The sequence below is a fragment of the Aegilops tauschii genome, chromosome 3 (genome assembly GCF_002575655.3).
Source record: "Aegilops tauschii subsp. strangulata cultivar AL8/78 chromosome 3, Aet v6.0, whole genome shotgun sequence".
NCBI classification, from domain to species: Eukaryota; Viridiplantae; Streptophyta; class Magnoliopsida; order Poales; family Poaceae; genus Aegilops; species Aegilops tauschii.
The window spans coordinates 221,663,786-221,735,874 of record NC_053037.3 but is presented as its reverse complement, the minus strand read 5'-3'; positions in this window follow the sequence as shown (position 1 = coordinate 221,735,874).

The window sequence follows — 72,089 nt, the reverse complement described above, 5'->3', positions numbered from 1 at the left end:
TCGTGGCTCCTCCGACTTCATCTCCAAGCACTACAAGAAAAGACACATCCGTGACATTTTGGGCCGAACGGAAAAAAATTCTGTCATGCTTATTACACTTCTATGACGATAATTGTGACAAAACCTGGTATCATCATAGATGTGGTGGGCTCCTACATCTATGACAAAAAATCATGACAGAAAATGGGCTTTTCATCCTGGGCAGGCCGGAGACGCAGTTGCATGACATTCTTCGGGCCGTCCATGACGGAAAAAACCGTGGTAGAAGCGAGGGCGAGGAAAATATCGGGGAGTTCCCGGTTACGGTGGATGGTCGGGGCCGAGCGATGCGCGTTTCTCTCGTACACGTACATGCGTGGGTGCGAGGCACTGGGCTCTAGCTGAACCCGAGCGAGGCGTTCGCCTACTGAACCCAAGCGATTGCACTGCAGGCTGCGCGCTACTGAACCCGAGCGATCGACCGATGGCTGTTAACTAAACCCGATCGAGCGATTCCTTCGCTACTGCTGCTAACTGAAGGCGATCGAACCTGTTGCCTCTTGATGTACAGTGAGCGTTTTTGGGGGTTTTGATGAACAGTTCCCGGTGGTGGGTTGGATGAACAGGACCCCGTGGTAGTAGAGGCCGTTGCCGCTGGATGAACAGGACCCCGATCGATCGAGCCGGTGGAGGGCTGGATGAACAGGACCCCGTGGAGGGCTAGATGAACAGGACGACCCCGTGGAGGGCTGGTTGAACAGTAGCCGGTGGAGGGCTAGATGAATAGTAGCCCATGGAGGGGTGGTTGGACATGACCCCGTGAAGAGGGCTGGTTGAACAGTAGCGGGTGGAGGAGCGGTGGAGGCTGGATGGACAGTCGCATATGGAGGCTGGAGGAGGTCGACGGTGGATGAACAGTAGCCCCGTGGAGGCTGGAGGAGGTCGACAGTGGAGATGAACAGTATCCCGTGGAGTCCTGTTTTGCGGTACGCCACACCTCTCCTGATGAACAGGACCCCCGTTTCGACCGTAGCGCTCCAACACAAGTCTGTTTCCTCTGTTTTGCAGTACACCACACCCCTCCCGGTCAACAAGACCCTGTTTCGACCGTAGGAGGTCCTAGAGAAGTCTGTTTCCTCCATTTTGCGGTATGCCAGACCCCTCCCGATGAACAGGATCCCGTTTTGACCATGGCCGGTCGAACACAAGGCCATTTCCTCCGTTCTGCGGAATGCAATGCCTCGTTTTGCTCGGCAGTTCCGTCCAAGCCGGTTGGCTCCAGATGAACACGACGTATTCCGTTGCCTCCCGATGAACACGACGCACTCCATTGCCTCCCCATGAATACGACGATGACATAGTTTCTCCGTTCCGACCAAGCCATGTACACGAGCGCTGGCCGTACGTATGCCTGAGTAGGCATTCGAGACCCCGCTCGTATGTACGTATGTGGCCGTATTTACTTTCTTACACCCTGGCTGTACGTACGTGTACATGCTACGTGCGTGCCTCTACTAGGACACGTGCCCTTCCTTACACAGCCATGGTTCATCGCTGCAGCCTGCAGACAAACCGATCGTATGTACGTACATGTTTGCGACCAGAATGACAATGCTAAGTACGCTTCAACCAGGTGGGTCCCGACTGTCAGGCACTTCCTGGCGTGCAAAGATGTAGCTAGTGGGTCCCCGCAGTCAGGGGGGCGAATCATTTTTTTGCCTGTAATATGGACGCACTTCCTTGCATGTGAAGATATAGCTGGTGGGTCCCAGCAGTCAAGGGGAAATGTTTTTTTCGTGAAATACTATGGCCCGTCCGGTGGGTCCCTGCTGTCAGGTGGAGGAATCATTATTTTCCGCGTAATAGGGAGGCACTTCCTTGCTACGGCCGTGGGCCCATCTATCAGCCTCTCCACGTACAGTACTCTTCCGATGGAAGTCGTTCCTTGATCACATTGACCACGCCGCACCGAGAGCACCAGGGCGGTGGACGACGGCGAGGCCTAGGAAGGGTACGACACGGAGCTTGGGAAGACGCGATAGTGGATGCCCATGCGGAGAGGAGTACGAGGGTTCACTGGTTCGGCTGCGGTGTGAGGCTCCCGTCGCTGCAGAATAACAGGGGGTGTGGGTGAGTAGAGCGATGGCCTGGCCAGCGGTGGGAGTAGTAGGGGGCGGTGAGGCCTCCGCGACATCATAGCCGGCCACGGGAGGCAGGAGCACGTGGCACGGCCGGCGCTGGTTTGGGCGGCTAGAGCAAGAAGACCAGAGGTTGAAGAAGCACTACGGCCGTTGGATGGACATCGTACGGTCACTAGAGCTAGAATCATTGATATTGACTAAGTTGACAAATCCCTCCATCTGTGTCAACTTATAGGCCCACAAGTCAGCCTCCCATATGGTGGGTCCCAGCTAGCAAGGGGAGTATTCAATTTTTTGTGCGTAATAAGGAAGCACTTCCTTACGTGCGAAGATATAGCTGGTGGGTCCGAGCTGTTAGCAGCGGGAACATTTTTTTCATGAAATACAGAGGCCCTTTCGATGGGTCCCAGATGTCAGGTGGAGGAATCATTATTTTGCGCATAATAAGGAGGCATTTCCTTGTGTGCGGCCGTGGACCCAGTTGTCAGCCTCTCCACGTACAGTCCACTTCTGATGGATATCATTCGTTGACCACGTTGACCACGCCGCGCCGAGAGCACCAGGGTGGTGGACGACAGCGAGGTCTACGAAGGGAACGACACTGAGCCGGGGAAGCCACGGCAGTGGCTGCCCACGCGGTGGGGAGTACGAGGGTTGATTGGTTCGGCTGCCGTCGCCAGAAAATAACAGGAGGTGTGGGTGATTAGAGGGATAGCCAGGCCAGGGATGCGAGTATGGTGGGGCCGTGAGGCCTGCCCGGCAGCACAGCCGGCCACGGGAGGTGGGAGCAGGCGGTTCCACCGGCGCTGGTTTGGGCGGCTCGAGCAGGAAGATCAGAGACTGAAGAAGCACGATTGTCGTTAGATTGACATCTAACGGTCTGACGATGGTAGAGTCGATTGTTGACTAAGTTTCTTTTTTTGAGAAACCTTGTGTACGCATGAACTTAGTAGGCCCATAAGTCAGCCTCCAAATCTGTGGCAGACAACATAGAGCCCATTTCCTATTTTTCTAAAAATTTGTAGCCCATTTGCCAATTCTTAATTAATTTATTACAACCCATTTTCTGCCCAGGACCATGGTCAAAAAGTTTAACCTTATTTTGCATATTTCGGTGGATTCCAAACTGTTGTAATCCCTAAATGATAAACATTTTTAAGAACTTACTGATTTGCCAAAAAATCATTTTGTTTTTGTAAGCAAACAAGACGTGGGACAATTGAGTTGGTTTAAGGGAAAACCAGTGGTAAAAAAATCAGCGCAGGGAGGGAAAACAACAAGAAAAATAAGGATGTAAATATGAAAAGGGAACTTTATGTATTTTCAATATAATGATACGTGTATATGAACTAGTAAAACTATAGGTAGAGATTAGAAAACGGAAGTAGGACATGGCGTTCCAAGAGGAAAATAGAACTGGGCTGTGTGTTTGATTTAGTAAAAAAACTGCTTGCGGATGTTGTAAGACAAAATATAACTAACGCTGGCGGGCCAGAGGCCAGTAGATACCTGCTGGATCTTTGTGCCCCGTTGTCGTCATGGGCTGGGCCTGTTAAAAACAAAACCAAGCGTGGGCAGTCTACAGCCTAGTTGAAACTTGCTCGACCTGGAAAAACAATATACCTGCTCAATAAACGAGATAATTCTGCAAGTACAGACTGATAACTGGGATGCAGCAGGTATATCATTTTTTCATCGTGATAATAAGTGCATGCACTTGTTTCAAAAAATTTGGAGAACTGGGAATTCGAACGGCATGTGCTTATGCTACCCATCAAATAAAAATTAGGTGCCTGAAAATTCATTTCGAAACAAATGATTCAGCTTTATATCCACGTCGACCCTCGGCATGATCGTTGGAAGCAAATGCCAAGTTCATACCGAAAGATTGTTAACAACAATACAACTTGCAGACGACAAGGTAGTACAAGTACCAATACCAAACTAACTTATAATCTTTTTAGTCCTGGCCCTAGTGTTCGTCTGGTAGAAAATCTTGCAGAGGATCAGCTCCCACTCCTTCTCTTGCTCCAGGTCCCCGAGGTGGTACTGGTGCATCACCCAGTTAGTCCTCTGCTGGTCGAAGTATTTTTTTTGCGGGAATGGTCAAAGTTCTTGTTGGTGTGCAGCACGAGAACCTTTTTTGCTGTTCGTCTGCCGGCCATTGACCATCACCGGCAAGGTATTGCCGGTCTTGTGCCACATCGCATGCATGTCGCAGTCCGAGTGTATCTAGCGACGCGTCCACGTGCCCCTTTTGAACGCCCTGGAATTGCGCTGGAAGAAATGCTTGCTTAGGCCACTCAGTGTGATACCTGAAGTATTGTCAAATACAGGTTCTAGTGTACGTAGTTGGCATTTTCATAACATCTTTGGCATGTTGCAATCACTTGTTTCACTTTTTATTAACTGTGAAATTGTAATTGCTTCACTAGGTCTGCGTCTAAAAAGAAAAATAGAGCTATAAAAATAGAATATGTTTGTGCAAGTAGACGGTCGATCGGTGTCTTACCTGGAAGTTTCTAAGGATGGTTGTAGCATATGCCGTGCTCACTGTCGATGGTTGGTATGAACAAGTCGATGAGAGGGTGAGATCTCGCGCTGTCAGCACTCACTTTGGCCTCAAGGTGCTCAATCAGCTCCTGATCCGTGGGATCGAACTTGACGCCAGTCGGCAGCACCGGCCAATCCTTCTTGGAGTTGCATCGGTTAATTCCAGTTATATGGTACTCAATGTATGATCAATCTACTGTTTTAAGTGAATGATGAAAGATTGCGACAGATAAGTGGCAGTACTCAAAATCTGAAGTCCACAATACCCGAACACGCCACCGGGATTCTTGTGTCACCTCACGTGCAGCGTGTTGTCACGTCAATTCCATGTGAGGACATGATGAATAAGTTGACCGACATATACTAGTACTGTTACTGTACGAGTACTTACTAGTGGTATTTAGTGTCACATTTTAACCATAGGTTTAACAAACAAAATGTCAATGCATGCCATCAAAAATTATTCCATTGGAAACTATGTTCAAATACGAATAAAACAATATAACATTTTTGACATGCATTAACGTTTAGTTAGTGAAATTTATGGTCAAAATTTGACACAAATTACGAAGGGGACCAATAAACCAGGAGGGAGATAGTAGTATGAGTAGGGCAATATACGGTATAGAGGACTACTAAAAATTTAGAAATGGAGTAAGAAGTTACAAGGCTGTGCGACAAACTTTGTAGGCTACATGAGTAATACAAAATATAATTCCCATTGGACAACACTTTCACCAACAAGTACGCACTTGAAGCCTAATATATAATATATATATATATGGCTTCTACATATCATCTCCATCATCATTATCAGTACATCCTACGCAGGTGAGTTAGGATGTATTTGATCCCAGAAAGGTATCTATCCTTCAAACCAGATGAGCACTTCAAACTAATAACAATACATAATATCCAACAAAAGAGGGTCATGCTACATCAGCAGGATACATGTATCAGTCTAGATATCAGTACGAATCAAGTTGTGCATATTTGCTGTTGGCATGAACCACATCGCCGCATGTCGGGTTTGCAAAAGCCATCCATCGCATGGAAGCTTGATGCCTTTCACACACTGAAGATTATCTGGCAACAAGCTGTGTCGACGAATCTCTGGATATGGTGATTCATGAAACCCATGGTATGATGTGTAAATGCAGTTCCCCCTATCAAATGGAAGTTGCATAGCACGGTAATCATCACCGGTGATATGATCAATGATTGGTTGGATGATCGGATAATTGAGCCCGAGGAACATGGATTGGTTGCCGAGGCAGTAAACTGATAACCCACAAGTATAGGGGATCAATTGTAGCCTCTTTTGATAAGTAAGAGTGTCGAACCCAATGAGGAACTAAAGGTAGAACAAATATTCCCTCAAGTTCTATCAACCACCGATACAACTCTACGCACGCTTGACGTTCGCTTTACCTATAACAAGTATGAAACTAGAAGTACTTTGTAGGTGTTGTTGGATAGGTTTGCAAGAATATAAAAGAGCACGTAAATAAAAACTAGTGGCTGTTTAGATAAAGAAGCAATAAAGTTAGTATAGCGAGTGTGGAAAAGTGGTGGTAGGAGTTGCGAAATTGTCCCTAAGCAATTGACTACTTTACTAGACCGATAGCAAGTTTTATGTTGGAGAGGCCACTGCTAGCATGTCATCCCTGACTTGGAATTCTATGCACTTATGATTGGAACTATTAGTAAGCATCCGCAACTACTAACGTTCATTAAGGTAAAACCCAACCATAGCATTAAGATATATTGGTCCCCCTTCAATCCCGTATGCATCAATTTCTATGCTAGGTTGAAGCTTCTATCACTCTTGCCCTCCAATACATAGTCCTATCAACATACAACTAACCATATGGTCTGATCCACGTGCGCGATCATATGATGGTCACCAAAGGACAACAACATAACCACAAGCAAGTTAAACCAATCATAGAAATTCACCAATTACCGATAGGACAACGAAAATCTACTCAGACATCATAGGATGGCAACACGTCATTGGATAATAATATGAAGCATAAAGCACCATGTTCAAGTAGAGGGTACAGCGGTTTGCGGGAGAGTGGACCGCTATAGATAGAGGGGGGAAGGCGATGGAGATGTTGGTGAAGATGGCGTAGGTGTTGGTGTAGATCGCGATGATGATGATGGCCCCGGCAGCGTTCCCGCACCACCGGAAGAGAGGGGGAGAGAGCCCCCTTCTTCTTCTTCTTCCTTGACCTTCTCCCTAGATGGGAGAAGGGTTTCCCCTCTGGTCCTTGGCCTCCATGGCATGGGAGGGGCGAGAGCCGCTCCGAGATTGGATCTGTCTCTCTGTCTCTCTCTGTTTCTGCACTCTGGATTCTGCCCTTTCACCGTTTCTTTTATAACCGGAGATCCGTAACTCCGATTGGCATGAAACCTTCGCCAAGATTTTTCTCCGAAAAATAGCTTTCTTGCGGCCAAAGAAGAGCAGCAACTGCCTTACGGGGTGCCCAAGAGGGTCAGGGGCGCGCCCCCTGCCTCGTGGCCCCCTCGGGCACCGTCTCGCGTAGATTCTTCTTCCCAAATATCACAAATATTCCAAAAATATTCTCCGTCCATTTTTATCCTGTTTCGACTCCGTTTGATATTGGTTTTCTGCGAAACATAAAACATGCAACAAACAAGAACTGGCACTGGCACTGGATCAATATGTTAGTCCCAAAAATAATATAAAAAGTTGCCAAAAGTATATGAAAGTTTTAGAATATTGGCATGGAACAATAAAAAATTATAGATACGACGGAGACGTATCAGCATCCCCAAGCTTAATTCCTGCTCGTCCTCGAGTAGGTAAATGGTAAAAAAGATAATTTTTGATGTGGAATGCTACCTAGCATAATCTTGATCACATAATCTAATCATGGCATGAATATTAAGACACGAGCGATGCAAAGCAATAGTCTATCATTTGACATTAAGACAATAATACTTCAAGCATACTAACCAAGCAATTATGTCCTCTCAAAATAACATAGCCAAAGAAAGCTCATCCCTACAAAATCATATGGATTGGCCATGCTTCATTTCTGTCACACAAAATGCTGCCATCATGCACAACCCCAATGACAAGCCGAGCAATTGGTTCATACTTTTTAACGCGCTTCAGCCTTTTCAACCCTCACGCAATACATGAGCGCAAGCCATGGATATAGCACTATGGGTGGAATAGAATATGATGATGGGGGTTGTGTAGAGAAGACAAAAAAAGGAGAAAGTCTCACATCGACGCGGCTAATCAATGAGCTATGGAGATGCCCATCAATTGATGTCAATGCGAGGAGTAGGGATTGCCATGCAACGGATGCACTAGAGCTATAAGTGTATGAAAGCTCACACTAAAACTAAGTGGGTGTGCATCCAACTTGCTTGCTCATGAAGACCTAGGGCATTTGAGGAATCCCATCATCGGAATATACAAGCCAATTAGTTCTATAAAGAAAATTCCCACTAGTATGTGAAAGCGAAAAAATAAGAGAATCTCTATCATGAAGAACACGGTGCTACTCTGAAGCACAAGTGTGGTAAAAGGATAGTAGCATTGCCCCTTCTCTCTTTTTCTCTCATTTTTTTGGGCCTTCTCTTTTTTTGGCCTTTGTCTTTTTTTTGTCCGGAGTCTCATCCCGACTTGTGGAGGAATCATAGTCTCCATCATCCTTTCCTCACTTGGGCAATGCTCTAATAATGATGATCATCACACTTTTATTTACTACAACTCAATATTACAACTCGATATCTAGAACAAAGATATGAGTCTATATGAATGCCTTCGGCGGTGTACCGGGATGTGCAATGATCTAGCGTAGCAATGACATCAAAAAACAGACAAGCCATGAAAACATCATGCTAGCTATCTTACGATCATGCAAAGCAATATTACAATGATGCTCAAGTCATGTATATGATGATGATGGAAGTTGCATGGCAATATATCTCGGAATGGCTATGGAAATGCCATGATAGGTAGGTATGGTGGCTCTTTTGAGGAAGATATAGTGAGGCTTATGTGTGATTGAGCGTATCGTATCACGGGGTTTGGATGCACCGGTGAAGTTCGCACCAACTCTCGAGGTGAGAAAGGGCAATGCACGGTACCGAAGAGGCTAGCAATGATGGAAGGGTGAGAGTGCGTATAATCCATGGACTCACACTAGTCATAAAGAGCTCATATACTTATTGCAAAAGTTTATTAGCCCTCGAAGCAAAGTACTACTACGCATGCCCCTAGGGGATAGATTGGTAGGAAAAGACCGTCGCTCGTCCCCGACCACCACTCATAAGGAAAGCAACCAAAGAACACCCCATGCTTCAAATTTTTCACACAATGTTTACAATACGTGCATGCTACGGGACTTGCAAACCTCAACACAAGTATTTCTCAATTTCACAATTACTCAACTAGCACGACTCTAATATCACCACCTTTATATCGCAAAACAATTGCAAGGAATCAAACATATCATATTCAGTGATCTACAAGTTTTATGCAGGATTTTATGACTAACCATGTGAATGACCAGTTCCTGTCATCTCTCTAAATAGATATAAGTGAAGCAAGAGAGTTTAATTCTTTCTACAAAAGATATGCCCACGCTCAAACAAATATAAGTGAAGCAAAAGAGGATTCTACAAATGGCGGTTTTCTATGAGAAGAGAAATAGGCAATCCAAACTTCAAATGATATAAGTGAAGCACATGAAGCATTCTATAAAGCCATACTCAAAAGATTTAAGTGAAGTGCAAAGAGCATTCTATAAATCAACCAAGGACTATCTCATACCAGCATGGTGCATAAAAAAAAGTGAAAGCTAAATGCAAAAGATACTCCAAGATTTGGACATATCGCATGAACGAAACAAATCCGAAAACATACCGATACTTGTTGAAGAAAGATGGGATGCCTTCCGGGGCATCCCCAAGCTTAGGTGCTTGAGTCTCCTTGAATATTTACTTGGGGTGCCTCGGGCATCCCCAAGCTTGAGCTCTTGCATCTCTTCCTTCTTCTCACATCGAGACCTCCTCGATCTTCGAACAGTTCATCCACAGAAAACTCGGCAAGATCCGTTAGTATAATAAAGCAAATCACTACTCTAAGTACTGTTGCAAACCAATTCATATTTTTTTTGCATTGTACCTACTGTAATATAACATTTCCATGGCTTAATCCACTGATATAAATCAATAGTTTCATCAAAACACGCAAACTATGCATCAAAAACAGAATCTGTTTTAAACAGGACAGTCTGTAATAATCTGAACATTCACCATACCTATGGTGCTTCAAAAATTCTGCCAAAATTATGAAAAAAAATTGTATAAAAAGACATTTCAAAACGTTTTAGAACCGTTTGACGTTCCAGTAAAGAATTTAAAATCGCACACTACAGCCAAAGTTTCTGTCCTGCACCGTGCAAACCAACAAGCATTGTAAACATCCTAAAGGCAAACCTTGGCACATTATTTTTATAATAAAATGGAATTGTACAAGGGGATAATTATTTTTGTTGAAAAGTTTCTGTAATCAAGATTCACAAAGTTTCCGTGAGCATGAACAAAGTTCAAGGCTAGCTCCCACTTTAACAATGCTCGTCTTTCTTACTTTCACTTTTCTTTTTGAAAAAGTTTTAGGTTCCCCTCTTTAATTTTTTTGTTTTTATACTTTATAAAAGCACACAACAGAAATAAATGACTCTCTAAAACTTCCAAGTTGTATCCCTGGCAGGGCTTTCTTTAAGCCATTATGCTAGGCATTTAGTGCTCAAGTAATGGATCCACCCAGATCCCAAGGTATATCAAAGCCAATTTTAATTAACAATGATTTGTAATTTAGTAGTGAGCACAAAGCAACATATATCAAGCAATGACGAAGTCTAACTCTCTTCCTATGCATCGCCATGTCATAAAGGAACAATTCATGCACACATAGTAAAGGCCAATGCATAGTATAAACAGTTTCTTGCAATTTTATCGTGTGGGAAACATAGAGAGGTGGAGATATAGTTCCTCTCTCATAATAATTTAAAGGAGGAGCAGCAAACACATGCATATTATATCTATCAAAATCATCATGTGTAATAGTAAAATGCAACCCATCAATATAATCCTTAATAAGGGCAAACTTCTCCGATATAGTGTAGTTGGGAGAATTCAAAAAGATAATAGGACTATCATGCGTGGGTGCAATAGCAACAATTTCATGTTTAACATAAGGAACTATAGCAAGTTCATCTCCATAAGTACAATTCATATTGGCATCTTGGCCACAAGCATAGCAAGCATGATCAAAAAGGGATATTTCAAAAGAATCAACGGGAACAATTATCATAGCAATCATCCTTCGGTAAGCACGAAGGGAAATTAAATAATGTATGAGTTGGAGAGTTACTCTAATTAGAAGGTGGGCACGGGTAGCTAATCCGCTCTTCCTCCTTTTGTTCTTCACTCTCCTCATCATCTTTTTCATCCAATGAGCCCACGGTTTCATCAATTTCTTCTTCCATAGACTCCTGCAAAATATTATTCTCTTCTTGGATAGCGGAGGAGTCCTCAATATATGGTTTAACATAGGCATTAGAAGCATAATTATCATAACAATATTCAAGTATGGCAAAAAATTTAGATTTGTAAAGAGTAGCATCATACTTTTCAATCAAAGAAGCAATTTCATAAGCACCCTTAAAAGCAAGAAATTCTTCAATTTGTTGAACATCATAGTAATTATAAACACCCTTAGCATACGAAGATACGATTGCATTATCACTAAACTCACATTGGTAGGGAAGGTGTTTCTTAGGGTTTTCAGAACAACAATTAACATCATATATTTCACATAAATTCCAAGCATAGCATTGCAAACGATGAATTTGATCCAGTAAAAGTTCCCCTTTTTGAGCTAAGTGATGTCGCACATAACAAGCATGCTCATCTAAAGATTTGCCCTCAACTAAGCTAGTTGGGGTTCAGCACGAGCACAAAGGGATCGAAGATGATCCAAGTAAAAAGCTTTAGGAGTGTGATAGATTTTGAATGGTTCTTTAACCATTGGTGTAGTAGGTACAACTAATTTTTTTGGTATTTTGCATTTCCTACCCATAACTAAAGATAGAGAACAAGAGCACAAAATAAAAACTACTTAGTGATAAAGCAAATAAGCACACACGAGAATATTCACCCCACGCTATAACTCCCCAGCAACGGCGCCAGAAAAAGGTCTTGATAACCCACAAGTATAGGGGATCAATTGTAGCCTCTTTCGATAAGTAAGAGTGTCGAACCGAACGAGGAGCTAAAGGTAGAACAAATATTCCCTCAAGTTCTATCGACCACTGATACAACTCTACACACGCTTGACGTTCGCTTTACCTATAACAAGTATGAAACTAGAAGTACTTTGTAGGTGTTGTTGGATAGGTTTGCAAGAATATAAAGATCACGTAAATAAAAACTAGGGGCTGGTTAGATAAAGAAGAAATAAAGTTAGTATAGCGAGTGTGGAAATGTGGTGGTAGGAGTTGCGAAATTGTCCCTAAGCAATTGTCTACTTTACTAGACCGATAGCAAGTTTTATGTGGGGGAGGCCACTGCTAGCATGTCATCCCTGACTTGAAATTCTATGCACTTATGATTGGAACTATTAGCAAGCATCCGCAACTACTAACGTTCATTAAGGTAAAACCCCACCATAGCATTAAGATATATTAGTCCCCCTTCAATCCCGTATGCATCAATTTCTATGCTAGGTTGAAGCTTCTGTCACTCTTGCCCTCCAATACATAGTCCTATCAACATACAACTAACCCTATGGGCTGATCCACGTGCGCGCTCATATGATGGTCACCAAAGGACAGCAACATAACCACTAGCAAATTAAACCAATCATAGCAATTCATGAATTACCGATAGGACAACGAAAATCTACTCAGACATCATAGGATGGCAACACATCATTGGATAATAATATGAAGCATAAAGCACCATGTTCAAGTAGAGGGTACAGCGGGTTGCGGGAGAGTGGACCGCTGAAGATAGAGGGGGGAAGGCGATGGAGATGTTGGTGAAGATGTCGTAGGTGTTGGTGTAGATCGCGGTGATGATGATGGCCCCGACGGCGTTCCGGCACCACCGGAAGAGAGGGGGAGAGAGCCCCCTTCTTCTTCTTCTTCCTTGACCTTCTGCCTAGATGGGAGAAGGGTTTCCCCTCTGGTCCTTGGCCTCCATGGCATGGGAGGGGAGAGAGCCCCTCCGAGATTGGATCGGTCTCTCTGTCTCTCTCTGTTTCTCCGCTCTGGATTCTGCCCTTTCACCGTTTCTTTTATAACCGGAGATCCGTAACTCTGATTGGCTTGAAACCTTCGCCAAGATTTTTCTCTGAAAATTAGCTTTCTTGGGGCCAATGAAGAGCAGCAACCGCCTTATGGGGTGCCCACGAGGGTCAGGGGCATGCCCCCTGCCTCGTGGCTCCCTCGGGCACCGTCTCGCGTTGATTCTTCTTCCCAAATATCACAAATGTTCCAAAAATATTCTTCGTCCGTTTTTGTCCCGTTTGGACTCCGTTTGATATGGGTTTTCTGTGAAACATAAAACATGCAACAAACAGGAACTGGCACTGGATCAATACGTTAGTCCCAAAAATAATATAAAAAGTTGGCAAAAGTATATTAAAGTTGTAGAATATTGACATGGAACAATAAAAAATTACAGATATGACGGAGACATATCGTAAACCCGCGTCCAGTTGAATACGCCTGGCCCAACGGAGCTGGGATCTTTCTCGAACACGAAGCAGCCATAGCCATCAATGTCACATATGCCCCAGGCATTGTACTACATGTGGTTTGATGTAATGGTCTGGTCAATTTGGTATGTGCAAATGACCATCAAATGACCGCCGTCAGCTGAACGAGCGATAAACCACCACCCATCGGATGGTATGATTCCAGGTCCTGGAATCATGAAGGCCAGCACATTTGCGTCTGCTGCAACAATTCAAATTGGAGACCAAAAGGACAAAAATAAACAATCATGTTCAGAGTATGTGTGGAATTAAGATTATTATAACAGTGACACTTATCATAGACAGAGAATTGCAATGCTGTGGTCATAATCATACCCCAAGTTAAAAAAATAAGCCATTGGCTTTCATATTCTAGCAATATATCATGGTTCAAACATCATGTAACAATGAGAGGAAAATAGATATGACAGGGCCTACTCATAGTCTACCATAGCACTTTCTACTGTTCTCATATCAACTCTAAGCAATAACATGCGTTGTTATAAAAATCCTAGAAATCAGAGTAACATATAGCAATCATGAGGTTATACTCATAATATCTATTCTAACAATCATTAGATGCCAATTGTTCTCATATCAACTCTAACAATAACATGTGTGGTCATAAAAATGTAGGAAATGAGAGGAACATATAGCAATGATGTGGTTATAGACATACTATACATTCTAAATTTGTAACAAGGAACACGCAGTCGTATTCATAAGGTAAAGATGAGATGAGATAGAACAATTACACGACAATAGATTCCACCAGTATAGGCAGCCAATCTGTGCGCCGACCGCATAAACGATGCCATCGTGCACTATAGCATCAGACAGAAATGTTGGCTGAAGAGGATTGACGATGAGCCATAACCATGTATGGAGACCGGATTCCAGATAGACTAATCCCATGTTGAACACGGCAATGAGCTTGTAATCCATGTAGTCTTCTGATGGTGTGGGCACTTCGCAGATTACAACCTTCAGCAAATAGAGGTCGAGCTAAAAGCTCGGCGCGTCTCGTGTGTTATAGGCAGGAGTGTCCGGCGGGCCACGAGGCTCGATGGCGGTGGTATCCAACGATGGAAGGGTGATCTCTCGCTGGGTTTAAATATCCAAGAGATGCCACTGAATACTAGATTGGTGGATGAGGACGATCCAGTTGGCCTTCATACCCGCCCAGTAGTGGCCGCGCATGAAGGACAGGTGGACGGGTAGTGGTAGCATGTCGAGGGGCACTACAACAACCTCCGTAGGATCGTCAACTCGGTGTCTGGGCCACCTGCGAGGATCGGGCATCAGCAAGCAGGGTGTCTTGAAAAGAGCCGGCTGGTTGCAGACGAGTAGACGGTGCAAAGACAACGAGCATGCGACCAGACGGACGGTGCTGAGCAGGTCCATACGATTACAGATCTGCTCCAAGAGAACATCAGGGAGGGAATTCCAATCCCGGCTCTGCATGTCAGTCAGTTCTGCCATAGGTTTTTTTAGGGCGCTGAGTGACTAGGGTTTTTGGTGCCTGCGAGCCAGCGGGGAAGTGGATTCGGGCGGGCGAGCGAAGAAGATGGCGTGTGTGGCCAAGCAGTGAGCAGGGGGATATGGTACGTGCGAGCTACCAAGGAAGATGGCGCGGGCGGGCGAGCAGTGAGCAGGGGGAAATGGTGTGTGGCCGACAATGGGGAAGAGAGGAGGAAGAAGAAGAGAGGAGGAAGAAGAGTGAAAGACGGGGAAGAAAATGCATTAAATCTCAGTTCTACTAGTACTACTACCAGGATATACCGTCCTTCGGAGTGTAATGGAGGAGAGAGGTGCGTAGTCGTATTTGCGGAAGCGTGCTCCACTGGAAAACATGATGGCAGTAGTGGGCAAGGCTGATTTAGTAACACCAACACGCTAGTTCAGCTTATTAATTAAGTGTCCCATCTGCTGCAGCGTGTATTGTCACTTCATTGTGAAGATAGTTGAATAGTTCTCTCTGACCGAGATGGGGAACAATGGATCGCGAAGACTTCCTATCTACAATATCCCTATGCCTGTACGCTCAGGCCCCTCCCAATGCTCCGCCTTGTACAGGTGCTAAGGCTGCCATGTAGGCAAAAAGTCTGATGTGGCAAGGTAATTAAGAGGAGAGAGATAAGTGTGGTGACCCCAGTACTAAGCGCGAGAACCTAGGCAAAAGACTTAAATGGAAGAATCCCACCAATGCATGAAGAACTTTAGTTACAAAATCATTAAAGAAAGGATGCTTAGCACCAACAATTTAAGAACCTATGCATTGGGAGCTTTAGTTGCTAAAGTTTTTAATGTGCTTAGAGCATGGTTAATAGTACAGCCAGATGATGGCTATATGGTATTGTCATGTTATCTATAGCCAACCTTGTAGCCAACAAGTACAATAGTAAGATATAAAGATGTTCTACTTCATTAATACATGGCCCACCTCTCACTCTCACATAGTGCCTAGGAGCGCGTGTTGCAGCTGGCTCTTATTCTATAGCCGACTCATCTTCTCTCTCCTCTTCTCTCCCCTCCATGTCAGCAGAGAAATAATATATTAATCCTTATAGCCTGCTGACATAAGCTTATTGTACTTGCTCTTAGCACCCCATGTAAGCACCGATGCATTGGAAGTAGCCTCATCCTGTCCAACAAGATGAAACATTGGCCAAGGCACCCGGCACCAATAATGTAGGAGTACTAGTACTACCTCCTTTCCGGTTTATAGGGCTCAATTCAAAAATCTCATCAACCAAGGTAGATGATGAGTGGTGGAATAAATTTTGTAGTTTGCAAAAATACTCAATTAATGCAATCATTTTCCTCAAAAAATTATGTTTACCAATGCATTACTTTTGTGTCAAATTTTGACCATCTACTCCCTCCATCCAGGTGAATAAGTCATCTTTGGTTATGCACCGTGACCAAGGAGGGAAAAACAAGAGAACTTAATGTTTATTTGCTACTCCCTCCGTTCCTAAATATAGTCTTTTTAGAATTCAAATGGAATACAACATACAGATGTATGTAGACATATTTTAGAGTGTAGATTCACTCATTTTGCTCCGTACGTAGTTACTTGTTGAAATCTCTAGAAAGACAAATACTCCGTATTTGGGAACAGAGGGAGGCTTTCACTCCGTGTTTGGGAACAGAGGGAGTATCACCATATGGAGGGAACAGAGGAAGCTTGAAATATGAACATGTCAATGGGAGGGAGTAAAAGCCTCATGCATGCAACATGCAACACTCACACGTACACATGGATGCACGCAACACTCATGGACCCATGCGGCACACAGCACACGATGCAACACACACGCTCACGCTCAAGTGCTCAACCTACTCCCTACGTCCGTGAAAGACTGTACATTTAGAGATTTACACATTGACTAGGGCATAATTAACGCCCAAAAGTAGCAGACTTATGTGTGCATGCGACCATTGAGAGAAGGAGATTAAATGAAGGTTGTTGCATGGTGTAATTATGCATAGACATGTATCCTATAGCTAGAGCACAAGTTGGTGGATTAGTGAATTACTATCGACTTAGATTAAAGGCTAAATGCATTGGAAGTGTGGATGTACACTCTTTGTTGCAAGACCGAGGGAGTACACATGCATGCACTCACCTACAATGCCAGGGTGGTTCACGCGCAAGGGTTGGACTCCTGTCGCGCCTGCGTAAAGTTTTGTTTAACCGATTCTTTGCTCTGCCAACTGACAGGTGGGACCCAGAAACCAGGTGACAATTTAACCAGTCAACAAAGAGCCACGTCGACTATGTGGCCAGTCAGTGGGGTGCAATACGGTGCTCTACGATGAGCTAGTGATCGTATAATCACCGCAAAACTATATATAGTGACTGTAAAGAGCGTATTGTTACATACGTTGACCGCCAGTGTCTTTTTCTTGTTTCAAATTAAGCCATATTAATCGGAAAGGACGCAGTATGGACTAGTACTAGTACATCTTTGACGTGTCCCGTCAACTCACCGAATGAGGAGAAGCTTGCTTACTACGCCTCTCCCTCACCCACGCGCAGTGGCTCGCAGGATGAGGAGAGGGTTTTGACTACAGCGCCCTCTCCCTCTCCCTCCCGCTCGCCCTCGCCCTCGCGGTGGACATGCAGCAGTTCAATCGGTGTTAGATTGCCAGAAGCATATCGTACTGTAGTATCATCATTGTTGGACCTTACGAAGAGGCGAAGAGCCAAGTGCAAGGTTCACACGAGTACGAAATGTTGAACCTCCCGAAGAGGCAAAGAGCCAGGTGCAAGGTTTTATAGGAGTTGTCGTACTAGTAGGAGTATGCTACAACTATAGCGAACGATGCTACTGTATGATGCAGCCACGTCACCTATATCTAAAGCTGTGCCACCTTTTTTTCTCAAAGAGCGTGTTGGAGCCCGTGCAACAACCACACAAGTTGCACGTACACATAACACATTTACTAGTAATAAATTATAAAGGACAAATGCCAGTATGCCACACAAGTTAATGTCCAATTCATGTGATAAATTTGTGCATGACTAGTCTACATATATTCATAGTGCTACCGTTCACAATTTACCATACCCCACTTACACGTTATAGATGGGCTACATGTCCTCCTCTAGGTTCCAGTCCCAGTTGTTCTTCATGGATGGCACGATCCATAGCGGTGGGCAACGGGAATCATTGTCGCAGCTTTCTAGTCCGGTTCCATACGATGGAGACTCATCCAAGCTGAAGTGGCATAAATCAGGGATAGCATGTCCCAGCATGTCATTCACCCGGCGGTGTGCACTGAAGACACAACCATGCTTCATGAACGGCAGGCCTTCGATGTCATGCACGGAAGGTGGCATCCGCTTCACAATGGGGTAGATGTCCCCAATGAAAAGAGAGTATTCTCCAAGAGTGTTCCTCGGCACCCACATAGCATCACATGGGTCGAACTCGGCGCCGTTCATCTAGTACACGCGACATCTCAGATCTAGACACATGGTGACGTACACAGTCAAGGTCCATGCCTAATTATGTTGTGCTCAAATATGGCGATCAGTAATACTGTGCAGCAAATAGTACTACTCCGGTATAGAGGAAGTAAAATAACCGGCTTATTATATATAGTCAGCCTTGGCTACATGGATGAGATAGTAAGACATGGAAAAACAAAAATGGTGGCAGCTAGTGGGTTCAAGTCTTCAAGGGCCTAGCTAGCTATACGCGTCCTCCAAGGTAAAAAGTACTCCTACTAGTACTAGTAAGTAGTACAACAATGAAAGAGAAGGCGAGAGGGTTAAACAATATAATACTAAATGGAATACCTGGGTAGATGGTGACGGTCCGATCATTGTAGATTGTGTGACCATGTTGCACATCAGTGGTACCATGGGTAACGACTGCTAAGATAGTTGGTCCCAATATGCCAAAGTCAGCTACAAGGATCCAAGTTAGACCGAATCGCAGATGCAAATGCACATCCAGGATCGGCGATCTTATTCTGGTCAGGGGATGACTGGTCCCTGCAAAATAATGGAGTACTGTTAGGGATGCAAATGATGGTTTGTGCATTCCGTTTGTAATCTCCCGTACCATAGGATGGCAACCAGATGAAACAAGTCCCCTGGCTTGTCACCGCGAAGATGCGGCCTAGATGGAACACGGCGTCTTCCAACATTTAGGGGTACAAATCTGTCGCGGCCAACATGCGCCAGCCTCTAGCCTGTCTGCCGTTACTGCCTCTTGTATTGATGACAATCCTTATGTTGAACACCGTGATGAGATAGTAATTGTCGTAGCCGCGTCGCATTGTCGGCGGGTCCGCAATTGCTATCTTCTTCAATCTCATGTTGGCTTCATCATACGTATTCAAGCCCAGCCAGTCCGGAAGGCCAATCCGAATGGTGGAGATGGGGTCTACGGGAACGGCCGCACTGCTGTGGATGTTGTGCAAAATGATAGTGGTATCCGGCCGGAGGTATGCAAGCCAATCTTCGTTGGCACCGACCAAGATCTATATTGATGTGGAGCATCCCACAATCATCCCCATGGACGCATCTACATCTCCTACGACTCCACTTGGACCAATGACAAGAGCTCGAGCAAAGGCTATCGAAGATAAGGTGAACTCGCTCCTTTCCGAACTACCACTTTTGACACAAGAGACATGGCTACTACCTCAAACGGAAACACTATGTGTGCTCAGGTACTTGGAGGAAAGCCATGGAACATCTACATCCAATGGACAAGACGGCGAGGACACCAAGCGCGAAGACAAGAAGAAGAGCTGCCACAGAAGCTACAGGCACCGAACGACCGGCCCAGCCTGGACGTCCGACCCCTGAAGGTCACGCCAGCCCAAGGAACTCAGGCCAACGAAAGCTACAGTGGCCGGACGTCCGACAAGTCCTAGGTTCCGGATGACTGAACCCCTCCGGATGACCGATGCTACGCCAACGGAATGAAATTAGCGGAAGTCCGAGGAAGACCGGACGACCAGCGACCGGACGACCGGACACCTACGGACGTCCGATGCCGTGGCAACAGAACCTAATCTACAGAAATCCGAAGATCTATGGACCTCCACGAGCCTCCGAACGACCGGCGCCTTATGGACGTCCGAACCCTGGCAGTGTCCAATTTCGGGCCGAAGCCCATGTACCCCTTCACTTCGCCCCTCTTTTGAACTAAGACTATAAATAGACCTCTCCCTCCTCCTAGTTAGGGTTAGCATTGGTTGTAACACCCACGATGCGGCTATATCTCCCACGTGTCGAGGCACGACTTAGAGGCATAACCGCATTGTGGTTTTGTCGCAAGAAGGTTCATCTTCACACAATCCCATGTAATGAATAAGAATGGGATAAAGAGTTGGCTTACAATCGCCACTTCACACAATACATTAATTAAACATACATCAACCAGAGTACACACATAGGTCCGACTACGGAACCACAAGATAAGACGACAACCCCAAATGCTAGATCCCCGATCGTCCCAACTGGGCCCCACTATTGATCATCAGGAAACGAAACATAGTAACGATCAAGTCCTCGTCGAACTCCCACTTGAGTTCGGTAGCAGCACGTGCACTGGTATCATCGGCACCTGCAACTATTGTTGTAGTAATCTGTGAGCCACGAGGACTCAGCAATCCCATTACCATGGGTATCAAGACTAGCAAAGCTTAGTGGGTAAGGAAAGGGATAAGTGGTGAGGTTGCAGCAATGTCTCAGCATATATGGTGGCTAACATACGCAAATAAGAGCGAGAAGAGAACCAACGGAACGGTCGTCAACTAGTAATGATCAAGAAGTGATCCTGAACTCCTACTTACGTCAAACATAACCCAAAAACCGTGTTCACTTCCCGGACTCCGCCGAAAAGAGACCATCACGGTTACACACGCAGTTGATGCGTTTTTATTAAGTCAAGTGTCAAGTTCTCTACAACCGGACATTAACAAATTCCCATCTACCACATAACCGCGGGCACGACTTTCGAAAGATAATACCTTGCAGGGGTGTTCCAACTTAGCCGATTATAAGCTCTCACGGTCAACGAAGGATATTCCTTTTCCCGGGAAGACCCGATCAGTCTCGGAATCCCGGTTTACAAGACATTTCAACAATGGTAAAACAAGACTAGCAAAGACGCTCGATGTGCCGACAAATCCCGATAGGAGCTGCACATATCTCGTTCTCAGGGCACACTGGATGAGACATCCTACGAGTAAAACTAGCCCTCAATTTTCCCTGAGGTGGCCCCGCAGTCTACTCGGTTCGGACCAACACTCGAAGGAGCACTGGCCCGGGGGGGTGTCGGGTGGTTGGTGCGACATATGCCAAGGGATGGCTTATCATTGTGGGAGCCAATAAAACGTCGCCGGTACCTGGAAACGGGATGAGGCGAAGACATGCACGCCAGCGAATCTTACCCAGGTTCGGGGCTCTCCGAGGAGATAACACCCCTAGTCCTGCTCTACGGGGTCTCCGCATGATCACTAGATCGATAAAGGGTAGCTACAATCGCTCCTAGAGCTGTTGGGTTCAAGGGAGAAGAAGAACAAGGCTAGCTCTTACTTCTCTCTATCTATGGTGTGTGTGTGTGCTATGCTTAGAAGCGAACCCTTTGCATGGGTGCTCCGGGGGGTTTATATAGGCCTACACCCCGGGGGTACAATGGTAATCCGACTGGGATCTGGTCCCAGCCGTCAGTGTCTACGCTCGCCGGCTTCTCCGCCGGCTGGTGGGTCCCGTCGGCTGCCGGCTACTTGGTCGACAGGCCGGTCCCACCGCCTAGGGTTTTGTCGGCGGCTGCTTACTGTAGCCGCGCCTCTGATGATGAGGGCTTTGTCGAGGTGAGCGTGGCTACAGTGGGCCGCCTCGGGGGCTATCACTGTAGCCTCATCTCATCTTGTCTCCTTAATGGGGCTCCTGCTTCGAGGAAGGGAGTGGCCGGCTTCTGGAGGCCGGCTATACTCTTGGCCGACTAGGAAGAGCCAGGCCGCCTTCACGTCTCTCTCTGGCTGAAGGGGCCCACAGTCCTTGGGCCGTATAGGAGTGGGTCGTGGATGACGTCGAAGCTAGCGTGGCTACAGTGTCGAGCCGCACGGGAGACATCCCTCCCGTACGGCCTCCTGTAGCCATGCCCGCCTCGGGCTTCGGGGGTCGTGGGCCGCACTGTGGCCATACCCCGTCAGGTTGCCGTTATGTAGGAGTGGTTGTGGTCTTGGCCGGCTCCTAGGAGTCGGCGTCCTTCTTGGCCGGCTTCTTGGAGTCGGTTACCCCGTAGTCGTCCTGGGGAGGAGTCCGTGAGGCTGGGTCGCCTTCCGGGAGTCGGCTTTAGTGGTAGCCGGCCGGGGAAGGCTGCCCAAATGCTTGGAGTGCTTGAAGGCCCAAAGGCCTGATAAATTTTCTGAAGAGCCTGGGGTAGTCGGTTAGGCTACCCGTGGCCATTTACTCCGACAGTAGTCCCCGAAGCTGATTGGGCTTCGAGGTGGAGTGGGGTTCAAGAAGCTCGATCAGCTTCCTATCGTGACGAGCCGGCAGCTGGGAGCCGGCCTTGGTCAGGCGCGCCGCCTTAGTCAAATTCTTCTGGAGTCGGGGGGCGGGAACCCGCAGGGACGTGCACCGGGCCGCGGGCCGGCCTCGGGCCGTTGGCGCGCCACGTGGCCGGAAAGCCTGCCAGCTCACGCGCGTGACGGGACGTCGCCGTAGGGAGGGGGCCCGCCACGTCCGCGCCCCGGCCCAGGCGCGGATCCTTTGTATCCCGAAACCGCCCGCACGTTCCATGCGGCAGTTTCGGCTCGCACTTATGCGTAATAAACGCGAGACGTGGGGGGAGTGGGCGCAGTTAATCCCACGTCTCCCCCCCACGTCCGTCCTCTTCGGCCGCGTGAGGCTATAAGTAGGGGGAGGTGGAGGGCGGCAGGCCCTCGCACGCTCCTCCTACTTCCTCCGTCTTCTTGCCTTGCTCGTTCTCGCGACAGCGCCTCGCCGCCGCGCTCTTCCTCCGCACGCTCCTCCGCCGCCGTGCTAGCTTCCGCTATGCCTCCCCACGTAGAGCAGCTTGGCGGGGATTGGGACGGCTCCATCGTCCATAACGACCACATCGACTTCCTCCGCGACACCCGGCGTCTGCCCAGCGCGGACAAGGTGGAGGTCCGCCTCGCGCCGGAGAAGGAAATCAGGCCGGCGCCGCGGGATGGCGAGCGGGTGGTCTTCCGCTCGCACTTCCTGCGCGGCTTCGGCCTGCCGGTGAGCGCCTTCTTCCGATCCTGGCTGGAATTCTATCAGCTCCAGCCGCACCACCTCACCCCCAACGCGGTGGTGCTACTGTCGGCCTTCGTCACCCTGTGCGAGGGCTATCTTGGCGTCCTCCCCACCCTCGAGCTCTGGGGGGAGTTCTTCCAGTCGAAGCTGGGCACGCGCGTGCGGGGCGTGCCGGCTCAGACCGGCGCCTTCATCGCGTCGCGGAGATCAGGCGCCGACAACCCCTTCCCCATCATCACCCTGATCCAATCGGTGAAGAAGTGGCAGAAGTCATACTTCTACGTGCGGAGCATCGCTCCTCGGGGCGACTACCTCAACCTGCCGGCCTACGTGGCCGGCCCACCGACGGGCAGGCTGCCCCAGTGGTCCTTCCGGGCCGTGACGCTGTCGCAGGGAGGAAACGCCGCCATCGCCCGTCTGCGGGTGATGGTCCAATCGGAGGGCCTGACGGGGCCCGACCTCCTGGCCGCGTTCGTCACGCGCCGGGTCCTTCCGCTCCAGAGCCGGCCTCATCTGATCTGTCAGATGAGCGGCCAGCTCGATCCGAGCCGGATGTGCACCAAGGAGATGCCGCAGCCCGACGCCGCCGACATGGTGAACTACCTCGCCAACTGCCAACTTTCCGAAGACTGTCAATTCGGCAAGGAGCCATACAGCCGGGCCAATCCTCCGCCTACGGTACACTCCCCTCGTCTCTTTTTCTCTCTCTCTCTCTCTCTGCTTTGTCGCCGAGTTCCTCTGGGCCGACTCTAACTCAGTCGGCTTGCTCTTTTGACAGAGTCCTCTGCTTCGGCCGGCCGGCGGGGCAGACGTGGAGCGCCGCTTTGTCCCCGACCGGACCGAACACGACCAGGAGGACCCTGACCTGGGGGCGGTCCATATGGAGGACGCCGTCGAGCCGGCCGGCGGCCAAGCCGGCGGCGAAGCAGGCGGCTCCGGGTTCACCGCTACCTTTGACGACTGGCCGAACGAGGACGAAGCCGAAGCCGTCCCGCACCGCCAGCCGGCATCCGGACGCGGCGCGGGCTCCTCCGGCGCGCAGCCTGCTCGGGGTAGAGGCCAGAAACGTCGCGCCACCCAGGGCATGTTCGGTAGCCGGACGAAGAAGCCCAGGGGTGGGGCGGCAGCCACCAGGCGGGAAGAGGCGGCCGCGAAGGCGGCTCGCTTTCGCAAAGTGGTGAAGCAGCCGCAGACTGTGTCGGCGTAAGTTCTCTCTTTCTATGTACTGTCCTTTTTTCTTTCCTTTGGTGGTTCTTGAATCTTCGTCTTCTTTTTCAATGGTCAGAGCTCCGCTATCACTTGAGCGGGCGGCCGCCGGCTCCGTGGTCGAGTCGCCAGGGGGCTCTGGGAGCACCACCCGCCGCGTAGATCCCCGCGCCGCCCTCCTGGAGGCGACGGAAAGGAACGTGCGGGAGGCGCGGGAGGAGCAGGAAGCGCGGGAGGCGGAGGCTCGGAGGGCAGCCGCCGCCCAGGCGGCTCGGGAGGAGGAGGCAGCGAAGGCGCTCGCCGAGGCCGCAGCCAAGGCCCAGGCAGAGGCCGAGGCGGCGGCAGGGGAGGCTTTGATGGTCACCCCCCTGCGCACCATGGCGCCAGCGGACGTGGATCCCTCGCCAGGGGGAGCCAGCGGTTCCCAGCCGGGGCTGGGAGGAAGCGGCGACGACGTCGTTATCTTGGGGGAGGCGCCGAGGCCGACTCCTCCGACTAGGGCGACCCAAGGCCGCCAGCCTGAGCCTGCGCCCGCACAGCCGGCGGAGGGCGAGCCGGCCGCGGGGGCTGAGGGGGCGGTCCGGGTTCCGCCGAGCCGGCGTGCAGGGAAGGCCGCGTCTGAGCCGCAGAAGGCTGCGTCGGAGCCACAGCCGGCCGTGGGCTCCAGCTCGTCGGCCCGAGACGCGGAGGCGGCCAGCGCTACCTCGGGGTGGACGCCGGGCGGAGGGACAGCCGTGGTGAACGTCGCCGCACAAGACGTCCGGACACGGCTGCAAGGCCAAGCCGCGGCGCTGAGGCAGTTCACCGACGAATTCCTCGCCACGCGGGCAGCCATCCGGGTTAGTATTCTCATCTTGTTCTTGATTTCTCTCGTGGGGGCGCGTCAGTGCACCCACTGGGTGTAGTCCCCGAGTTCCGAGTCGGCTGCTGAGCAGGTGGCTTGGAACTTCTTGGAGATTTTGTTTTTGCTGCTTTTGTTCTCACTTCGGTCTTCTGTCCGTCTTGCAGGACTACCACAACCTCCGAGCGGCCGCCTTCAACTCCCAGGCTCGGGAGCTGACTCAGAAGACCGCCGATCTCACTGAAAGCCGAGGTATGTGACTTGATCTTTATCTCATGTGGGGGCGCGTCAGCGCACCCACTGGGTGTAGTCCTCGAGATTCGGGCCGACTGCTGAGCAGTCGGCTCGGATCTTCCTTGATCATTCCTTATTGTTCTTCTTCTTCTTCTATCTCTGCAGCGGCCAACGCCAGTCTGAGGGCACAACTGGGGGAATCCCAGACTGCTCTTCGTGCCAAGGACGCGGAGCTCGCCGCCTTGGTGCAGGAGCGCGACCGCCTGGTCAAGAAGCTGGCCGACCAGGAGGAAGGCCACAAGGCTGCGCTGAAGGCTGCGCAGGATCGCGAAGCCACCCTCCAGGCCGAGTTCGAGACGGAGGCGGCCGGCTGGGCAGAGGCCAGGCAGACTCTGGTCTCCGGCTATGGCCAGATTGAGGACCTGGTTCGCGGTAAGTCGTCTACCCCTTCATCCTTTCTTGCCATCTGCCACTTCGGCTTGCTTTTCTGATTTTGGTGCTCTTCTTTTCTTTTCTTCTTCGCGCAGAGTACTTCCCTGGCTATTCAACTGCCGCCAACCAGGCCATCGAAGCCCATCGCCAGGCGAAGAGGCAAGCCGGCTTCGAGATCTCGCCAACCGCCAGCCGCTCGCTGGAGGAGCAGCTCCTGGCGATCCAGGCTCGCATCCAGCCGGCTCACAGGCTGCTCCGCCGGCTCCAGCGTGCCGGGTCGCAGATCTTGGCCGCCCTCTGGCCTGGTCAAGTGGTCCCTCGCACCCCTAGTCGGACCGCCGACTGGCTGGAGGTAGCAGTCGGTCGCTTCGAGGCTTGGAAGACGTCAGCGGCTTGCTCCGGTGCCAGGCGGGTGCTGGAGTTCGTCAAGGCCTGGTATCCCGGCCTGAGCCTGGACCAGCTGGCTACTTGGAGGCAACAAGCCGACACGGAGCTGGAGCCGGCGCGGCCGGCCATCATTCGGCGGGCTTCAACGATCGCCGACTACACCGACACCAACGTCTTCGCCCCCGAGGTGGACGACAACGGAGTCGCCCAGCCGGAAGATTGGTTCGGGCTGGACCCGGCGTACGGCGAGCACTCGGCGGAGGAGATCGACTCCAGCGACGAGGGCGAAGAGGAGGAGGAGGAGGGTGAAGACGCCGAGCCGGCTGGTGGAGTAGCCGGCCAGCCTGACCGCGCCTCCAGCACTACGTCGCGTGCGAGTGCTTCTCCTGCCGCGGGAGGTGGTCAAGCCGGGACCAGCTAGGCGGCCACTCCTTCAGCCGGCGAGCTGCCTTCACCGACCAGCTCGGCCTCCAAGTCGCACCTTAGTCTTCTTTCTTTTGTTTTCCTGTCTTGTTACTTTTGAACAATGTTTGGTTAAGTCTGCACAATTCCACCCACTGGGTGTATTCAAACTTAAGTCTGTTGCCGGCCTGTGGGCGGCTTTATGTATATAAGTTATGCAATCGGTCTTTCCTTGTACTTTCGCTTTTTGTCCGTCTGCTTTTTTCCTTTGCTGCCCTCCCTTGGTTGCCGCCTCCCCAGTCAAACAGTTGCTCTGCAATCTGTAGCCGGGGGGTGCCTGGCCGATTGGGGAGGGGGAAGTACTTTTAGCTCTGCCAGACTTAAGCTAAGTTTTTTAGGAAGCCGGCCAGCCGGCTGCTGTGACAGCCGGCAGGCATATATGGAGGCCGTCTTTTTGCTATATAGGTTAGTTTTTCCTTAGCTGTTTTTCGTGTGGGCGTCCTTTCTGTCTTCTCTCTTGCTAGTCGGACAGTCAGTTCTTTGAGCTGTGACTTTCAACAAGAGAGGACTTGGGAGCCGGCGCACTACTTTGCTGACTTCGGGAAGGACTTAGAATATAGCTCAAGGCGGCCAGTCCCCGGGCCGACTAGTCGGGCCCGGTGCCGGACAAGAATTCAAAATGTAATAATACATTCATGGATATGACACTCGTCATTCATAGATAAATAAAAGGCAGTCCCCGAGTACTGTTCGGGGGGCCTGTTGGTTTGTAACTTAATACAAAAGGGGTAGCGTGATACATACTGCTTTTCAGCTGTAAAATCGTCTTAGGTGGTTTGCGTTCCATGGTCGCTCCGACTCCTTGCCGGAGTCATCTCTCTTGCGTGCTCTTGGCTTTTGTGCGTCGATCAAGTAGTAGGAGTCGTTGCCGAGTGCCTTGCTGACGACGAAGGGGCCTTCCCAAGGGGCCGAGAGCTTGTGCTGGCCGGCTGTTCGCTGGATCAGCCGGAGCACAAGGTCGCCTTCTTGGAAGGATCTTGGCTTGACCTTGCGGTTGTAGTAGCAGCGCAGGCCTTGCTGGTAGATGGCGGACCGGCTGAGGGCTAGCAGCCGGCCTTCTTCCAGTAGGTCGACGCCGTCTTCTCTTGCTTCTTTGGCTTCCTCCTCCGTGTACATGGTGATCCGAGGCGAGTCGAACTCGATGTCTGTTGGGATGACGGCCTCGGCACTGTACACAAGGAAGAATGGAGTGAAGCCGGTTGACTTGTTGGGTGTAGTGCGCGGACTCCAGAGGACAACCGGCAGCTCTTCGAGCCAGCAGCCGACCGATCGCTCCAGTGGTACAACCAGTCGGGGCTTGATGCCGGAGAGGATAAGTCCATTTGCTCGCTCGACCTGGCCGTTTGACTGCGGGTGGGCAACGGACGCTAAGTCCAGTTGGATGCCCTGTGTCGCGCAGAAACGTGCCAGTGCGCCTTTGGCGAAGTTCGTGCCATTGTCGGTGATGATGCTGTGCGGCACGCCGTACCGAGTAGTGATGTCGGTGATGAATGTCACGGCAGTCGGCCCGTTCAGCTTCTTAATTGGCTTGGCTTCAATCCACTTTGTGAACTTGTCCACAGCAACGAGTAGATGTGTCAAGCCACCGCGAGCTGTCTTGAAAGGGCCCACCATGTCCAGTCCCCAGACAGCAAAAGGCCAGGTGAGGGGAATGGTCTTGAGGGCAGAAGCCGGCAGGTGTTGTTTGGAACTGAAGACCTGACATCCTCTGCAGCTCTTGACTATTTCTTTAGCATCCTCCAAGGCAGTCGGCTAGAAGAACCCATGGCGGAAAGCCTTGGCCACGAGGGATCTTGAGGCGGCGTGATGGCCGCATTCGCCTTGGTGGATGTCTTTGTGGATTGCTACTCCTTTTTCTGGCTCGACGCAACGCTGGAAGACTCCAGTGACGCTGCGCTTCACAAGCTCCCTGTTGATTATTGTGTATGCTGCGGCTCGTCATTGCACTAGTCTTGCTGTGATCTCATCAGCCGGCAGCTCTCTGCTGACTAGGAACTTGAGGATGGGCTGGGCCCATGAGGGAGCTGTGACTTCTTCTGCTGTTAATGTGGCCACCATGACTCGGGTGGGTGGGTTGGGTGTTGCATTGGAGTCGACCACCGCTTCTTGTGTCGTTGCAGTCCCCGGGCCGACTGCTGCAGTCCCCGGGCCTGGTTCTGAAGTCCCTGGGCCGGGTGCGACTACGTCAGTCCCCGGGGCAGTCGTCGAAGTCGCTGTGCCGCCTGCGGGATTTCTTGAGCCGGATCCGGCTGTTTCTGGCGCAGGCGGTACGAAGATGGAATCCGACTCTGGAGACGGCTTGATGGACGGCTTGAGGAGGCGCTGGAGGGAGACGCCAGTCGGTATGGCTTGTCGGGTGGAGCCGATCCGTGCTAGGGCATCTGCTTGGTCGTTGTCGGCCCTTGGCACGTGAAGGAACTCGCACCCTTCGAAGTATCCGCTCATCTGCTGGACGAGGAAACGGTAGCTTGCCATGTTTGCGTCCTTGGCGTCCCAGTCGCCAGATGATTGCTGGACCACCAAGTCTGAGTCGCCGTAGCACAGGATCCGGCGTATGCCGAGTTCTTTGGCTAGCCGGAGCCCATGTACGAGCGCCTCGTACTCGGCCACGTTGTTGGAGGCGGCGAAGTGGATCTGCAGCGTGTACTTGAGCTTGTCTCCTTTGGGAGAGGTGAGGACGATGCCGGCTCCCAAGCCGGTGCGCATCTTGGACCCGTCAAAGTGCATCCGCCAATGGGTGGAATTGGGAGCCGGCGGTAAGTACTGGGTCTCGGCCCAGTCGACGAGGAAGTCGGCCAATGCTTGCGACTTGATGGCGGTGCGGGGTTGATAGAAAATCGTGTAGGGCGCCAAAGCAATGGCCCATTTGGCCACCCGGCCGGATGCATCCCGGCTGCCTATGATCTCGGCGAGCGGGGCAGTGCACACGACCGTGATGGATTGCTCTTGGAAGTAGGGCTTCAATTTCTTGGCAGCGAAGTACACCCCATAGCACATCTTCTGGTAGTGCGGGTAGTTTTGCTTTGGGCTGGACAGTACTTCGCTGAGATAGTAGACCGGCCTCTGGACCAGCTGGGCTCGGCCTTCCTTCGGGCGCTGGACCACAACAACAGTGCTGACGACTCGGCTTGTCGCGGCGATGTAGAGGAGCATGGGCTCCTTCTCAGTCGGCGCAGCCAGGACAGGCGGAGTGGTCAACATTTTCTTCAACTCATGGAAGGCTTGGTCGGCTTGATCATTCCACTCAAAGTGAGTGGACTTCTTCATGAGTCGGTACAGGGGGAGAGCCTTCTCTCCTAGTCGGCTGATAAAACGGTTCAGGGAGGCTAAGCAGCCAGTGAACTTCTGCACATCTCGCAGCTTGGTGGGAATCTCCATCCTCTCGATGGCTTTGATCTTGACAGGGTTACACTCAATGCCGCGTTCGGAGACCAGGAAGCCTAGCAGCTGGCCGGCTGGCACTCCGAACACGCACTTCTCGGGGTTGAGCTTGATCTGGAATCGGCGCAAGTTGGCAAATGTTTCCTTCAGGTCTTCCAGCAAGGTACCGCGCTTCTCTGTCTTCACCACAATGTCGTCTACGTAGACGTGGGCATTTCTGCCGAGTTGTTTCAAGAGACATTTCTGCATGCAACGGTGAAAAGTGGCACCGGCGTTTCTCAAGCCGAATGTCATTGTCAGGTAGCAGAAAGCTCCAAAGGGTGTGATGAAGGCAGTTTTCAGGCGGTCAGCCGGGTCCAACTTGATCTGATGATACCCTGAGTACGCATCCAAAAAACTTAACAGCTCGCATCCGGCTGTGGAGTCTATCACTTGGTTAATCCGTGGCAAAGCAAACGGATCCTTTGGGCAGGCCTTGTTCAAACTTGTGTAGTCTATACACATGCGCCACTTGTTATTCTTCTTCAAAACCAGAACTGGATTGGCAAGCCATTCTGGAAAGAACACTTCCATGATGAAGCCGGCTGCAAGGAGCCAGGCTATCTCTTCTCCCATGATTCTTCGCTTCTCTTCTAATAGTCGGCGGAGGGGTTGCTTGACCGGCTTCGCATCATCTCGGACATGTAATTTGTGCTCGGCGAAATCCTTCGGGACACCTGGCATGTTCTTTGGGGACCATGCAAAGATGTCTCGATTCTCACGGAGGAAGTCGGCGAGCTCGCCTTCCTATTTACTGTCCAAGTTTGCCCCAATCACGGCAAACCTCTCCAGGTGCTCCGGGTCTAGAGGTATCTTCTTCGTCCCTTTGGCAGGCTGGAAGGAGCCCTGCGCATCACAGTCCTTGGGGTTGGGGGACAAGGCCGGCTGCTTGCCGGCCATGGCCACAACCCGTTCCAACATCTTCTTCTCTTCTGCCACCACGAGGGACTCGGCCAGCCGGCTGCTGGCCATGGCACACTCGATGGACTTCTTGTAGTCGCCGGCTACCGTGATGATCCCCTTCGAGCTCGGCATCTTCATCTTCAGGTAGGCATAGTGGGGCACAGCCATGAACTTGGCCAACGCAGGTCGGCCAAGTAGCGCATGATAGGGGCTCTCCAGATCCACCACCTCGAACCATATTGCTTCCCGGCGAAAGTGATCTTTGTCTCCGAAGAGAACATCCATTTTGATCTTGCCGATTGGAGAGCAAGATAGGCCGGGTACGATACCATGGAAGACGGTGCGGCTCGGCATGAGCTGCTTTGCTTTGATGTTCAGCTTTTCCATGGTATCGCGGTACAGTATGTTGATACTGCTTCCGCCGTCTATCAGGACGCGGGAAATCTGGCAGCTCGCCTCTCCGTCGCAAGGGTGACGTCCAAGACCATAGCATAGGAGCCAGGCGAAGGCATCACCTCTGGGTGGTCGGCCTGGCTCTAGCTGATGGGCTCTTCTGACCAGTGCATGAACTCGGCGGTGCTAGAGGCGACTGCGTTTACTTCTTGGTGTTGCCGGCGTCGGCTGCGCTTGTCGTCGGCTTGACTCGTGAAGATGACGTAGGCGTCGTGCGCTTCGGGGAACTCGTCTTGGATGGCGCCGACTGCCGGCCGGGCCGCCGGCTGCTGCGGAGCTGGAGGCGGCGGGCCAGGAGGGGGAGGCGGCACCATCCCTTCGCCCTTGGTGATGCGGGTGAGCCAGTGGTATTTCCGTGTTGCATGGTTGGACAGCTTCGCGCCGCTGTGGAACTTGCAGGGAGCATCGAGTGCTTGTTCGTAGGAGAAGGACGGCTGCCAGGGCGGCCGGCCACCCTTCTTCTTGGGAGCGGGCCGCTCCTCGGGCTGCTCGTCTTCAATTGTGGCCACCTGCCGACTGGAGGAAGTCGGCATGGGGCCCTTGCGCTTGTGGTCATTCTGGTAGGGGCGCCGGTTAGGGTCGCCAGCCGGCGTCTTGGGAGCCGGAGCAACTACTTTCCCCAAGGCGTCCACTCGGAGCTCGGTCTTCATGGAGGAGTCAGCAGTGGCATACTTGTCGGCGGTGATCAGCAGCTCATCGAGGGTAGCCGGCTCGTCGCAGAGGAGTCAGTGCTTGAGGAGGGTGCCCTCTCGGCACCCGGCGGTGAAATACTCGATGGCCTGGACCTCGTGCACTCCCTCGCAGGAGTTGCGGAGCTCGGCCCATCGCGTGAGGTAGTCGCGGGTCGACTCGTTGGGCCCCTGGACGCAGAGGGAGAGCTGGCGAGGCTTGGGAGGCCGCTTGTAGGTGCTGGTGAAGTTGCGGACGAAAACTTCGGTGAAGTCCAGCTAGCTGTTGATGTTGTAGGGCTTGAGGCTGTTGAGCCACGTGCGCGCCGTGCCTTGCAGCATCAAGGGGACGTACTTCACGGCGACGCGCCGATTGCCGTTGGCGATGCTGACGGCTGTGGAGTAGTCGATGAGCCAATCTTCCGGCTTCACCGAGCCGTTGTACTTGGGTGTGTCTCTGGGGAGCGAGAACCCTTTGGGGAAGGGCTCGTCGTGGATGCGGGGGCCGAAGCATGGCGGGCCGACATCGTCTTCTTCTTCTAGCGCCAAGGATCGAGCAAGGCGGTCGATCCTATGGCGGGCGTCGTTTTCGCCGACTCCTTCTCGGCGGCCGAGTCGGTCACCAAGAGTCGGATGGGTGACAGGCGGTGGAGTGAGGCGTCTTTCTCTTCGAGGCGGGGGAGGAGGAAGGTTTCCCTGGTGCTCTACAGCTCGAGGGCGGCCATCCCCGTCGCTCTCGATGGTAACGCGAGTCCGGCTGCGGTTGGCAGCCAGCTCCTTGTCTTTCTTCTGGCGCGTACCGCTCGCAGTCAGCGAGCGGGACGTCGTAGCGTGCTCCCGGCGCGGGGGATGGCTATCAGCTCGGGCGCCGGCTTCGTGCCGTTCTGCAGCCGCATCGATCAGCTGCTGGATCCGTCTTGTCATGTAGGGGAGCTCATCGGCTCCCAGCCCATTGAGCTCCTTTGCAGCCGCCTGAGCGGCTCGCAGATTCTCGAGCGGGGTGGCGTAGACGGGGCGATCTGCGCCCAGCATGCTGGCAACGGCTGCGCCGCGCTTCTGGACGAGGCCGGCTCGGCTCGGGCCGCTAGGCGGCGGCGTCCCGAAGGCGGCGCGGTCGACCTCGCGCTGGTGGGCCTCGGTGAGGCGTCTCATCGAGGCTATCTTCTTGCTCTCCGTGATGAGGGCAAGGCGGCGTGCCTCCAGGGTCTCGGCGTCGGCGTCGGCCGGGATGGGGACGGAGAGGTCGTGCATCGCTGCTTGTTGAGCGTCGCGGGCATTCTCGCCCGAGTTGGAGACGTGGCTGATGACCAGCACTTCGGTGACAGCGCTGCTGCCGCTGTCAGCTCGAGGGAGGGGGTCGTCGAAGACCACTACGTCAGAGGGGTAGGCGTCGAGCGACGCGGTGTCGGAGTCGATGATCATCGGGTCGGTGGAGCCGACCGACTCCATGTCCGCAGCGGGCTCGCTGGAGACGTGAAGTTGGTCGAGGAGGCTGACGAGGCGGCTCTCGGGGTAGTCGGTGCCTGCGTCGGACGCAGGCTCGTCGGAGATGCGAGTCTCGCCAAGCAGATCGGCGAGGCGGCTCGCTGCGCAGGCGTCGTCGACGCCTTGCAGCGCGTCGGGGCAAGCGCCATCGGGCGCAGCAGGCCGGCTGCGCTCGCGGGGAAGAAAGAGGGTTCCCGTCCAGAACAGGTCTCCGGACGACGGTGCACCTGGCCCCATGGTGGGCGCCAAATGTCGGGTGGTTGGTGCGACATATGCCAAGGGATGGCTTATCATTGTGGGAGCCAATAAAACGTCGCCGGTGCCTGGAAACGGGATGAGGCGAAGACATGCACGCCGGCGAATCTTACCCAGGTTCGGGGCTCTCCGAGGAGATAACACCCCTAGTCCTGCTCTACGGGGTCTCCGCATGATCACTAGATCGATAAAGGGTAGCTACAATCGCTCCTAGAGCTGTTGGGTTCAAGGGAGAAGAAGAACAAGGCTAGCTCTTGCTTCTCTCTATCTATGGTGTGTGTGTGTGCTATGCTTAGAAGCGAACCCTTTGCATGGGTGCTCCGGGGGGTTTATATAGGCCTACCCCCAGGGGTACAATAGTAATCCGACTGGGATCTGGTCCCAGCCGTCAGTGTCTACGCTCGCCGGCTTCTCCGCCTGCTGCTGGGTCCCGCCGGCTGGTGGGTCCCGCCGGCTGCCGGCTACTTGGTCGACAGGCCGGTCCCACCGCCTAGGGTTTTGTCGGCGGCTGCTTACTGTAGCCACGCCTCTGATGATGAGGGCTTTGTCGAGGTGAGCGTGGCTACAGTGGGCCGCCTCGGGGGCTATCACTGTAGCCTCACCTCGTCTTGTCTCCTTAATGGGGCTCCTGCTTCGAGGAAGGGAGTGGCCGGTTTCTGGAGGCCGGCTATACTCTTGGCCGACTAGGAAGAGCCGGGCCGCCTTCACGTCTCTCTCTGGCTGAAGGGGCCCACAGTCCTTGGGCCGTACAGGAGTGGGTCATGGATGACATCGAAGCTATCATGGCTACAGTGTCGAGCCGCACGGGAGACATCCCTCCCGTACGGCCTCCTGTACCCATGCCCGCCTCGGGCTTCGGGGGTCGTGGGCCGCACTGTGGCCATACCCCGTCAGGTCGCCGTTATGTAGGAGTGGTTGTGGTCTTGGCCGGCTCCTAGGAGTCGGCGTCCTTCTTGGCCGGCTTCTTGGAGTCGGTTACCCCGTAGTCATCCTGGGGAGGAGTCGGTGAGGCTGGGTCGCCTTCCGGGAGTCGGCTTTAGTGGTAGCCGGCCGGGGAAGGCGGCCCAAATGCTTGGAATGCTTGAAGGCCCAAAGGCCTGATAAATTTTCTGAAGAGCCTGGGGTAGTCGGTTAGGCTACCCGTGGCCATTTACTCCGACAGGGGGGGGGGTTAAATAAAGATGACCCTCGGGCTCCGGAAACCCAAGGGAAAAAGGCTTTGGTAGGCAAATGGTAAAACCAAGGTTGGGCCTTGTTGGAGGAGTATTTATTCAAAGCGAACTGTCAAGGGGGTCCCATAAATCACCCAACCGTGTAAGGAACGCAAAATCAAGGAACATAACACCGGTATGACGGAAACTAGGGCGGCAAGAGTGGAACAAAACACCAGGCATAAGGCCGAGCCTTCCACCCATTACCAAGTATATAGATGCATTAATTAAATAAGAGATATTGTGATATCCCAACATAAACATGATCCAACATGGAGCAAACTTCATCTTCTCCTGCAACTAGCAACGCTATAAGAGGGGTTGAGCAAAAGCGGTAACATAGCCAAACAACGGTTTGCTAGGAATGGTGAAAAGATTAGAGGCTGACATGGCAAATTTGGGAAGCATCGTAAAGAAGTGATAGGTAGCGCAGCGTAGCGATAGAACGAAGCAACTAGCAAGCAAAGATAGAAGTGATATGGAGGGTAATGGTCATCTTTCCTGAGATCCCGCAAGGAAGTAGAACGAGTCCATGAAGAAGACAAACGGACGTAGTCGAACGAATCCTCACAATCGCAACGTAACCGGAACTATCAAGGAGAAGCGCAACCGGAAAGAAGGAAACATCATGGTAAAAAACCATCACATAAACATGGCATGATGCACAACCAAGTATGATGCATGTCCGTTTTAAATATGCATAGCATGGCAAAGTGCAACAAACAATACTACAAGTTAAGTGGAGCTCAATATGCAACGAGTTGCATATTGAAGAAACACCACATTTAATTATTTAGTTAACTCTCGGTTATGTACCCAACGATATTAAATGTTACTCAACATGGCAAGGGGTGAAGCATAAGAAAACTACCTATCTAGGCATGTTTAAATGAGGCCGGAAATAACAAACAACAAGTCCGAAAAATCCCCATGTGCATATAGCAATTTAAATGCAAACACAATTTTAAACATTTAAATGTTGTTATCATGATGCGAAGTACATATGCAAGTTTTAAGCAATTTTATGAAAATGTTGACATGAGCCTGATATGAGACATTTGTCGCCATGGCGGAAGGGAAAGGGTGCCACGGCGGTGAAACGGAAATGGATCCACGGCAACATCCCGACGATCCGACAACTCATCGAGATGTCGGTGCAAACGAAAGTGTGGATGTGCAGACCATGCAAAAGATGGTGGGGTGATTCCGATTACCGGGTTCCCACGGGTCGACGCATGGCAACCAAGGAGGACCGTGCAAGCGACAAATTCGAACGCGGTGCAAACGCGAGCATCTCATATAACATGCATGCATTCGTTCACGGGCGTCATGTCGGGGTTATACCTTCGAAGCGTGCATTTCGGAACGGATCAAGTTCGGTACGATGTAGAGGAAGTAGTCGTTCACGGGTCGTCGTGGGAAGTAGTTGTTCATGTCGCGACGGTATTGGAAGCAGTCGTTCTCGCGATGGTAGTGGAAGCAGGGGTACACGACCGTGGTGGAAGTAGTCGGGTTCCTTGTTGTTCTTTCGTTTCGGTGCGGTACTTAGCGATTCCAGGATGTAGAGGTACACTTGTCATAGCCGTGTAGTCGTTCACGTATCACCGTGGTGTAGTCGTACTTGGCGTCCGCATCAACATGTCCATGATGGCCAAACAAACCAATAGCGGCCAAAGGCAGCAGGGTGCGAGGCAAAGCTTGAGCGGTGGGAATGGCATGGGCGTGCAACAGAGCAAAGGGGGCGCCGGGGCTCATGAGCAGCATGGATGGGCAGAAGGCGCTCGGGATCGAGCTCCTCTCGATCCAGAGCATGGATGCGGGCGTGGGACGGAGGTGGAGGCCCGACGAGGTCGGCGGCTTAGGCCTCCATGGGGCGGCGAAGGATGAAGTGGCCGGCGTCGGCCTTGGCACGAAGCAGGGGAGGCGGAGCTCCTGCTCGGGGAGGTGCGGCGAGGGGAACCATGTGGACGAGGACGAGACGCAGATCTGGGTGGCGGGAGCCCATCTCCGACGATGGTGGCGGCACTGGAGCGGCTTGCGCGAGGGCGGAGATCAACTGAGGCGCTGCAGAAGCGGCGCCAGGGGACGAGCACAACGGCGATCGGGCGCGAGCGCTCCTTCTCTCTTCTTGGCGGCACGGGAGGGCACGAGAGGGTCAGAGCGAGGGGTCAGAGAGAGATGGCAGCGCTGCGGGGAAGCGAGAGGGAGAGATCGAGAGGAGGGAGAGTGGCTAGCGAGCGACGGGTTCGGGCGCTGCGTGTGTGAGTGGCGGCGGTGTGGGAGGACGAGAGGGAGAGGAGGAGTCGGGTGAGGGCATCGGGCTAGGGTTACCAGCAGGGGCTTGGCCTCTAGGAGCAAATGGGTCGGCCTGCTGGGAGGACCAAGTGGCCAGCTGGGCTTCTCTTCTCTCTCTCTTATTTCCTTTTAGGAGAAAAGTATTAGAGAGAAGAAAAAGAAAGATAGGGTTAGGGAAAGAATTTGCGCATGGGGGTAATTTCCCCGGACTCACAAAAATGTGCTTGTTCCGAGCAAATAGAAAAGGCCATGGTTGAAAGATTTAAATTCAAACTCATTTGATTTAAATACAAATGATTTGAACTAGGACAAGGTTTACGAGTGGCCAAAATGTTGAGATTTTTGGTGGAGCTCCGGAAAGTGAAGAAAGAATTTAGGGCAAAGTTTGGAGACCAAACTTGAAGCAGAAAAGGCACGAAATTATTTTGCAAGTGTGTTATGGTTAATTCCAATGTTAACGGAATATTTTAATATAGCTCCCTAATAATACTGGGAGATTTTTATATGTTGTAAAGAGAAATCACCATGTGCATTTCCCTCGATTTGAATGGATCGAAGATCCATGCAATTTATTTAGTTGAGTTTTTTAAAAAGGGTTGCATGATGACATGATGCAATGCAAGAGATGCAACAAACAAAACAAATCACACGACGAAACTCAGAGCATCTGGAAGTCTTCTGGAGCGTCGGTCTCGGGGCGTTACATTGGTTTAGCTCATATGTGAGATAGAGCTTTGCTCATGCATACAGATCTGCTCCTCGGGAGAGACCGCGGCCCCTCTACGGAGAAGATCCATGTTGGATTCAAGACCCCCTCTTAGGTGGCCCCATCAAGACCTCCTCACGGAGAAGAACCGGTTACCCCTTGTATCATCCCTTGTTGACTTTGGATCGTTTATCTCCCCTTGTGTTTCGAGGATCTAGCACATGTGTCACCAAATCTTGTTGGTTTGAGGGATTCTTTCATCTTTTCCCTCGTGTTTCCCCTCGTGTTCTTCGTGTTCTTAGTTGGCATCCGCTCCTTTCGTGAAAGATTGGCCGTATAGGGTTCCACTCTACATCATCTTGGTATCAGGAGCCACGTTGATCACGATTTCGGACCTCCCCTCTTCGTTTTCTAGCTTTATTTTGATGTGTTCTTCCCTAATTCGAAAACCCCCCACAAAAATAGCCCCAAATTATTTTTTGTGATTTGTTGGTGTGATGAAGTTTTGTTGCATTTGATCCATGGATTTGCTTTGCCTTGAGTGGATCTAGCTTTCCCCCATCATCTCCAGCATTTCTATCAACAAAATCGCCCGGATTTGACCAATTTTGCCACTTCCACCACGAACCATAGTAGTTCATCCCGTGCCGAAATCGCACAGGCACCAGACGTCTGACAACCGGACGACCGTAAAACCCCAGACGTCCGTAATTCCCTGACGAAACTGAATTTTTTCCCCAAATTTTTTTCAGCCACCACCCCTCTCCAGCATACACCTTCCTATACCTCAACCACTTCCGCATACCATCTCAATCGCTTTTCCGCTACCCAACTCCGACGTTTTTGACACGTTTTGGTCTTGGAGAATTTGAGTTGTGGTAACTGTGTCCTTCTGTGTTTCGGCTATCTAGGTATGGTTCGACATCAAAATCACCGCCTCTCATCTTCGCCATGGACTCGTCATCATCGGTAACTTCATCTCGGTATCGTGATATCATCATAGATTCTCGCAATTGCATTGATAAACCCATAGCCTTACTTTTTGCGTAGCTTACCCATCGAGACTAGCCTTTGAGTATTGCCGGCAACGTAACTTGTGCACATTAGTGATCATACTTCCCGTAGCATACATACCATATCATCATGGTGCATATCTTGGTATCATCTTTTGTGTCAAAAGGTTGTCATCGCATACACAATTGCTATCTTGGTTCATGAAGCATTGCATGAGAAAAGAGCTCAAACACAAAGAGCCAAACAAGCTTTTAAGCAAAAGGGAAAGATAAGCTAAGAGCTTCTAAGCAAGAACCATAGCATCATACAGCATTAAGATTTTCATACTCGATCATCTTGGATCATATCATCGGAATACCATACATGTAGCATACTTGGGATAGAAGTCGTTGCATTTTTGCCTAGTAGGTTGTGCACAAGTTCGTATCCGCCTATTGTGCAATCGTGCTAGCGTCTCGCTAGTGTTGTGCAACACAAGCATTTTTGTGGATTTCACATTTTGGCTCATTCCTTGGTTGCACGACCCCACTTATCTATTTGCGTGTGTGTTTCCGTGTACCTTATCTTGCTATTCGTCTACTTGTTGCATTTGCAAATTTGTGAATCTTTTCCAACATTTTTGAAGCTCACTAACAATTACATCAAATTTTGTGCCACCATCCTAAGCAAGCTCCACTGCAAGCTTTATTTGTGTAGGTGTGAGAAACCGACAAGAATTGGTACCAATTGTGCTATTTCCTTGTTACACATTGAGTGATCATTGATCCATCTTCAACATCGGTCAAGGTACTTTTGGTATAAGTTCTTCTCTTTCTCCAACTCACATATTTTGTTTGGAATGATGGATAGGCCAATTACTTCTACCAACCCACTCTTCTTGGAGAAAGACGACGACATGTCATCCTACGTCACAAAGAGCCACCTCTTTGGTGCACAACGAGCTTTGCATGAAGAGCAACAAGCAATGAGCGACCGCATCGACAACCACGCCACCGATCGACTTGCGACTCTTTGAGCAACAAACAGGAGACTACTTCGACAACAAGCTCGACGAACACAAGCACGAGAATGACGCAAGAATGGACGAGATTCATGCCTTGTTGGTCAACCGCTCTTCTACCACTTCGTCCTACTCAAGAAGGAGCCGCTCAAGTCGACACTCCGACGACACTATCTCCGGCTCAAGTACCCCGACATCAAAAACTCTTCGTCGTGCCACGCGTCAAGATTGTCAAGACAACTAGAATCCTCTACACGACACCGGCTCTCAAGAGCATCGACATCGTCAAAACCAAGCTACATTCGTGCAAGCACAAGAATGGCAATGTCAACGCCAACAAGAACAAGAGGAGCAAGCACGTCAACACCGAGATGCACAAGATGCCGAGGTACAACGCCAAGAACAACAACTTCGTGAAGCTTAAGCACTTGAGGCGCAAGGTGCCCTCCGAGATTCAAGTCGAGCCATAGGCAATCGAGGCTGCCAAGCTCATGAGCACCAAGAAGCGCTTCGCGCCGAAGTTCAAGAAAGGATTTATCAAGCACGTGTGCATCATCAAGTTCCTCGTCAAGATCGACACGCGCCTCCTCAAGCTAGACAAGATCATCAAGTTCATCGAGAGCATGAAGTCAATGGAAATCCTCCAAGACAAGAGCAACATGAGGTCGACAACCCTCCTCGCCAAGAGCAACATGAGTTTGTCAATCCTCAACAACATGGGCGTCATCATCCCCGACCACAACACAATGAAGAGCAACGATATGGCAAGCTAAAGTTCACCATGCCCAAGTTCACCGGTAGCAATGATCCCGAAGAGTACATATCGTGGGCATTGAAGGTTGACAAAATCTTCCGCTTGCACAACTAGGAAGAAGAGAAGAAGATCGCGATGGCATCCCTTGAGTTCCAAGACTAAGTCCTCATTTGGTGGGAACAAGTCCTTGAGTGCCGTGGAACAAGAGGTGAACCACCCATCACAACTTGGGCGCAAATGAAGGATGTCATGAGAGCACGTTTCGTGCCTAACTACTACAACCGCGACCTCTTCAAGAAACTCCAACTACTCAAGCAAGAACCAAGAGTGTTGAAGAGTACAACAAGGAAATGGAGATTGCCATGATAAGAGCCAATGTCATGGAAGATGATGAGCAAACTATGGCACGTTTCTTGAATGGACTCAAACATCCTATGAAGAAGATCGCCGACTTCCAACCATACTGAACCTCAATGAGTTAGCACATCAAACTACAAAAGCGGAACGTCAAGTGCAAGATGACTTCAAGTATGCCAAGTTCCCATCCAAGTCCTACGGCTTCTCCAACAACCATGCTTCGATGACTCCAACACCTGCTACCTCAACCAAGCCATCTACAAGCAACGGCGACAAGTCAAGTTACAAGAAAACTTCGACTACCTCTAGTCATCCTCCTACTACAAGCAACTTCAAGCCGAGAGCTTCATCATCATCTACCCCAACCGATGAGACCATCAAGATAAGTTCCTTCAAATGCTTCACATGCGGCGGCCGAGGCCACAAGTCCTTCAAGTGTACAAACAAGCGCACCATGATCCTCAACGACGACGGAACATACGACTCCATGAGTGAAGAGGAGATGGAAGCCCTTGAGCAAGTGGCCATGCACCGACAATTGAACGAAGATGAAGATAATCAAGTCTTTTGTGACGAAGATTCGAGCCCCGCTCTCGTTGTCTCCAAGCTCTTGACTCTTCAACATCAACAAGAAGAAGACCAAATAGGCCATATCTTCCACACCAAGGCCAGCATCAATGGAAGGTCCGTCAAGGTCGTCATCAATGGAGGGAGTTGCCATAACTTAGCGAGTGAAGAACTATGCTCCAAGCTAAATTTGGTCAAGATGAAGCAGCCGCACCCCTACAAGGTTCAATGGCTAAACGACAGCGGCACCCTCCAAGTCGAGCATAGGGTAAAAGTCTCCTTCAAGATCAGAGCTTATGAAGACACTTTGGAGTGTGATGTCCTTTCGATGACCGTTTGCCACCTCCTTCTTGGACGGCCATGGCAATTTAACCAAGGTGTCATCCACAATGGACGCACAAACCATTATAGCTTCAAGATGAAAGGAAAGGAGTATGTGCTATGACCTATGTCTCCAAGCCAAGTGATCGCCGACAAGCAAGCAACCCATTGTGGAGAGAATAGTGAGAGGGCAAACCACCAAAAAGAGAGTGAGTGCCACAAGCCAAAATTGAGTGTCTCCACGATGAGCGACAAGAAAAACTTAGTTCTATTTGCCACCAAACATGAGATGAGAGAAGTGTGTGAGAACCCATCAAGTGTCCTACACTATGTCCTATTGTGCAAGGACGAGGCACCAAAAACTAACATCCCTCACAATCTACCTTTGGTGTTATCTTCTTTATTGCAGGAATTCCAAGATGTTTCCCCCGACGAGCTACCTCCAGGTCTACATCCACTACGAGGCATCGAGCACCGCATCGACCTCATCCCCGGAGAACCCCTTCCAAACAAGGCCCCATACCGCGTCAACCCCGAAGAAACCAAACAAATACAAAGGCAAGTAAATCATCTCATAGATCATGGACATGTGCGTGAAAGTTTGAGTCCTTGTGCCATACCGGTCATTCTTGTGCCAAAAAGAGATGGTAGCTTTCGCATATGTTCCGATTGTAGACCTATAAATGCTATCACCATTCGCTATAGGTACCCCATTCCATGCCTTGATGATATGCTAGATGAACTTAGCGGTGCCACTATTTTTTCCGAAATTGTTCTTAAAAGTGGTTACTATCAAATACGCATACAACAGGGTGATGAATGGAAAACCGCTTTCAAAACAAAGTTTGGTTTGTATGAGTGGTTAGTCATGCCTATGGGTTTATCGGAAGCACCCGGTACTTTCATGCGTGTTATGCATTATGTGTTTCGCCCTTATATTGGTGAATTTGTTGTTGTCTACTTCGACGATATCCTTGTGTTTAGCAAATCTCTCAAAGAGCATGTCACCCACCTTCGCACCGTGCTACAAACTCTTCGAAAAGAGCGCCTCTATGCTAATATGGAAAAATGCCTCTTTGGTGTTGATAAACTTGTTTTCTTGGGTTTTGTAGTATCTTCTAAGGGTGTTCATGTTAATGAATCTAAGATCAATGCTATTAAAACTTGGCCCCAACCAACCAATTTCCAACAAGTGCGTAGTTTCCTTGGTTTAGCCGGTTTCTACCGTCGGTTAGTGAAGGACTTTAGCACTATTGCGTCTTCTTTACATGGTTTGAGCAAGAAGAATGCACCCTTTGTTTGGGGACCATCCCAAGATACTGCATTCAATGAGCTTAAGAATTTGCTTACTCATGCTCCCGTGCTTGCATTACCCAACTTTGACAAGCCTTTTGAGATTCATTGTGATCCTAGTGGTAATGGCATAGGAGGTGTGTTAACGCAAGAGAAGCGCCCCATAACATACTTTAGCGAAAAACTTTCTGGAGCACAACTCAATTACCCCATCTATGACAAAGAGCTATTTGCTTTAGTGCGAGTTTTGCGTGAATGGGAACATTATCTCCACCCTCATGAATTTGTCATCCATACCGATCATGAAGTGCTTAAATACCTTAAGGGTCAAACTAAGTTGAACAAGCATCATGCTAAGTGGAGTGAATTTATAGAGTCATTGTCGGATTTCGGGTTCCGGCAAAACCCTTGAGGTTTCGAACACCGGGGTGCGCACGAAGATCTCTCCCTCCCCTAGCTCGCTCTCGCAATGATCGTCAGGCCTAGCGCGTTGAACCCAAAGAGCAAGGAGACACAAGAGTTTATACTGGTTCGGGCCATCGATGTGGTGTAATACCCTACTCCAATGTTGTGTGGTGGATTGCCTCTTGGGCTGAGGATGAACAGTTACAAGGCAAGAACAGCCTCCTGAGGAGAGGTGCCCTTGTGCTTGGTGAACTTGTGTGGTTGAGGATGATCTGAGTGATCCCCCTCTCTATGGTGGTGGCTAGTCCTATTTATAGAGGCCCTGGTCCTCTCCCCAAATATTGAGCGGGAAGGGATCCAACAACGGCCAAATTCGAAGGGAGACAACTAGTACAACTTATCCTAACTAAAGGTGGTCTTCGCCTGCCAAAGGCTCTGGTGTGACGCCATCTTGGGCTCCACAGTGACCTCCGCCCTGTCGTCCTGCTGGTCTTGGTCTTGTTGCATCGATATGGAAACCTTTGCCTGATGCCTCGGGACTCCTCGTCTACGCTTGCCCCTTTAGCACCAAAGAGGAAACGAGGACACTGCGCGTGCTGGCGCCCGCTTGGCGCCCGCCTGGCTCCAATCGTCATGGCTTGCGTCATAGAAACCTTGCGAGGTGTCCCTTGCCTTGATCTCTCCGCCCCTCGCGAGCCTGCCTGGTGAAGCTGCCCCCGAGGAGGTCTTGTGTCGTCCGCCTCGCGAGGCTTGTCCCATCGCGAGGGTCTTGAGTGTTTGCTGGTGAAGATGGGCCGTACAGGACCGCTGGTGGAGCCACGCTGTGGGCCGCAGGCAGGTAAGTCTAGGGACCCCCGTTCCCAGGACGCCGACAACAGCCCCCGGGCCCAAGGCGCGCTCGGACTTGGCTTCGAGGCGAAGCCAAAGGGCAAGTGCGGAGCGCCGTGGGCCTAAACAGCCTGCGGCCCCGCTTGACACGTGGCGATTGATTGGACGTGGGCATCTCCGCTTCCCACGCTGCCTCGGCAACTGCCCGACTTGACGAGTCCTTGCTGCATGCAGAGAAAAATCATTATTACCTGTGATCGTGGGGATCGCCGGTTGGTCTTCTCCCATTATAAATGAGGAGGGGTAGGAGCCCCCGTTGCTCATCTCTTCCTGCTCCGCTCGCTTCTTCTCCCTTGCTCCATTGCTAGAAGCGATTCCCATGGCGCCTGCGAAGAGGTTCTCGGTCGCGGAGAAGGGGAAGGCCAGCCGGGAGGGGCCTGGTTCACCGCCGCCCAAGAGGGGGCGAGGCCGCCCACGCTAGCACGCCGCGACCCCTGCCGTGGCCCCTTGCGGCGGCGCCTCTTCGCGTGGTGGGGGTCGCCTAGGCCGTGGCAGCCCCGTCGACGAAGGGAGGCGCGCCATGGTCGCGCGGTCTCCCAGCCGTGCTTCCACTCGGCGGAGGTGCTGCCGGAGTTCGTCGTGTGGTCGGAGAACCCGGCCGGCACCTGGCATCAGCTCCCACGCTCCTTTGCTGGCTAGTTGCCCGCCACAGGTCCAGGCGGTCTCTGGCTGCAGGCGGACAGCTGCTGCAGGAAGGCTTCATTGGTCGCGGTCGAGGTCTCTGTCGCGGGCAATGCAGCCCTGGCTCACGGCTGGCAGACGGTTGCCCGCGCACGCCGCCTGGGCCGGCGGAGCACCCTCCACCTCAAGTATGACGGCAACGCGACCCTGTATGTGAGGGTGTTCAGGGAAGATGGTCGCCGCGTCGGGTGCTGCCCTGAGGACAACGATGGTGGTGAGGTGCTCGGCCTTGGCGACGGCCGCGCCGAGGGTGAAGGCAGTCTTGTCCTTGGCGCCGGCCATGGCTCGTCCAGCTACGGCGACTCTTCTTCCGGCGACAGCTCCAGCAGCGGTGGCTACGACCAGCCGCCGCGTCGCCGTGCCCGCTTCAAGGGTGGCAGCGGGTCGTCTCGTCACCGTGCCCCAGTGGAGCGCGAGGAGGGGTCCGGCTGAGCTCAGGAGAGCGCCATGGGTCCATCCTCGCGAACTGTTGCAGGGGCACACGCCAGTTTTGTCTCGTTCATCCTTTTCTTCCTGCATTGAGAGAGAGAGACACGTGTGGGGCCACGTAGGTGCTTGCAGTGGACCATAATTTCCAAGTTGCTATGTTATGTTTATTGTTCCTGTGTCGTGTTGTAGCATCAATGTTTTATGTGAGCGCGTAGAAACAGCTTAGCTCGACGCGCTTGAAGTAGCTTCCGCCTCGTGAGGCGCGCGTTTCATAGTACCTGGTGAGGCCTCCTTGACTTGGGAGGCGTCTAGGAACTGCAAACATTCGTTAGGAAACACTTATTCTTCAAAGCCCTTCAGAGCCCTGGTCGCGGGCGCAGCCGGCCACGACCCGGCGCTTCGTATCACGGTACCCGAGGGGCACGGATTGAGAGGGGTGCGCCAGTTTGTGAGCTCGAGCGAGGGTGGCTCGCGAAGAACAGGAAAAAATGCTCATGAGGGCACCTGTCCAGCCCCCTCGTGAGGCATGCGAGGGAGAGTGCTGGCCAAAACGAAGAACCGAGGGCAGAAAAAGGAGGCAAAAGGCGATGGAACCAAGCTGGCAAGGAACATCAGAGAGCAAATTTTCATTAAAGAGGGGCAAGCCAACTGCGCAAAGCAAATGAAAAGCCGCATCCAGCACCTAGTCTAGTCTTCTTGTCTTCTCATCAGCACAGAGCTAAGTGCTGCCACTAGGACGTCGGAGGGAGCCCCCAAGGCCCGAGGGCGGCACTCCTGAGACTCCGGGGCGTGTACAGCCCCACTCATTATTACATGAGAGTGTCATGAGCAGAGACCTTCACGGGCACTGGGCCTTGCTTCACAGGCTCTGGCCCTTGCTTCATGGGTAGAACTTCCGGAAGTGCTGGATGGCGATCCCGTCCTGCGTCTCTAGGTGTGCAGCGCAGGCCTGGAGACGTGGGCGACCAGAAACGGGCCCTCCCACATGGGTGAGAGCTTGTGCAGCCCTTCCCTGGAGAGCACCCGCCTCAAGACGAGATCACCCACCTCGAGCGTCCTGGAGCGGATGTTGCGGCAGTGGTACCGCCGCAGTGCCTGCGGGTACCTTGCGGCTCAGAGCGAGGCTTCACGGCGGCGTTCCGCCCCCAGCACGAGGTCCATCCCCCACATGGCGTCCTGCTGCGTTTCATCAAACGACAGGACTCGTGCGGAGTGATGCCTGACCTCGTGTGGGAGAACCGCTTCTGCTCCATAGAGGAGGAAGAACGGGGTCTCGCCTGTCGGCTTGGTGGCGGTGGTGCGGATGGACCACAACACGGACTGGAGCTTGTCGTGCCAGCCCCTGCCGCGGGCCTCGAGCTTCTTCTTAAAGGTCCTGGTCTTGAGGCCCCTCAGGACTTCCGCGTTGGCGCGTTCGGCTTGGCCATTGCTCCCGGGGTGCACCATGGAAGCGTAGCAGATCTGCGTTCTGAGGTTATCACAATACGTTTTGAAGATGTTGCTAGTGAACTTTGAGCTGTTGTAGGTGATTATGCGGTTAGGGACCCCAAAGCGGTTTACGAGGCCCTTGATGAACTTAACTGTTGACCCTGCTGGGATGGTGCAGACGGCTTCCACTTCTGCCCATTTGGTGAATTTGTCGACGATGATGTAGAGGTAGCGGTAACCTCCAGGCGCTCGAGGGAATGGGCCAAGGATATCCAGCCCCCTGACCGCGAACGACCATGAGAGCGGGATTGTCTGGAGGCCCTGAGCTGGCTGGTGGATCTGCTTGACGTGGAATTGGCAGGCCTCGCAGGATTTCACCAGCTCAGCCGCGTCGTTGAGCGCCGTGGGCCAGTAGAACCCGCCGCGGAAAGCCTTGCCGACTAGGGTGCGCGACAACGAGTGGTGACCGCAGTCTCCGCCGTGAATGTCAGCCAGCAACTCATTGCCCTGTTCCCTGGAGATGCATCGTAGAGAAACATCATTTGGCCATTTCCTGTATAGCTCACCGTCCTGAATGCAGTACACAGTAGCCTGCCGAGCCACATGCTCCGCGTCCTCCTCTTTCTCCAGCAACGTGCCTTACGTCAGGTATGCTTTGAACTCCTCGATCTAGCACCCGTCCTGAGGCTCGAGCGCTAAGAGCAGGTGCGCTCCCGAGGTCGGGCCGCAGGCGGGGGTTCCCGAGGCTGGTGGCTGGGGGAGTTCCTCTTGAGGAGGCGCCGGTTCCGCAGGCTGGGTGCTGCCGAAGGCTTGAAGAGCCACTCCTCGAAGACGCCAGGCTCTTGGGGTAGACGCTTGGATGCTCTCTTGGTGATGTCGTCGGCCTCCTTGTTGCTGCCGCGAGGCACATGCTGTAGCTCCAGGCCCAGGAACTGCTTCTCCATTTTGCGTACCTCCGTGAGGTATCCCTCCATGTGCTCATCCTTCGGCTCGTACACCTTGTTGGAGAAGTTGACGAGGAGCTGCGAGTCTCCCTTGATGGTGAGGCGTTTCACCCCCAGGGCCACCGCAGCTTTGAGGCCGGCGATGAGGCCCTCGTACTCTGTGATGTTGTTGGAGGCCTTCTCGCCACGCTGGAAGTAGAGCTGCACAGCGTAGTAAAGCTTGTCCTGAGTGGGCGAGATGAGCACTACTCCAGCCCTCGCGCCCTGGCGTGCGAACGCGCCGTCGAAGTACATGACCCAGCCATCCGGCGCTTCACTCCCTGGCAAGAGGGATCGGTTCTCACCTACTTCGAGTTCCGGGGTGTCGGTCCATTCTGCCACAAAGTCGGCGAGTGCAGCCCCCTTGATGACCCTGGTCGTGCTGAACTCCAAGTCAAACGCTTGCAGCTCGATGTTCCATTCGACAACCCTCCTCGTAGCATTGGGGCTCCTAAGCACTCTCTCCAGCGGGTAAGCTGAGACGACCTTGATGGGGTGACCCTGGAAGTAGTGGCGCAGCTTACGCGAGGCCACAAGGAGCGCGAGCAAGAGCTTCCGAGGCATGGGGTATCGTGCTCTCGCATCCCGTAGCACTGTGCTGACGAAGTACACCAGGTGCTCAACGAGGGCGGGGGAGCTGACGGAGTCTTTGGCTTCTGGGGACTGAGGTGTTTCCTGTGGATTTCTGGCTTCAGGGGCTTGATGACTTGCCGGGGCAGCCGCTGTCTCAGGAGCATCGCCTCGGTTTTGCGCTGCCTCGTCCGGCTTGGCGGCTCCACTTGGCCGGCCCTTGACCTGGCGCTCCTCTCTGAGGGCCACCAGCGCCGCGCTAGCGGAGTCGGGTGTGGCAGACAGGTAGAGTACCAAGGGCTCGAGAGGACGAGGTGCCACCATCACCGGCGGGCTGGTCAGGTATCTCTTGAGTTCTTGAAATGCCAGGTTAGCCTCGGGGGTCCACTCGAACGAGCTCTTCTTCTGCATCATCTTGAAGAATGGTCAGGCTCGCTCCCCCAGCCTGGAGATGAAGCGCCCCAGCGAAGTCACATAGCCTGCAAGCTTCTGCATCTCCTTGAGGGTTTGTGGTGGGCTCATGTCTTCGATTGCTTTGACCTTCTCCAGGTTGGCCTCGATCCCCCTATGGGACACGAGGAAACCCAGCAACTTGCCGGATGGGACACCAAACAGGCACTTCTCCGGGTTGAGCCGCAAGTCCACCTGGCGCAGGCTCGCGAAGGTCTCCTCCAGGTCCTGAATCAAAGTTTTCGCCTCCCGAGACTTCCCTACAATGTCGTCGACGTAGGCCTCGGCGTTTCTCCCGAGCTGCCGTCCCAAGGCGATGTGCATCAGCCGCTGGAGGGTTGCTCCTGCATTGTGTAGTCCGAATGGCATGCAAGTGTAGCAGTATACCCGCACGGGGTCAAGAAAGCCGTTTTCTCGACATCTTCTACCACCATCTTGATCTGGTGGTAGCCCGAGAACGTGTCCAGGAAACATAGCAGGTCGCACTCAGTGGTGGAGTCGACAATCTGGTCGACGTGTGGTAGCGGTAATGGGTCTTGAGGGCAGGCCTTGTTGAGGTTGGTGAAGTCGACACACATACACTCCTTCCCTCCTTTCTTCGGCACAATGACCGGGTTCACCAGCCACTCAGGTTACCGGACCTCGTGAATGACACATGCTGCCTCCAGCTTGCGGGATCCCTGGATGATGAAAGACTGCTTCTCCGTGGACTGTCGCCTCGCCCTATGCTTCACAGGGCACACGTTAGGGCATACCTTCAGATGATGCTCAATAACTCCTCTTGGGACCCCAACTAGTTGCTTGGGCTCCCAGGTGAACACTTCCTTGTTCGCCCGCAGGAAGTCCACCAACTCCCTTTCTTGATCTGGGGCGAGGTCGGCGCCAATAGTAAAGGTGGCGCCCGAGGCCCCGTCCTCGTCGACCGGTATTTGCTTCGTCTTGGCTTGACCTTGAGTGAATAATTGCTTCTTCTTGGTCAGCGCAGCCCCCTTGGTCCCGGGTACGGCCTTGTTGGCAGGGCAAGCTGCCGCCATGGCCCTCAAAGCGAGTTTGAGGGCTGCCAAGGCTTCCTTGGTGTCTCCCGTCACGGTGAGGACGCCCTTGCTCCCCGGCATCTTCATGAGGTTGTAGGCAGGATGAGTAGCCACCATGAATTGGGCCAGCGCCGGGTACCCGAGGATGGCGTTGTACGGTAGGTCGATGCAGGCGATGTCGAAGTCGATTAGCTTGGTGCGGTAGTTGTCGCGTGTGCCGAAGGTCACGGGGAGGCGGATCTGCCCCAGGGGATCGGAGCAGCCGCCGCCAACCCCGGAGAAAGGCTTGCTGGGGCGGAGCCGCTCAAGCGGTACGTGAAAGAGGCTAAGAGCCTCCATAGAGAGCACGTTGAGGCCGGCGCCGCCGTCGATGAGGGTCTTGGTGCCGGCTACGCTGCAGATGGTGGGCGCGCAAAGCATTGCGAGCACGCCCGAGCCGACGGTGCTGACTGGGTGATTTCCCGAGTCGAAGGTCAGGTTGGCCTTGGGCGCCGCCCAACCCGGGGGAGCCCCCTACCGCATGGAGGCGGCACTGATCTGGCGAAAGAACGGCTTGGTGTGACGGTCCGAGGACGGCCTCTGTGAGCCGCCGAGGAGAGTCACGACGGCGGGGGGTGCTGGTCCGCCGAAGCACGCGATGAAAAGGCCGCGCAGCTCCCCCCAGGTGGCCACAGAAGTTCCCAGCAGGTGTAGGAGCCAAGCACGCGGCACGCCAGCGAGGGCCATGGGGAGCTAGTTGGCCATGACCTTATCATCGCCCCAAGCCTCCAGAACGGCCTCCTCGTATGCTAGCAGGAAGGCCGCCGGATCCGCCGCACCATCGTAGTGGTGCAACATCTCCGGCTTGAACTTGTGCGGCCACCGCACACACCGCAAGGCGGGGGTGAAGGCCCGGAGCCCCGTGGCGCTGCTTATGGCGCTCCTCGATCCAGTCGGAGAAGCGGCACTGTCCATGAGAGCCGGTCGGAGAGGCAAAGCCGTCAGGGGGGGGGGGGGACTTCGGAGCACCACTACCTGGCGTGCCAAATGTCGGATTTCGGGTTCCGGCAAAACACTTGAGTTTCGAACACTGGGGTGCGCACGAAGATCTCTCCCTCCCTTAGCTCGCTCTCACAACGATCGTCAGGCCTAGCGCGTCGAACCCAAATAGCAAGGAGACACAAGAGTTTATACTGGTTCGGGCCATCGATGTGGTGTAATACCCTACTCCAGTGTGGTGTGGTGGATTGCCTCTTGGGCCGAGGATGAACAATTACAAGGGAAGAACAGCCTCTTGAGGAGAGGTGCCCTTGTGCTTGGTGAACTTGTGTGGTTGAGGATGATCTGAGTGATCCCCCCTCTCTATGGGGGTGGCTAGTCCTATTTATAGAGGCCCTGGTCCTCTCCCCAAATATTGAGCGGGAAGGGATCCAACAACGGCCAAATTCGAAGGGAGACAACTAGTACAAGTTATCCTGACTAAAGGTAGTCTTCGCCTGCCAAAGGCTCTGGCGTGACGCCGTCTTGGGCTCCACGGTGACCTCCGCCCTGTCGTCCTACTGGTCTTGGTCTTGTTGCACCGATATGGAAACCTTTGTCTGATGCCTCGGGACTCCTCGCATGCGCTTGCCCCTTTAGCACCAAAGAGGAAACGAGGACACTGCGCGTGCTGGCGCCCGCCTGGCTCCAGTCGTCATGGCTTGCATCACATAAACCTCGCGAGGTGTCCCTTGCCTTGATCTCTCCGCCCCTCGCGAGCCTGCCTGGTGAAGCTTCCCCCGAGGAGGTCTTGTGTCGTCTGCCTCACGAGGCTTGGACCCTCGCGAGGGTCTTGAGTGTTTGCTGGTGAAGATGGGCCGTACAGGGCCGCTGGTGGAACCACGCTGTGGGCCGCACGCAGGCAAGTCTGGGGACCCCTGTTCCCAGGACGCCGACAGTCATTTCCTTATGTTATCAAGTATATTAAAGGTAAGGAAAATGTTGTGGCGGATGCGCTTTCCCGTATATGCATGCTTGTAACTCAACTTGAATTGCATGTCATTGGCTTTGAGCACATAAAAGACTTGTATGCGCATGACCCTACTTTTGCTATTCCTTATGCAAAGTGTTTGACGCATCCATCTTGGGAACGCTATTACATCAAAGATGGTTATCTTATGAGAGCTAACAAACGTTGCATCCCCGAGTCTTCTCTTCGTTTGTTGCTTTTGCAAGAATCTCATGGAGGAGGACTAATGGGACACTTTGGACGCGACAAGACACTTGCTATGCTTTCCAAGAACTATTTTTGGCCCAAGATGTTTTGCGATGTCAACCACCTCACCAACCGATGCTCTACATGTCGCGAAGCTAAGTCTAAAGCTCAATCTCATGGCCTCTATATACCTCTTCCAATTCCGTACCAACCATGGGAAGATATTAGCATGGATTTTGTGCTTGGTTTGCCTAGATAGAAATGGCAAGGATTTTGTTTTTGTTGTTGTGGGCCGATTCTCCAAAATGGCTCATTTCATTTCTTGCAAGAAGATAGACAATGCTTCACATGATGCCAATCTTTTTTGTAGGGAAATCTTGTGACTTTATGGAGTACCAAAGACGATTGTCTCGGACCGCGACGTCAAGTTCTTGAGTTACTTTTGGAAGACTTTATGCGCCAAGCTCGGAATCATGCTACTATTCTCCAAGGCATACCATCCACAAACCGACGGCCAAATGGAGGTGACGAATGATACATCTCCAACGTAACTATAATTTTTGATTGTTCCACGCTATATTATATTCTGTTTTGGACATTATTGGGCTTTATTATACACTTTTATATTATTTTTGGGACTAACCTATTAATCAGAGGCCCAGCCCAGAATTGCTGTTTTTGGCCTATTTCAGAGTTTCGCAGAAAAAGAATATCAAACGGAGTCCAAACGGAATGAAACCTTCGGGAACGTGATTTTCGGAACGAACGTGATCCAGAGGACTTGGACCCTACGTCAAGACATCAACCAGGAAGGCACGAGGTAGGGGGGCGCGCCTACCCCCCTGGGCGCGCCCTCCACCCTCGTGGGCCCCACGTTGCTCCACCGACGTACTTCTTCCTCCTATATATACCTACGTACCCCCAAACTACAAGATACGGAGCCAAAAACCTAATTCCACCGCCGCAACCTTCTGTACCCGTGAGATCCAATCTTGGGGCCTTTTCCGGAGCTCCGCCGGAGGGGGCATCGATCACGGAGGGCTTCTACATCAACACCATAGCCTCTCCGATCATGTGTGAGTAGTTTACCTCAGATCTTCAGGTCCATAGTTATTAGCTAGATGGCTTCTTCTCTTTTTTTGGATCTCAATACAATGTTCTCCCCCTCTCTTGTGGAGATCTATTCGATGTAATCTTCTTTTGCGGTGTGATTGTTGAGACCAATGAATTGTGGGTTTATGATCAAGTTTATCTATGAACAATATTTGAATCTTCTCTGAATTCTTTTATGTATAATTGGTTATCTTTGAAAGTCTCTTTGAATTATCAGTTTGGTTTGGCCTACTAGATTGATCTTTCTTGCAATGGAAGAAGTGCTTAGCTTTGGGTTCAATCTTGCGGTGTCCTTTCCCAGTGATAGTAGGGGCAGCAAGGCACGTATTGTATTGTTGCCATTGAGGATAACAAGATGGGGTTTATATCATATTGCATGAGTTTATCCCTCTACATCATGTCATCTTACTTAAAGCGTTACTCTGTTCTTATGAACTTAATACTCTAGATGCATGCTGGATAGCGGTCGATCTGTGGAGTAATAGTAGTAGATGCAGGCAGGAGTCGGTCTACTTGTCTCGGACGTGATGCCTATATACATGATCATACCTATATATTCTCATAACTATGCTCAATTCTGTCAATTGCTCAACAGTAATTTGTTCACCCACCGTAATACTTATGCTCTTGTGAGAAGCCACTAGTGAAACCTATGGCCCCCGGGTTTATTTTCCACCTAGTTATTTTCATTGGCTTTTATTTTACTTTGCATCTTTATCATAAAAATACCAAAAATATTATCTTATCATATCTATCAGATCTCACTCTCGTAAGTGACCGTGAAGAGATTGACAACCCCTTTATTGCGTTGGTTGCGAGGATTTATTTGTTTTTGTAGGTGCGAGGGACTCGTGCGTGGCCTCCTACTAGATTGATACCTTGGTTCTCAAAAACTGAGGGAAATACTTACGCTACTTTGCTGCATCACCCTTTCCTCTTCAAGGGAAAACCAACGCAGTGCTCAAGAGGTAGCAAGAAGGATTTCTGGCGCCGTTGCCGGGGAGTCTACGCAAAAGTCAACATACCAAGTACCCATCACAAACCCTTATCTCCCGCATTACATTATTTGCCATTTGCCTCTCATTTTCCTCTCCCCCACTTCACCCTTGCCGTTTTATTTGCCTTCTCTTTTCCGTTCGCCTCTTTCTCGCTTGCTTCTTGTTTGCTCGCTTGCTTGTCGTTATGGCTAGCTCGGTCTTTATCCCTTCGTCTCCTGACTTTGAAGTCCTCCACTTCAAGCAAAGACAAGGGGAAAATTTAAACGATGCTTGGTTTAGGATGCTCGAACCTTATCGTAGTGGCAATATAGAGGGAGATTTTAAAATTTTGCTTCGCAATTTTTATGTTGGGCTAACCTTGCCCCATAGACAACTCCTCGATTTTTCCGCCAAAGGTAGTTTTATCGATATTGATCCTGGCTTCGCTTATGAGATTATAGAGGGGATAGTGGGAGTACTCCCCCTACAAAAAGGATCATCCCTTACCCAAGAAGAGACTCAAATTCTAGAGAAATTATGTGAATTACAAAATATTGTTGAACCTCTTAAAAGTATTGGTGGGAATAACAACCGCATGAAACTAATTACACTTTGCAATAAGCGGCTGGACGCTTTAGATCAAAGGATCACCGAGCATAAATCCATTAATAATTTGCTTACCAAAGATGGCAATACCTAGATCTATCCTTGCTATTATGCCTAGCAAGGGGTGTTAAACGATAGCGCTTGTTGGGAGGCAACACAATTTTATTTAGTTTTCTGCTTTTTTGCTTCTGTTTAGCAATAAATATTTGATCTAGCCTCTGGTTAGATGCGTTTTTATGTTTTAATTAGTGTTTGTGCCAAGTTAAACCTATAGGATCTTCTTGGATCATAGTTATTTGATCTTGCTGAAAATTCCAGAAACTTTCTGTTCACGAAAATAATTGTTAAAAATCACCAGAACGCGATAAAATATTGATTCCAATTGCTGCTGATCAATAAACAAATTATTTAGGTCGTCCTATTTTGGCTGAATTTTTGGAGTTCCAGAAGTTTGCGTTAGTTACAGATTACTACAGACTGTTCTGTTTTTGACAGATTCCGTTTTTCGTGTGTTGTTTGCTTATTTTGATGAATCTATGGCTAGTAAAATAGTTTATAAACCATAGAGAAGTTGGAATACAGTAGGTTTAACACCAATAAAAATTAAGAATGAGTTCACTACAGTACCTTGAAGTGGTGTTTTATTTTCTTTCGCTAACGGAGCTCACGAGATTTTCTGTCAAGTTTTGTGTTGTGAAGTTTTCAAGTTTTGGGTGAAAGATTTGATGGATCATGGAACATGGAGTGGCAAGAGCCTAAGGTTTTGGATGCCTATGGCACCCCAAGATAATCTAAGGACGCCTAAAAGCCAAAGCTTGGGGATGCCCCGGAAGGCATCCCCTCTTTCGTCTACTTCCATCGGTAACTTTACTTGGAGCTATATTTTTATTCACCACATGATATGTGTTTTGCTTGGAGCATCTTGTATTATTTGGGTCTTTGTTCTTAGTTTACCAAAATCATCCTTGCTGTACACACCTTTTAAGAGAGACACGCATGATTCGGAAATAGTTAGAATACTCTATGTGCTTCATTTATATCTTTTGAGTTATATAGTTTTGCTCTAGTACTTCACTTATATCTTTTAGAGCACGACGGTAGATTTGTTTTATAGAAACTATTGTTCTCTCATGCTTCACTTATATCTTTTTGAGAGTCCTATAAAATAGCATGGCAATTTGCTTTAACTAAATATCATGAGAAATTTGATACTAGATAATTGTTTTGAGATATAAAGGTGGTAATATCATAGTTGTGCTAGTTGAGTAATTGTGGAATTGAAAAATACTTGTGTTGGAGTTTGTGATTCCCGTAGCATGCACGTATGGTGAACCGTTGTGTAACGAAGTCGGAGCATGAGGTATTTATTGATTGTCATCCTTTGTGTGGCGGTCGGGATCGCGCGATGCTTAACTCCTACCAACCCTTCCCCTAGGAGCATGCATAGTAGTACTTTGCTTCGAAGGCTAATAAATTTTTGCAATAAGTATATGAGTTCTTTATGACTAATGTGAGTCCATGGATTATACGCACACTTACCTTTTCGCAATTTTCTAGCCTCTTCGGTACCGTGCATTGCCCTTTCTCACCTTGAGAGTTGGTGCAAACTTCGCCGGTGCATCCAAACCCCGTGATATGATACGCTCTATCACACATAAACCTCCTTATATCTTCCTCAAAACAGCCACCATACCTACCTATTATGGCATTCCCATAGCCATTCCGAGATATATTGCCATGCAACTTTCCATCGGTTCGTTTATCATGACACGTTCCATCATTGTCATATTGCTTTGCATGATCATGTAGTTGACATTGTATTTGTGGCAAAGCCACCATTCATAATTCTTTCATACATGTCGCTCTTGATTCATTGCATATCCCGGTACACCGCTGGAGGTATCCACATAGAGTCATATTTTGTTCTAAGTATTGACTTGTAATTCATGAGTTGTAAGGAAATAAAAGTGTGATGATCATCATTATTAGAGCATTGTCCCAAGTGAGGAAAGGATGATGGAGACTATGATTCCCCCACAAGTCGGGATGAGACTCCGGACTAAAAAAAATAGGCCATAAAAAGAGAGAGAAAAAGACCAAATAAAAAGAAATGAGAGAAAAAGAGAGAAGGGACAATGCTACTATCCTTTTACCACACTTGTGCTTTAAAGTAGCACCGTGATCTTCATAATAGAGAGTCTCTTATTTTGTCACTTTCATATACTAGTGGGAAATTTCATTATAGAACTTGGCTTGTATATTGCAATGATGGGCTTCCTCAAAATGCCCGAGGTCTTCGTGAGCAAGCAAGTTGGATGCACACCCACTTAGTTTCTTTTTGAGATTTCGTACACTTATAGCTCTAGTGCATCCGTTGCATGGCAATCCCTACTCCTTGCATTAACATCAATTGATGGGCATCTCCATAGCCCGTTGATTAGCCTCATTGATGTGAGACTTTCTCCTTTTTTTTGTCTTCCCACATAACCCCTACCATTATACCTTATTCCACCATAGTGCTATATCCATGGCTTGCGCTCATGTATTGCGTAAGAATTGAAAAGGGTAAAGCGCGTTAAAAAGTATGAACCAATTGCTTGGCTAAAACCGGGGTTGTACATGATATGAATATTTTGTGTGGGGAAGATGGAGCATAGCCAGACTATATGATTTTGTAGGGATAACTTGCTTTGGCTATGTTATTTTGATAAGACATAATTGCTTGGTTAACATGCTTGAAGTATTATTGTTTTTATGTCAACATTAAACTCTTATCCTGAATCATATTAAAACTGAACATTCATGCCAGAATAAGAAGAATTACATTGAAATTATGCTAAGTAGCATTCCACATCAAAAATTCTGTTTTTATCATTTACCTACTCGAGGACGAGCAGGAATTAAGCTTGGGGATGCTTGATACGTCTCCAACGTATCTATAATTTTTGATTGTTCCATGCTATATAATATTCTGTTTTGGACATTATTGGGCTTTATTATACTCTTTTATATTATTTTTGGGACTAACCTATTAACCGGAGGCCCAGCCCAGAATTGTTGTTTTTGCCTATTTCAGAGTTTCGCAGAAAAAGAATATCAAACGGAGTCCAAACAGAATGAAACCTTCGGGAACATGATTTTCGGAACGAACATGATCCAGAGGACTTGGACCCTATGTCAAGACATCAACCAGGAGGGCACGAGGTAGGGTGCGCGCCTACCCTTGTGGGCCCCACGTTGCTCCACCGACGTACTTCTTCCTCCTATATATAACTATGTACCCCCAAACTACCAGATATGGAGCCAAAAACCTAATTCCACCGCCGCAACCTTCTGTACCCGTGAGATCCCATCTTGGGGCCTTTTCCGGAGCTCCGCCGGAGGGGGCATTGATCACGGAGGGCTTCTACATCAACACCATAGCCTCTCCGATGATGTGTGAGTAGTTTACCTCAGACCTTCGGGTCCATAGTTATTAGCTAGATGGCTTCTTCTCTCTTTTTGGATCTCAATACAATGTTCTCCCCCTCTCTTGTGGAGATCTATTCGATGTAATGTTCTTTTGCGGTGTGTTTGTTGAGATCGACGAATTGTGGGTTTATGATCAAGTTTATCTATGAACAATATTTGAATCTTCTCTGAATTCTTTTATGTATAATTGGTTATCTTTGCAAGTCTCTTTGAATCATTAGTTTGGTTTGGCCTACTAGATTGATCTTTCTTGCAATGGGAGAAGTGCTTAGCTTTGGGTTCAATCTTGCGGTGTCCTTTCCCAGTGACAGTAGGGGCAGCAAGGCACGTATTGTATTGTTGCCATCGAGGATAACAAGATGGAGTTTATATCATATTGCATGAGTTTATCCCTCTTCATCATGTCATCTTACTTAAAGTGTTACTCTGTTCTTATGAACTTAATACTCTAGATGCATGCTGGATAGCAGTCGATGTGTGGAGTAATAGTAGTAGATGAAGGCAGGAGTCGGTCTACTTGTCTCGGACGTGATGCCTATATACATGATCATACCTAGATATCCTCATAACTATGCTCAATTCTGTCAATTGCTCAACAGTAATTTGTTCACCCACCGTAATACTTATGCTCTTGAGAGAAGCCACTAGCGAAACCTATGGCCCCCAGGTCTATTTTCCATCATATTAATCTTCCAACACTTAGTTATTTTCATTGCCTTTTATTTTACTTTGCATCTTTATCATAAAAAGACCAAAAATATTATCTTATCATATCTATCAGATCTCACTCTCGTAAGTGACCGTGAAGGGATTGACAACCCCTTTATTGCGTTGGTTCGGAGGATTTATTTGTTTGTGTAGGTGCGAGGGACTCGTGCGTGGGCTCCTACTAGATTGATACCTTGGTTCTAAAAAACTGAGGGAAATACTTATGCTACTTTGCTGCATCACCCTTTCCTCTTCAAGGGAAAACCAACGCAGTGCTCAAGAGGTAGCAACGAACCGTACACTCTCCACTCTACTATGCGTGTTGATAAATAAGAACATCTAGGAGTGGGAGGAGTGCCTACCTATCGCCTAGTACGCCTACAACCGTGCAAGACATTCGACTACCGGCAAGTCCCCTTTCGAGGTCGTCTACGGTTTCAACCCGTTGTCCCCATTGGACATTGTCCCTCTACCACTCCAAGAGCGCATCAACATGGACGCGAGTACCCCAGTGAGCTATCTCAGGAAGATGCATGAAGATACAAGACACAACATAGAGTGCCAAGTACAATGATTCGCGACCAAGATCAACGTCAAGAAGCAACCCATGATATTCGACATTGGAGATCTTGTGTGGCTACACCTTCGCAAGGACCGCTTCCCTCACGAACGGAAGTCCAAACTTCTACCACGAGCCTATGGACGCTTCAAGGTGCTAGCACGCTACAACAACAACGCTTACAAGATCGACCTCCCGCATGACAAGTACAATGTGAGCGACGTCTTCAACGTCAAGGACCTTTCGCCCTACCATGGTGATGAAGATTTCGATCCGAGGTCGAATCTTTCCCAAGGGAGGGAAGATGATGCGGAGCATCCCACAACCATCCCCATGGACGCATCTACAACTCCTACGACTCCACTTGGACCAATGACAAGAGCTTGAGCAAAGGCTATCGAAGATAAGGTGAACTTACTCCTTTTCGAACTACCACTTTCGACACATGAGACATGGCTACTACCTCAAACGGAAACACTATGTGTGCTTAGGTACTTGGAGGAAAGCTACGGAACATCTACATCCAATGGACAAGACGGCGAGGACACCAAGCGCGAAGGACAAGAAGAAGAGCTCCCACGGAAGCTACATGCACCGGACGACCAGCCCAGTCCGGACGTCCGACCCCTAAAGGTCACGCCAGCCCAAGGAACTCATGGCAACGAATGCTTCAGCGGCCGGACGTCCGACCAGGACCGGACGTCCGATAAGTCCCAGGCTCCGGATGACCAAACCCCTCCGGACAACCGACGCTACCCCAACAGAACGAAATTAGCGGAATTCCGAGGAAGACCTGACGACCGGACACCTACGGACGTTCGATGCCGTGGCAACAGAACCTAATCTACGGAAATCCGAAGATCTAAGGACGTTCGGACCTCTGTGAGCCTATTTATCAACGACGGTTACTGCAGGGTAGAACATTTGAGTTATTTGATACTACAGCGAGACTAGGCTTTTCGCTTCAATTTGTGGAGGTGTAATGGATCTCGTCGAACTTTGTTAGTAGTTCCTTCTTTATGAATGAGATGAGGCAAAGATTTTGCCTCCGTTTCAAAAGAGAAAAATCACGTCAAGAGGAATTTCTTTTATAGAGCCGATAATGGAGTGAAGTCCATGCGTGCAACGCCACAAGCTACAGAGTAGTAGAGTACTAGCACTTTACGTATAGAGCCATATTGCGTAGTTCCCAATGCCACGCCAGGCTTTTCCGGCTCCTCGGGCTTAATTGGGAGGAGCTAGTTTAAATATGCTACTACTAGCTGATGAGGAAGCTACAAGAGAGGTGCGGCTAGGGCGAACACGTGAGCCACGATATGATGGGAAGGAAAACCCGTTCATGTGGCTGGGCTATCTTGTGCACCCATATTGTGGTGCGACACGTCCGTTCGACTTGAAAACTCAAACTACCTCGTTTTGTGGAGTACTATTTAAAAAAAGGCCACCGTGCGTTCGGCCGGGATCGAACCCACAAAACGAGGTATACACTCCTGCGACCACTAGTAGTACTCATTGGAGTACAACACAGCCTAGAATCGCCTATTGTCGCTAGTAGTACATTGTTCCTTGCAAGAAACCACTAATAATGCCAAGAAACTACTACCACTTGCATACATGGCAGACTTAAGATAAGACTACCTTATCAACCATTGTACATGGCCTTACCAACTAGCCCTACCAAGAAACGACTACTCTACAAAGTGCCATTATAGGCACGTTTCAACCCATGTCGCCCCTTAAGTCAACGCCTTCTATTCGACCGGCAAGTTAGGCGTTATGACTTGTGGGACCTACATGTCAGTCTGCACAAAAATCCCCGAGTGACCTCCTACCTCTGGCTCGTCCACCTAGTCATCCTCAGCCATGGGACGTAGCTACCGCCGCCGGCATAAGGCGAGGTCAAAACCGCCGGTTTTGCGGAGCCCATCTTGCGGCAGCCCGGATGCCAGCTCCGTCCGGCGCTCGCTGCCGCTAGCTAGCCAAGATAGCTCCGTCCAACTGCTTGTCTGCAAGGTTTGCTAGCCAGATTGGCACGGCGGCGCGGCGGCTTGCTCTAGCGCGCCGCACTAAGGCCAGCCATCTGGCTCGAGCAAAGGCCAGCGCGGCGGCTTGCCCGCGCGTGAGTCATGCTCGGGCCAACCTGCCAACCCGTGCGGAGGCCAGCGCAGCGTCCGGCCCATCCAGCGGAGCAGCGGCCAACTCGCTCATCACCGGCGCCACCGACGAACACGCATCAGTACTGTTTGAAGTAATGTTTAGGAAAAATAATGATTTGAGGGGGAATATAACAGGATAGAAGGTCAGATGTGGGTCCCTCGTGTCAACGGTCAACCAAAATGTGTTGGTTTAAGCTGCCTCGTCAGCACGGATGTGTGGGCCAACCCTATCATAAATGGGTTTAGACGAGCCTAATCGGCACTAAAGTAGTTTTTGGCACGGATTAAGAAATTTTGGGTGTGTTTTTGCTATTTTTTGTACGATAGTTTCTTCCTAGGGCTGGTTGAAAGTGGTAGTTTTTTGTTAAATACTCTACATATTATAAGTATGAGTGAAAGTTAAGCTTTGGAAGCCAATAAGCAAGGCTAGTTACATAGTGCCTATGTGTACGTGATTGAAAGTAAATGTCAACCATGAGTGACTAATATCTTGATGGAAAACTCGAAACTATGGAAATACTTGCATTTTTTTGCATGGTTGGAAATACTAGCAATGTTCACGTGCGTTGCAACGGATCATAATTAGAATAATACTTATTCACAAACTTGATACAAAACACTCTAATTTTGATATACATATATCACTAGAGATATATTATGTTTCAATCAGAAAATATTCCTTGGGCTGTTTTGGTGAGGTGAGGGAGGGGTGTGGTTGGTTTTAAGATAATAATTATGGGTTTTCTGCAAATTGGTAGAGAAGTGGGATGTTGGTGAGAAAAGGCAACAACTTACCTCACAGTCGTTAGATATAGATCTAATGGTCAGAAATGACGGATGGCAGACACACCATCATCACTAACATAGTCTTCTGTAGGAGTACTAGCAAGATGTTCGTGCATTGCACGGAACATCAAGATGCTTTTTTTATAAAACACTTGTTGTGATTGACCCACGCGGGAGTAATCCCATGTGTAAAAACTAATGATATCTCGAGAAAGAGGAGATAAGGTGACGAGGAGTGGGGCGTGGTGGTGATTGGTGGTCGGACTGAGCGGAGGCAAGGGGATGGACGATGTGGGCAGCGGCCACCAGGCCAGTTTGTTCCAGAGGCTTCCTTTTTTAATTGCTCAACAATGAGGTTGTTGGAGATAAGGATGAACGAGGGAAGGCCTTGTCTGCAAATATGGAGAGAGGTGCAGGTATCTTTTAGTTTAATTTCCATCTGTCAGATATAGATCGGGCGGTCTATTGCAAGATGGCACGCATACCATCATCACCAACTCGGTATTTTTATAAGATAAGAAATATAAGTATGGAGATACAAATGTATTATAGATACTTGTTTCCATAAACTAGGATCTACATTCTATTCAACGGCTCAGCATGTAGGGCCTTAGCACAATGACTTCTCGACTATGTAAGACAAAGGTTTTCCCGTCGCCGATAAGGAGGGGGTGATGGCGGCGCACTTTCGGCTTGCTCTAGTACTAGTAGTCATACTAGGTGGTCTACGCACGTGTAGATTTATTCTTTTTCATGTCTCGTGTTCGCCGTACTGCCACGACTATTGATGAATAGACGATAAGTTATTCTCGGGGAAACCCTTGTTGAGCGTGTTTGCGAGAGAGAGAGAGAGAGACATTTTGCGTGTGTGATATGTCTAGAGACTGAGGCAATGATAAGAGATTCTTTGTGTCTATGTGTGTGGAGGATAGAGAGAGACATGTACATGTGGCTTTGTGTTGTGTAACGTGGAGACACATAGACATAATCAGAGAGTGAGTGTGTGAGATACACATGCGGATATGGGGAGAGATGTGTGAGTTAGAGAGATGGTGAATTTTGGTGTGCATCTGAGCTAGAGAGGGGGGGATATATACATACCTAGAACTGGAGAGAATATGCAAGGGTGTGTGTCTTAAAAGAAGGATCCAGATAGATGGGTGTTTGTGCGTGTTTGTGTGTGTTTGTGCGTGTTTGTGTGTGTTTGTGCGCGCGTTTGTGTGTGAGAGGGAGTGTGTGTATGTGAAGTAGAGAGACCACTAATGATGTAAACCTAGTATAAGGGAAGGGGGAATGGTGTGACATGTGTGTCAAAGAGAGACAAAGGCATGTGTAGTAGTGGGATAGCATGGGTGCGGGTGGGGAGCAAACTATTTGGAGAGACATCGAGTGTGTGTGGGAGAGGGGTGTGAGAGCGAGAGAGAGAGAGATAGAGAGCTAGCGATGGAGAGAGAGAGAGATAGAGAGGAAAAGAGGGGGGAGAGAGGGGTCGTTTGTGTCCATAACTGGCGTATAGATAGGGAGACAATGTTGATGTTGTTCGAAATTGGCCTATGTACGGAGACGCAAGGGAAGCGAGTCATCGTGTGTGTGATAGGGAGTTCATGAGAGATCTAGAATAGATGGTGTAGAGAACAACGTGCGAGATTGAGAACGATGATACACTAGGGAGCTATGGAAAGATTCACGGCATATCTGTATATAGGGAAGGAGCCGGGGCGGGTCCGCTTGTGGGAGAGATAGAAAGAGGAGAGTGTTGCACAAGGAGACAAAGTGTGCTTGTTTGCAGTGGGGGTGGTGTGTGAGGTGAGTGTGCGAGAACCACATAGCTAGGGAGATAGACGTTTGGGGGCGACATTTTGTGTGTATGGGAAAGATACACTCTACATAGTGCGTGTGCTTGGGAAAGAGAGATGCCGGGAGACCTAGAGAGTGGGGGAAGAGATGTGTGCATGCCCGAGAGACAAAGAGATAAGAGACCTATATTGGGGCCCGGACTTTAGAAGAGAGGGGGGTGTTAATGTGCTCGTGTGTTCGTGTCTGGGGGAGAGAACGACATGTGTGGGGGGGGTGGGGGGGTTGGCTTCAGATAATGAGTGAGGTGTCTATATTTGAGGGACTTTAGCGTAATTGAGATATATATGGTCAATAGTGTGTCCACACATGGTTGATCAATTTGTTTCACAATTTGGACTATGAGATAACGATACTTTTGAACATGCGTGATATACCTTGATGTACCAGAATTACAAAACTGAGATTGGAATTTTGGAATTCGACTCCATCATTAGATTTTGTAATTCATTTAAACGGAGGTACATTTTTTAAGCCAGGGTTTCGTGATTTCAAATTCATATATCAAACCTAGAGATATACACATACGGGCATGTTCAAACTTTATAATCATCCACTTTATTCATACACATACACATTTTTGCTTTTGTCATCATATTTAGGATTAACAAATTTGGAATTTCATTTGAATTGGACCGTATGATGGTATTTGCTTGTACTAGCTCAATCATCCATATTTGAATTGAGTGGACAATCTAAGTTTCGAGTTGGAGACATTGATTTTCAAAACATGCACTTTTTTTTCGTGCAAAACAAATAAATTCTTGGCCATGATATCATAGTCGGCTGTACAAGAGCAGAACACTTATCATTTCACGCGCCAAAAGCATTCAAACTTCCCACTCACATCGAAATATCTCGTGCCCGAAAGTTTGGCCCTGCGATATTCCTGTTTTACCCCTGCCACATGAACAGAAAAGGCTGCTTTGGTAACTCCATTGTTTTCCCCTCTTTGCCCCCAACATTCTTCCCCAGAGCCCCTCCCCTTCCCCTCCCCGACCTCCCAACCATGGCAAGCCGCCGAATCTAGTCCTCCGCCGCAGCGGTGGACCTCACACCCCGCTGGATCTACCTTCCGCACCTTCCGCACCTTGGAACCCCCAACTGCCAACTCACCACTTCACCGGAGCCACTTCAGCGAATGCTTTGTCCACCGCTCCAGATCTCCTTGACCGCCATCATGGTCCACCGCACCGGATCTGCTTAACCGGCACCCTCTTCCACCACAGTGTAGGCCCTTCACTGACTCCCTCGTCTGCCCCATCGCTGGCCCTTCATACAAGCCCTCGTCCGCCGCAACAGATCCGCCTCACCGAAAGCACTGTACACCCCGCCCCCGAAGCCTTCATCCACTGCACCGGACCCGCTCCACGGATACCATATTCAACTCCATCGGCCTTGCTTTACAGATGCTGCAGCCTCATCAGGTTATTTCGATTTGTACACCTTCGGTTTTTCTCTTCTTTATCGTGCAACTGTTCACTTACCACAGATGAGCTTTCTTGTATGTCGACAGGCGCCGCAATCGAAGCACCGGAGCCACTTCAGCGACGGCGACAGCCGACCAAACTCAACCACAACACGAGTACCATCGATGATCATTAGCTATCTAGTATGACAACGATACCCATACGCAGCCGAGAATCAGGTACTATTATCCAACGGCCGGCGCCTACGTTCACGTTCTTAGCATAAGCACCGCACCTTTGAATTTCTTCAGGGCATCATTCAATTTTTCATGAGACGCATTATTCCGCTTGCACCTGTAGGGCCATACATCTGGCAGTGAACATGTTACATGTGCTAAATTACATACCAGTGCACATATAGTTAATATGCTTTAGTTTTGTCCTAAGTATTACTGTAATTCCTCGATATCACTGCCTACTATTTTACTTCTTGCATGCTATATTTATGATAATGGTGTTGTTCTGATGCCACCTGTTGGTTCCATCAGACTGCTTCATGTTCTCTATGTTAATTACACATCAGCAAACTAACATGTGGTTCTGCTGCTTTTTGTTCGTTTTACCCTGCATTTTCTGATGCTAGCTATTACATCACTGATCCGAGCCTCTATTCATTACTTTTTTGTGTGTTCTTGATCTTCCCAAGTTTCATGACTAATTTGATTCTTCTATTAATTATGGAGCTGCCAACCCCATCAAGCAAAATATTTGTTCTTTTAAGGCTGGCACCTCGAACAAGCATAAAAATAGAGTGAAGTAGATATATAGTCGTGTAAGCACACACCCTTCTTATATTAGTTTAGATGAACCATTGATGATCAATTCGAACCAGTGCATGCGATTAAAATTAACTTTACGTAAATAGAGGGTGCAGAATAAACTACAACAACTAGATTTACAATCACGGGATGCTGACGATATCTTCAAAGAACATTGCAACAGCAGCGAGGCTTCACAGCAACATATGGTAAGCCAGTGTGTTTTAGTACATGTGAATTGTAATGCGTGTGGGATGCTTTCATGGCTTGTGCCCTCAACCTGTAATCCTACAGAATTACAAATAGTTCAGTTGTCTGCTTTGCTATATTGCTTCATTCGAATGCTTGTTTGTTACTTGTTACGGTATACCTGAGTTGGCCAATATGTCAGCAGTGTCTATTGTACTATCATAAAGAAATGCATGCCTAGTTCATTTGAGTCCTTAACTTTTCCTCTGAACTTCATCACAAGACTGTCTTCGTAGTTTATATGAGGCCACACTGTGAAGTGCTTTCTCATATTATTTGAACTGCTTAGATGCCTTCGCAACTTAAGTATAGAGGTGGTACACTCCCTTTCAACTAGGGATGTCAAATGGGTCCCGTTTAATCCCGATTAAAGTCCACTAGTGGTATGATAGTTCAAAAGAGTTTTTTTTGAGGAAAATGAACTAAGGAGCTAGCAAATACTAACTAGATGGGACTGGCGGATGTCATTTATTTGCCACTTACATCCCTAGTTTCATCTTACCATTTTAATTTCTTTTCGGCTGATGCTGCTTCGAACCATTTAAATATAGCTTGCCATGCTCGGCAATAATTCGTATGTCGTTTACCATGTAAGCTTACTGCCTGGATCATGCGATAACTATCTCTTACTTATTTCTAGTAGAAACCTTTCAGGATGTTGTTTACATCAGGACACAATGTACAACCCCAGAATCTATTTGTGGAAGCAGTGCGCCATCCATGTTACCAGATGGTAGCAGTTCAGAGGCAACACCGCCGGAGAGCAGTCTGAGCACAAATATTATAGTTCTTGAGGCTCTACTAGAGGCAGAAAGAGATGGTGTGGCTCCCATGAATGAGGTAATCTTGATCTTGAGGATGGAAATTATGCAATTGGCCCCACACATTATGCAAGCAACCTAAGAATTGGAGGAAGTAAGAATGTTGCATTTGAAGACGGAGGAGGTCCTGCTGTTTCTGCTATCTGAAGCCCAGGGTAATCCCAGTTCTTCTTTAGATACCAGTTGAAATTGTCTTTTGATTATTGTACTTGCATGTTGTGTCATGTCTCTGAATGGATTATGTTGTAAAACCCCCTATGTTGTCCATGTGTTGTAATGATCCCAATTTTTTAGGCGAGGTAATCCTCAGTACTTGTATGATTGACATAGGGTGAACTATTTTTCGTGTGGGAATATTGTATTGGATGAAATAACTGTTTGACTCAAAGTGTATCCAACCTACTGAATTCGAAGACCATGGCATTTCTAAATCATAATCATATATAAAGGTGGAATAAATCTTTGTTGTGGTTTTGAAGAAATAAATAACAAAACGTAGAATTATCTGTGGATATTCGTAATCGAATACAAATTGGATTTGAATTTAGTTGCCAGGGCCCAGGGCAAACGTGAATGCTAATTCTCCCATGTTTTTAACGAAGCGGCTAAACACCCACTATCGTTTGTGGGATGCCCGAAGCAAGTGTTTGCGAGATGGAAATTACTGTCTACCCCTGACACTTTGACATCCTTATCGACCGGATTTACACTGCTCTCGATAGGGGTAGACTAGTAACTTCAATAAGACGTGACACGACCGCCTCTGAGCCCATTCAGACACGGTGGGCACCAAACGTGGGCGGCAAAACACATGTGATTCAAGCTCGTCCGAAAGACATGTGTCTCTCCATCCATTTCCCCATTCATACACGATGGGTGGCAAAACAAACTCTCCTCGTCCAAAATCAATGTAGGCAAATATTTTAAATAGGGGCAGATGTGTAACTTCCCATTGACGTGACACAACCGCCCTACCTGTCAGCCCCGTGGGCAGCAAAACACACTCTCCTCGCCTGAAATCGCTACCGGCAAATATTTGGGAGATGCGAGATTACCATCCTATCCCCAGCCGACGTGATGTCTGAAATTTTAAACAGGGGATAAGTTTGTAACTTTCCCACATTTCAGACAAGCGCGTCCCAAAGTTTGAGATCCCCCTCCCCCTCCATTTCCCCATTCATACACCGTTGGCGCCACAACTACCTCCCCACTGCGGCCAACCTCCTCCATCCACCACCCTATCCTCCACCTTGCCGGAGCCGCAACCCCTAGCCCGTCGTCCACTACAAGAGATGGACATCTCTCATCCACGGCGCCGGACCACGATCCTTTCATCGCGTCCTCTCACTTCATCGGCGCTGTCGTCCACCTTGTCGTTGCCTCTCCTATGACTGCCTCGTCCACGGCAATAGGATTTATCCCCCAACCTGGTCGTCTGCCGTCTAAAGTCTTCTTCCCCGCCGCCGACAGCCATCGTGCCCGCAGCACCCTCAACGTATCAGCAGGGGCCTACACGGCGTCGCAAGAGAGGTGGTACTCGTCCATATGTGCTTAAGTAATTGATCTCACCCGGAAAATAGATTGTAAATTGTTTACTGTACTTTTCTTGTCCATACCAAATCGTAGTGGCTAGTTGAAAGCAAACATTGGTTGCGAAGTAGCTTTGTCCAGTTTGCACCTTCAGATCCGCCATGGCAGTCACTATACTCGTAAAGCTTATGGTTTCCCCCCTTTATATTCACTACCATCATCGTAGGTGCTTCGTGTCGTGCTAGCACTGCTCCTCAAGACCTCAACCCATCAAGCGAAACAACATGCCACTCATAATTCCAAAGCATAGAGATTGAAATACGAATATGATATGATGCTCATATTACTAAGATAGAGAAAGTTTAATTGGTCACTTAATGTTCCTATATTCGTTTCGAAAAGCATGTGCGCCACCCACTGGTCCAGATAGTTCCACTTTCCTGATTTTACTCTTGATGCTTAGGTTTTTCCCCTTTTATCTACTCTACTATGATGTGCGTAGGTGCTTTCTGTCGTACTAGCATTACTCGACCCTCCAAGCTAAACAACACAACACACAAAATTCCAAAGCTTAGTTGTTCAAATATGATTGTGATATGATATTGATATTAGTTAACAGACACATTTAATTGTTAGCTAAAGGCCACACTTGAGTTTCCAAATGCATGTCGCGACATATAGAGAGACAGCAGAATTGCATTTCTTTGTCACTTGTTGACTGTACTTTCTTGTCCATACCAAATCTTAGTTGTTATTTCAAAGCAAACATCAGTTGCTAACTACCCTTTGCGCGGTTTGCAGCTTCAGATCTGCCATCCCACTGCCACGGTCAACACTATACTCATCATGCTTACGGTTTCCCCATTTTATGATGACCACGATCAGCCTACGTGGTTTGTGTCGTAATAGCACTTCTCCACCCATCGAGCTAAACAAGCTTAGTTGTACAAATTCAACTCTGTTATTATGTTGATATTAGTAAAATTGAGAGATGTTTAATTGGTCAGCTAAATGTTCCTAGTTTAGTTTCGAAATGCATGTGAGCCACATATGGAGAGACCAGAAGGAATAGTATTTCCCTGTGCACTCTGGTTTATCATGGGTGGGCAACCGACATTGTATAGAAAGACTTGTAATATCTTCAATCTGCTTGCTCTTCTGCTCTTCTTTAAGATGATCCTCTTCTCTTCTTTAATAAGTATGTTCCTTGTTGGGAAGAGTAGCAGAGACATTTGCGGTCGACTGGTCAGGTCAAGTTGTTCTCCCTTAGTATATTTTGAATCTGTCAGGTCAGGTCGACTTGTTCTTCTTTACTATATGTTGAGGCTGTCATCTGCGAAGTATCATCACTTCTGGAGCTCTCATATTTTGAGTAGGAGGCCACATTATATAAATGCACACACCAAAATACAACATGCATGGCATCTCTCAGAAGAATTGCAGAGGTAGCACAAAGGGGTTTATAGGGAGGCAGTATTGGCTTAGAATCACTTTTGCATTATAAAATAATCTCACTTGTTTTTATATTTTCCTGCATGTCAGGTATTGAACATTATCAAAATGAATATGAGAATGGGCGCACGAGAGGAATATTGTGGAACAATCCACTGGCTAACAAACTTGGCATGGTGGAGGATGGCCTATCTTATTCACCCATCAAGGTGCTTGCTCTAACTTGGCAAGGTTGTATTGGTCGCACATATTTTTCATCTGACCTCTTGAATTACTTCTACTTTGTTACACCATCTGCTTAGTTTAGGCATCGTATATGAGTATATGCCATACCTATCCATTTTCTGTACCTATTCCATGTGTCGTCATACTATGTTTTTGTAGTCAAATGTTGTTCTATTCTAATAGATGTCCAAAAGGAAGAGGGTGAGTGCAGATCCTCAAGGAGTACAAACTAGGTATTTGGAAAAGGTAGTGATACCTATTAAATCAGATAGATCAGCAGCCACAGAAAACACAGGCCCAACTGTACCACACTTTACCCCTACTCCACTGGCCAAACCCCTATTAGAACTGCTGAGAGACCATCATCTAGTACTGTCTATGATATCAATTCAAAATTTGAACTCCTAAATTTCTGCATGTGCCTTACCTTCTCTCTTGTATGAAAACTAATTTCAGATGAATCTCCTTGCTCAAAGGATCATAGGATCTCACAACAATACCGGGCTCTGCATTGCTCTTGTTAGTACCTCTTTCCCTTTGTCAGCATACTTACACTCATTGCTGTTTGATTACGTAGCATCACTGTGAATGTTCGCTTCTTTATCCTCCCTTCACTTGAAATTATAAGATCTATATTTACTCTTAGATAAATGTAGAATTAACACAATGATTATGAAGTTTTGGATTGCTCATGTAAGTACCTATTGTCATGTACTCCCTCTGTATCGAATTAATTGTTGATCAATATTTAGAACTTAACAGTGCTAGATACATCCATTTGAGCGACAAGTAATAACGGACGGTG